At 46.6% G+C, this 71,572-nt stretch overlaps 2 protein-coding genes and 1 long non-coding RNA gene across 3 annotated transcripts in view; all 3 read right to left on the bottom strand.

Annotated features, from left to right (window-relative positions):
• Positions 1-2,581, bottom strand: part of LOC123369863 (complement decay-accelerating factor-like) — a 14,919-nt gene extending 12,338 nt beyond the window's left edge. Inside the window, exons 1-3 of the mRNA XM_045015897.1 lie at positions 2,516-2,581; positions 1,818-2,006; positions 870-969 (exon numbers count right to left, since the gene is read on the bottom strand). Coding sequence (XP_044871832.1) covers positions 870-969; positions 1,818-2,006; positions 2,516-2,543 — 317 coding nt within the window. The 5' untranslated portion in view covers positions 2,544-2,581. The remainder of the gene's footprint in view (positions 1-869; positions 970-1,817; positions 2,007-2,515) is intronic.
• A 13,286-nt stretch (positions 2,582-15,867) lies between these two features.
• LOC123369075 (complement receptor type 2-like) lies at positions 15,868-65,397 on the bottom strand. The gene is made up of 26 exons (XM_045014440.1): positions 65,379-65,397; positions 64,682-64,780; positions 63,357-63,542; positions 54,194-54,382; positions 53,101-53,217; positions 48,749-48,937; positions 47,266-47,448; positions 44,113-44,301; positions 42,223-42,405; positions 40,862-41,041; positions 40,210-40,392; positions 38,252-38,437; positions 36,884-37,063; positions 34,924-35,123; positions 34,025-34,176; positions 30,318-30,481; positions 29,605-29,793; positions 28,640-28,831; positions 27,586-27,685; positions 22,688-22,770; positions 21,804-21,998; positions 21,519-21,572; positions 20,485-20,640; positions 20,168-20,353; positions 19,655-19,837; positions 15,868-18,308 (listed from the first exon to the last, which is right to left on the bottom strand). Exons 1-25 carry the CDS (start codon positions 65,395-65,397, stop codon positions 19,746-19,748), a joined length of 3,846 nt encoding a protein of 1,281 aa, XP_044870375.1. The 3' UTR covers positions 15,868-18,308; positions 19,655-19,745.
• Positions 65,398-66,382: 985 nt separating this feature from the next.
• On the bottom strand, positions 66,383-71,197 carry LOC123369865. Its single transcript, XR_006579162.1, has 7 exons — positions 70,778-71,197; positions 70,040-70,234; positions 69,754-69,807; positions 68,715-68,870; positions 68,400-68,585; positions 67,910-68,073; positions 66,383-66,630 (listed from the first exon to the last, which is right to left on the bottom strand). It is a non-coding gene; the product is annotated as an uncharacterized LOC123369865 (long non-coding RNA).
• Positions 71,198-71,572: the final 375 nt, after the last annotated feature.

Raw genomic sequence — 71,572 nt, 5'->3', positions numbered from 1 at the left:
TTACACTGTGTCACCTGTCACTCTGCTCCCATATTCCAAGGACCCAGTTCCCAGGAGCTGATAAATATAGTAGATGCTCTTTGAAGGCCACAGCAGGAATAACCAATCACCATAGTTCCACTCCAGACTTGTTTAACAAAACTCTTACTTAATTAATTACAAGTAAACCCATGAACTCATTTACTGTTCAACTAGAGGTGCCCTCTCAAGCACAGGGAATGTTTGTTTTTTTAATAGATGAGAACTCAGACTTTAGAGAAGAAAGCTTTAGGTCCCTTGTCCTTCGACCACAGTCTCAACTACTCCTTCTCAATAGCCTGGACTCCTATAATCTCCCAAGAATTAGTCTCTGACATCTTGAGAATCCTCTCCTACCACCTCCTGCAAAGTCCCAGAAAAACCCACTTCTAGCCAGCACATCTCAATTCTCCCTTCCAAAAGGGCCTCACCCAATTGCTGGAAATTGAACCAACATTCCATGATGGCTCCTAGTAACCAAATGGGCCTTGACAAAGTCATCAGCTGTTAAATCACTGTCATGTTCAGCCACATCTTACTTCCCACAACCCCATACATAGAACAACATTAACTGAGCAAATTACCCAATATTTTCCACACCATAGCTGTTCCTCTCAACTTAATCTTTCAAGAGGAGGCAGGGATCACGAACTACACTTGGCTAACTTGGTTTGAAGGTTCTACTTTTTAAGCAGGTACCCCAGGCCAGGCCTGCACAACTGTAGCACTGGTTCAGAATAAGTTTTGAAAGTTAGACCACACTTTCTAGTCTTAATTTTCCAGTCGTCACCAAAGGTTATACACCAAGATAGGGTCTGTGAATTAATTAGCATCAGTTGTCCAACACTCACCCATCATCACAAAGTATGTTTACTTTTGCACCAAACCGGTTATTTGTTGCATCAACAAGTCTGCCATGTTCTGGGCTTTTTGGAACACCACAAGATTTTCCTAGTAAAGAACATGATTGATATTAGCATGTTATGATGTTGGAAAAATCCCTAACATATTTAGAAGAGAATAGGGCAATGTCAGACCAATGATCTGGCTAGTTCAGTATCATGTCTTTTTTTAATCCTATTTCATTTAACTGTGGATGTTCTATTCACATTAAATGTCTAATCATATCACCTTATCAACTTCAACGGCAGAGATTCCCACTGCCTCTGACAACAGATTACTTGTGATACTCTCCTTCAGTAGAAGAAACTTATTACCATAAAGAACACACTATCAGAAATTCAGCACCTCCACATACAGATCAACACAGACATGACATGTTCAGGCAGCCACAAAGAAAGATGCAAGGAACACTTCCGATTATACTGGTAAACATCTCAGCCCTGATGCACAAAAAGTTTTTTACACAGAAAAACATATGGCCTATTACAGGGGTCGGCAACCATTCAGTCTACTTCACACACAGGTTTCCGGGATACAATGTTTACCATTTTAAAATGGACATTTACCACAGCATGGTGTTAACTTTACTGCATTATCTGTGATATTCTACTCCCATTACGGAACAAGGAATGGAAAATGCCACAAACACAATGAAAAGTTTAACTACGGGAAGTACTAACTGTCTAGTGCTCAGTGGTACCCATTTCACTTTTTACTTCCATTTAAAGTTCAATTTAAATTTACAATCAACTGACAAAAACAAAAACATATTTCAAACTACAAGTCACAGAAGCCAGGGCTGAAATGAGAACCAGCTGCTTAACATAAGACAGTCCTAACTGCCCAAAGATGGCGAGTAGATCAACGGAGACAGAAACGTAACAAAAGATACTCACCTAGACAAAACTCAGGGGCTTCCGCCCATGTTAAATTTTCAAGACAAGTAATGACAGGACTCAGTTCAGTTCTCTCATACCCTGGGCGACAGACATAACTCACATTGGTCCCAACAGGGTAGTAATTCTTCCTCGAATCCTCATCACTTAACACAGCAGACTTTAACCTTGGCGGGGCAAGACAGCTGCCTAGCAATATAACAAACAAAACAAAAAACAAGTACTGAAATATTTAGCTCTAAAAAGCAGGTGAAAATAAAATCTGTATTTTTAGCTTTCTGTGTATATGTAAAGCACACACAACACTCAGTGCGCATGAGTGAAGGGTGCCAAACAGGTAACAGGTACCCAGCCAAAAAGTTTATGAGCTGGTGGCGTCAGCTGTACAGTTACAGAACGGCATATGATCATTGTGCCTGAGACATGTCAGACAGTGCGTCTGTGTGGAGAGGGGAATTTAATTTATTTAAGGAAGAGAGGCAAGCCCCTTGGGCAAAGTTACTGGGGACTGTTCCAAGCACAGTGGATGGCACACAATACAGAAGAAGAATATAAAGGAAGCAGTCAAGAGAAAGAAGGTATGGGTAGAATGCATCATGAAGACAGACAAGGAGAGTTTTCCCTTCTCCCCTTCATCTCCAAACTAATTGATTATTCTGTTTACAACCGCTGCACAGTCTTCTTTTCCCAGCTCTAACCCGTAGACCTCTGCCAGTCTGAATCCATGCTCTCCAGTCTACTGAAGCATCTCTCACTGAAGTGTCCTGCATCTTCCTTCTGCCTCAGTTCTAGAACTTCTATTCCATTCTCACCCTCCTATTTACAACATTGGCCATTCCTATTATTGGCTGTCATCATGATCATCTATTGTTTTTTTTCATTCCATCCCCTCACAGTTTTCCTACGATTTCTTCAATTTCATTCCGTGAGGTCCAGTTTGGTGGATCCTCCCCATACCACTTCAGCAAGACTTTGATTGGGTGTACAAGAAAAAGAGGGTGGGCTGAGGAAAGAATCCTTTCTCTCTCTGTGATCTTATCTGCTCTCACAGTTTTGGATGCTGTCATTTATACCGACGACTCTCAAATCTCCCTTTTGGATGTCCTGCCAGCAGCTTAAATGATGCATGGGGGGTGGGGGAGGATAAAGCCCTTTTTCCCTTCCAAACTTTTCTCCTCTACACTTGTAGTCACCACTGATTTTAAAAAAAAAATCACTCCCCTGTCAGCTGCTCAGCTGTAATGTGGTCATCACTTTTGACTCAGATCTTTCTACAAACTCTCACATCGAGGTTGTATCCAAATCTTGTCCCCTCTGTAGACATGCAGACTCGCCCCTGCGGCACTTCCTGCTGGTGACTTCTGGCTATTAGCTCGATTCCGCTCCGGAGCACCCTCTGCAGGCTGGTGATCCGCCTGTCCTCTGGCCCCCGTGTCCTTCCCTGGATTCAGTGCCCTTTTATCTGGGGTGCTGCCCCATGGCAGTAACCCCTCAGTCTTAGGGTCTCCCCTCCCACTATCCTCACCTCGCCTCAGGATAAGGCTACTGCCAGTCATTGTCTAGCCCCCACACCCTGGGGGGGAAGACTGCAGTATCAGCCTACTCATCACTGGCAAGGTTGGGTTTGGACCTGCTGCCTTGGCCTACCTCTGGGCTGCCCTCTGCAACCCCCAGTACCTGTTAGCCCAATGCTAGGCCGCAGCCTGGGGCTTTCCAGGCTGGAGCTCCCTGACTCCTCAGCCTTTCCCCAGCCCTGTGTCACTCAGGTACCCTGTATCTAGCTTCCTGCAGCCAGGCCCTTCTCTCTCTACAGACAAAGGGAGACTCTTTGCTCCTGGCTTCCCTGGCCTTCTTATAAGGCCCTGTTGCTCAGTTTGGGGTGTGGCCCCAGCTGCAACCACTTCCCCCAATCAGCCAGGGTTTTACCTTGCCCTCTGCAGGGCTTTTCCAACCCCTTCTAGGCTGGAGCTCGTGGTCTCCCCACTACACCCTCCCATTTGTAACTTCTCCAAGATTCCAGCTTTTCTTTGTCCAGACCACCCACAGCTGTCAGCCAGGCCTAGCTTGGATCCTCTTCTTTGGACTTGGCACTGGATTTGTTAAAGCAATTTTGAATAGACCTATTCAATGGGACATGACTTGACATTTCATAAGCAAAAGGTAGCCTAAGCAAAGAAAAGAAAATACTTACGACCGCAAAACTCTTCTATGTTTGACCACTGTGAGTTTGAAAGGCAAACGACAGTGTCTGACTTTCCTGGGATTTTAACAAAGCCAGCACTGCACTTGTATGTCACTTCTGTGCCGATGGGGAAGCCCTCTGTGTGATTGGTACCAGAAGGGGTGGCATGACTCAGGCTTGGCAGGGCCCCACACTGACCTGTAAGAAAAACAAATTCACTTTAATAGGAGATATTTATTTTAAATAATTTCACACCACTGCCTCCAGCTGTGCCTTAAACCCTCCAGGGACCTGCCACAGGCCTGATGAGCCCCAGCTGGGGGCGGGAGATGTTCCCCAGTACCCTGTGAGAACAGACTGGCTGGATTCCCATAGCCAGGGGTTTCAACTAGGAAGGGGTGCAGAGCCCCTCAAGAGAAATCTGGGGCCCAGCCCATCATGTCTGCTGGGCCCCACCCCATTCACGTAAGTTACTGAGGTTTTGGCCCTGATCCAGACAAGTGTCCCCCTTCCCCCTGACAACCCGGGGATCCCCACAAGATCCCAGTGACAGCTGGAGACAGCCCAAGGGCCAAAGCCAGCCCGTGGGGAGCGTCTCCCTGCATGGTCTGGCAAAGTCCCGGTGAGGGCAGCCCCTGGGGGGCTCAGGCTGAGATTGTCCACAGCCCCCAGACTGCAGGAAGCCCTGCCCCACACGCTGGGGTCTCTTGGTCCCTCAGGGGTCTTAGCACAGCTGCCCCTGTCCCAGACACTCACCGCAAGCCCCGGGCAGCAGCAGCACAAATCCTAGGAGCCAGAGTGGGTGGCAGCAGGCTGGCCTCGCAGCAGTGGCGACAAACACCATGAGCGGCCCAATCCTCCAAGCCGAGACCAACTGGCTGCCAAGCGAGCAACAGGGCAGGGCCACTTCAGGAAACATGAGAGCTGCACTGGTGCCCCCTCTCTCTGCTCCTCTGGCGAGGTGCCCGTGGGCAGCGCTGTAAATACACAGCAGGCTACACTGGCCCTCAGAGGAATCCAGCAGCCAGACGGTGCAAAGGGAAGCTGAAAATCTCCCCCTTCCCTGCCAGCGCCTTCAGTGCAACGCCGTTTGGCAGCTGCAGCCTTGCCCAGCTCTCCTGAAGTTGCGGAACTTCTGGGTGACTGAGGCTCAAAGTATGTGTTTGTGCTCATGAGTAACGTGTTCCTGCCTCACACAAGGATCCTCCCTCTCCCAGCGCTGGGTCACTGCATCCTCACCTAGGTGAAGGAATGCACAGTACCCTCGCCCTGCTCTCTCCTCTCATTCCTGTCCCGATGGTGTGAAAGTGGAGGGGGGCAGGGGTAGCTCTAGTGCGGGAGATGGGCAGGGCCATAAAACAACACAGCCAAGTGCACAAAAGAGAATTTCATGTGGAAAACATGCAGTCACTCTAAGCACTACATCGCTGATTTTAGTTTCATCCATGTTTTGTGCCTATTGTTTGTTCTGTTACTGAGTTGTACAGTCCCTGAGCAGTGAGGGTGTTCAGCACAGCACAGGATCAGACTCTCTAGAGCTGTTTACGGTAGAAAAGTTTTACTCCCTTTAACTACAGCAGTAGAGCAAACATTATACGATCCCCCTTACTGTGGGCTCAGCTATATCAGAAAGATGCTTATAGCATTCTAGTGATTCTTGTAAGGGCAGGGCAATACGTTAAACCAGCAGAAGTCACCTTTTGTCCACTATAACTACATCCATAGTAGGGCTTTTTACCATTATAACTTTTTTTTAAAAGTGAAAATCACTCCCCTACCAGAAATAGTTATACTTGTCGTGCTTTTGAGTGTACACCAAGACTTAGTGAAACATTCACCGTTGTTTAAGCAATTTCATGGTTGTCCACTCACTAAGTGACCCTTTAACTCCAGTTGTAAAATGTGATGGAAAGTGGACTGTAACGACACCTTCACTGTAAATCCAGCAACGCAATTACTCTGTGGTCAGACTTTCACTAGACAGCGAGTACAGTGCAGCCGCAACAGACGTATCACTATGGTGAAATACACTGTAAAGTATGCAAATCAGTTAAGGAAATAATTACCTGTTAAATGGAAAACAAACCAACCCTATGAGGACGCACTGATAACTGTGTGACGTACTGAGCATAGGATATTAGCTGCAGTGAGCATTCAAATTACTTGGACAGAAACCAAATCACAGCAGCACAACCTAAGCTATGAAGTAAGTGGCTGGGTAATGTGAAAGTACCATATATTTGTATGAATGCATTTCACAGCATAGCACAAGGTGCAAAACACACAAACAGTGGTCTCAGCCTGGGACCAATCTCTTCAGTTCAAGTCTTTGTCTTCCTAACGTTCTTGATACCGTCAGTGTAGGTGAGGGAGGAGAGAGGTAATCGCATGATGTCACTTTATACCCTCAGCCCATGACCCTGGAAAATGGAAAAGACTAGCCCAGCTGTGTCCTGGTGGGCTTTGCTGAGTCCCAGAGTAGGGCAAAGTGCATTGTGTGGTGCCTGAGCAACTCTCCTACAGAATTGTAAATCACAACTCCACTGCTGATCAATGGTCACCCAGCCCCCGCCTGGATGTGGATCACCTCCCTCACTGTCACTGGAGAAACAGCAGTGGGTGACTCCCAAACTCACAATATATTTTAAAAAACCCAAAACCATAACAGAATCTCATCACTTCATACAGACCAATGATATACATACCTTGACAGAACAATGGGCTTCAGCAGATCACGACCTTTCATATGATCTCTCACCCGGCATGCCTTGTATGAAATATCACCACCATATATAAAAGGTGAATATGGGGGTTATAGGGTGCTACTTTAAGGTGGCATGTGTCATAGTGGGGGGTCTCAGAGAAGCTATATTGCCCATAAACTAAAACAAATGAATGGTAGGAGTTTATCAAGAATGAATTCTCTTTTTCTGAGCCAGAGCAATGAGTCATCGTGCAGCAATACACAAGCCAGGTGCTGCAGCACATACATCTTCCTTCTTGGGTTTGTTGGGTGGTTCTCCACCTGCCAGGGGAACTGAGATTTTAATCATGACGCAGCTCATGTTTTAGAGGGTCTGAGAGATTTTTTAGGATCTGGTCAGAACAGCTAAAAGATGGTGAGTTAGGAGTGAACATTTCGGGTCTGTCAATCTTGCTGATGTGTCATTTAGCGCTGGACTTCAGGCACAACCCTGCAAGGTGTAGGGCACCTTATGGGAGCTGCTGAGTGTCCTCAACTCTCATTGACTTCCATGGGAGTGGAGAGCACTGAGCCCCCTGCAGGATTGTGCCAGAAAACCTGTTCCACTGAGTCTCAGAGCTCAGGTCAGCCCGACTCTTCCCCCACATCCCGGGGCCTCTGAGTCCAGGCTTCAGCCCAAATCCAAATGTTTACAACACAATTTCATAACCTCACAGCCCGCATCCGAACCAACTGACCTGGGCCAGCCACAGCTGTGCTGTGGGTCTTTTACACCCCTCCCCCAATGCAGCCACCTTTGGGAAGCAAAGTAACTCCTGTCTAACAGCACACAGCAACTTTACATAAGTTTAGGGCAGGAACTGAGGACACCAGGGTGAATGCTTTGACTCTTGCAGGAATGGTCTTAGGATTTTTAATGGCCACTAGCAGTCAAAATCTTGGTTTTACCTCTCATCTGAAACAGAGCACCATTCACATCATGCTTGGATTCATTGCTACATCCAGAGGGAAGAGCGCCACCTACTGAAGCATTAGCATCATTTCTTGCAGTAAGTGATTTTTCCAGGTCCCCCATCCAAGTAATAACCCAGATCCAGCACTCTGTAGTTCATAAAGTCTGAGGCGTTCACAGCTTGCATTGTCACAGATACTAAAGAGAATTAATCAAATAATGGTGAGTAATATTGGTTGCTAACTTTTGCAATGCTTCCATCAAATTACTGGTACATACATTTTCCCAATAATTAACAAGTTTTAACATGAAATCTGAGTGCTATTCAGAAAGGTACAGATGACACAAGTAACATTAGATGCTAAGGCATCTATGGGTAAAATGTATTTTTATACAAATGCATAAGAGCCAAATTTGACTTACTGCAATTACCCAACTGGCTAAGATTCCTCAGGGATGAACAAGCTGAGAACATCTTTTATACATGCAAATGAAATTTGCTTCATTAAAATTAGATGCATTTCACTTGATTTCCCAATTCTAAGTTGATCCGGGGATGTATAAGCCAAAACATGAACAGCAATTATAATGATTTCCTTTCAATGGGCTAATCATTATGGCAACAGGTCTGTGTTGCAAAAACGAGTAGGGAATCATACAGTAGAAACTCCGCAGAGAAGCTGCTAGTTACACCATAGAGCCCTTTTGGAGTCTTTGAAGCCAGCCTAAAGGCTTGTAAGGAAATAGCCCTCAAATCCCCCATTGATCTCCAATCCCAGGGAGAAGCAATTATTACACGTCAAGGACTATGTCCAATTCATACAAATCACACTGGAACATTTCTTACACACGTTGATCTGTTGGCTAGAGCCACAAACGAAAGACCAAACCATGTTGGTGCTAATTAACATTTGCGTTAAGGACTCTCAAGGAACTCAGAGGGCCAGTGGATTACAGCCTTTCCCCCTTACGCTTTTGGAGATCTGGATTCAGGGTCTAGAACAAAGTGACTATTAGTGGGTTTCATCCCAGTCCCTATTTATGCAATTCACCAAGTCACTGCAAAATACAGCTGGACTGGCCGGGGTGAAAAACTACTTTGGAGAGGAGGGATAGCTCAGTGATTTGAGCATTAGCCTGCTAAACTCAGAGTTGTGAGTTCAATCCTTGAGGGGGCGACTTGGGTATTGGTCCTGCTTTGAGCAAGGGGTTGGACTAGATGATCTCCTGAGGTCCCTTCCAACCCTAATGATCTATGAGAGCATCACAGGCAAGAATCACTTTTTATTTTGCCTGAGCTGGGGAGTGAAAGGAGGCTGTTAAGATAGAATTAAGGGTCACCGGCAGCACTATAGGGGAGCTCCTGCCAGTCAAAGTGGGAGAATACTGCAGCTCAGGAGTGAAGAGGCTGACAAAGCTGGGTGGGGGGAGTGTGCACTGGACATATGTGTAGCTGTACTATTCTTCCCTCACTTTGACAAGCACTCAATTGACTCGAACAACAAACGAAAAAAGCAAAAAATTCAAAGCTAGATGTTTATTACAGCAGGAGCGAAATTCTACAAACTTTCTCCTGCTGCAAGTGTAAACAGTATTTTGCCATTTTGCGTGTCAGTTCATATGCATTTTCCAACACATATATACTTAAAGGCAGCCTTAATACCTTCCAGCATGATAGCTGGATCGCACGGATGAACATGTAGATTACTTTCACCATCAGAGCAAGTGCACCTGCTGAGAGCATGAATCTCACTGTACTAAAAGTGACACTGCAAGGTTGAATTAGTCAATTACAAAGAAAACTGTCCCGGGGTTGATCTTTAATGTTTCCAGGAACAGACAAAAGCAGCTTAAGAACTGAAGTGCCAAAACCAAAGAGCACAGCAGATTTTTCTTCCTGAGCTGATGCTTCATGGGAAAGGGTTTAGCATTGGAGCACAAAAGAACTGACACAAAAGGTATTAGCAGAGATGTGTACTTTACACACCATTTGTGTCTGAACTTGGATACGGGAAATGGACCGGCTTAATTTAGAAGGAGAGAGGCAAGATAGCTGCCCAGAGAAGCATGAATCATGTTGCTTTTGGTATAAGGTGAAAATGGGATGGGAGGGGTGTGACTGTCCCTGTGTAATGTGAAGATGCTGAAGTCTGAGCTTGGGAGGAGATAGAATCAAAGTGTAAAGACTGTCTCTCAAATTCACTGTTGGGATAAAACTGGCCCTACTATATGAAGTCAGGTTTATGCCCATTTACACCAGCTGAGAATTCGGCCCTGCGTTCACAATATAAGAGGGAAGGCCATTATAAGCAGCCTACCCTGCTCTCAGTGGGAAATGCCCGCTTTGAATAATTCACCCAGTCTCAGCTATACATGAGCCATCAGAACAACCAACAGAACTTGCTTCTCATTAGCTCCTCTCAGAAAGATTCCCGGGCCCTGCCTTGCCTGACTGTGTTCTCCAGCACCTGTCTGTTCATCTACTCCAGCCCCATTGCCTTAGGGTTGGGCCTTGCTAGAATTGCGCTGTGAGCTGGCCCTTTCCGGCTCCTCCATTGTGCATTCAAAACACAGCCGCACTGATCTGCACATTATCTCCCCCCAGGTACTTGGTCCGTTTTAATTCTGGCCTCTGCTGCCCTCTGGCCCATTCTCCTTCCTCTTACTGCAGCACCAAAGCAGATATGTACAGTAAGAGGCATCCTATCCCCTAACAAGGCTCTTTTCTCTACCTTCCACCCGATAGCAAGGGCCCTGCGGAAAGCTGTGCACGCACCTGACTCCAGTTGTATTGCTCAGCACTGAGCTTTCTGTTGTGGCAAGTATGGAGTCCCGCATATAAAACCTGGCCTCTGGACCCTGATTAAAGCTCTGTCCACAGAATGTGTTGGACATTCCTGCGGCACAGCCTAGCTTCACTAACGTATTATAGCATCATAGAATTAGGGCTGGAATTTACCTCAGGAGCTCATGTTCTCACACGGACAGCAAGCTTGACAATAGAAGTCAGGGTAATACTAAGCATAGTTGTGGACTTAGTGAGCTATTATTGACCTCCACTTATGACTGTAGTGGCGCACTTATTTGTTCCCACTGTTAAGCTATAAAACATCAAAGTTTGTCTTTTTACACCTGTTGAAAGCAAGTCCATAACTGATGCAACTGAGCACCCCTCAAAACAATCTAGAGGAATGGTCTACATCGCCCCCCCCCCCCATTCAATTTTGCAATTTGTCTTTTTGGATTTAGAGAAATTAGAACTTCCCTTGCCCTATTCTTTTCCTTATTTTAAGCACAGGCAGAATAGTGTGTCTGGAGCTGGAGTGAGATTGTGTGAGTGACATAGGAAAACAAAAATCAGTGGAGCCTTGCATTTTGTCATGAAGGCAGTCGGGCTCATTGTTCTTGTCGGTGGTGGCCTGGGCCAGTGGCTGACTGGGATGTGTTTCCTACTTGCATTAGTCTTGCCCTACCCAGCAAAGGTCTCGATTTGCACAAGGATAGCCACTGCCTGGAGAGGCCATGCAGGCATAACTAAAGAGTTATCTTCCTCGGCAACCACTGGTTAGAACAGAAGAGTTCTCAAACAGTGTTCTTATACTTCAATTCCCTGTACAATCATCTTTGCTTAGGCTACCCAGCCTCTTACAAGTCCACCCAAAGTTAACTGTAAAACAGAAAACTCGAAGGAAATTAAAAGGAACCGTAACTTTAAAAAACCCTCCCATTGTTATCCAGGGTTTTCCAAACCCAAATCTGTGATAACTTAACCAGTTTTCTCCAGATGGAGTCAGGAATCAATGGGGGGACAGCACCTCCCGCTGATAAATGACTGGTACAAACAAGAGTGCTTTCCCTCAAAGTTCCTTCTTTACTGAATCTCACACACACACATACGTGCAAGAGCAATAGGTTTAGAGCAGGGGTCCCCAACGTGGTTTAGAGCATCCCAAACATAGTTCCCCAAAGTCAGAAATGCTGCTGGGGAGAAGATGTCAGTCTCTCTCCAAATAAAAGCTCCTCTGAACTGCTCCAAAGTGTATTTCTTTAAAGTTTTGTTGCTAACTCCTACTAGTCACCGTAGTAACCACTAGTGGGCCACCAATTCCCCTAGCTTCAGCAAATTGTTCCTTATCCCTTATCAGCAAAGCCAGGGGCGGCTCCAGCCATTTCACCGCCCCAAGCACGGCAGCATGCCGCGGGGGGCGCTCTGCCGGTTGCCGGTCCCACGGTTCCGGTGGACCTCCTGCAGGCATGCCTGCGGATGCTCCACCGAAGCTGCGGGACCAGCGGACCCTCCGCAGGGACGCCTGCGGGAGGTCCACTGGAGCCGCCTGCCACCCTCCTGGCAACCAGCAGAGCGCCCCTCGCGGCATGCCGCCCCAAGCACGCGCTTGGCGTGCTGGGGCCTGGAGCTGCCCCTGAGCAAAGCACTTCTAGTCATAATTCAATTTATGGCAGGGGCACTCAAAGCCAAGGTCGCCTATCCCCACACTCCCTTCCATTCTCATGCTCCATTAACAGTTCCATCCTCCCATTCGGATTAGCAAACCTGCAACCATGCAGCTATTTGGCCTAGGCTCTCAGAGTCCTAACAATATGCTATTTGCTTTTCAGCCAACAGTGGCTGGATACAAAATGGTTGCAGTAATGTCGAGTTTCATTCTCCCACAACACCACTTCTATCTGATTTTAATCCTACTACTGTTACTTGTAGCCTAAATTATTGAGGGGAGAAGACAGCTCAATACTTCCTTAATTTACTTTGTCACCTTTGTGGGTTCTTCCCTATCACAAGAACTAGAGAAACACATTTACATATAGAACAAAGAAATTCCACAGATAATCAGATTGTAAAACCACAGACCTTGGAAGGGGGACTCCAGAACCCATGTAACAACTGAAACTACTCTACTTCTCTGCACATCCCTCTCTCATTGGCTAGATTCACACACACACACACACACACACACACACACACACACACACACACGGATCCTTCATTTGTATTACTCTTACTAAATCTTTCCATGGCATTATAGGCAAATAACTACTTCAGCACCACAGACATTCAAGTATCTTACAGTGACTTTCTACAATTAAGGCAATATTGGTTTGAGATAGAGAAAGTGAAATATTAATGTAAGCAGAGTCAGGATGAGCTCTACCCTGACATCTGGTGGTGAATTATGGCAAGTGTGGAAAAGAATTTCAGAGACTGATCGTGTTTGCATAGGCACACCCACTCTGCCTAGCATAGCCCACGGCAGCCTAAAATGGTTACTTTCACAGCTGTGGGATCGCCAATTTCTTTGTTATTGGGGCACGAGGAATAAAGTGTTGTCACCCTGATTAAGTAAATGAGGAACTATGAAACTTTTATGATAAAGGGTTTCACCATCAACTAAGTAGCACTCACTAGACAAGGGACATGGGTTCCAAAACCCAGTGAATTAAGAGAGGCATCTGTATCTGGTGGTGTGGGTGTCTTGTGTGAGTCAGAAGCACCAATTGCACCTCTTCCTCTCTCCACCGTTAAATATCAGAGCTGATTTTTGATTCCCTTAAGAATCTAGATACAGGTTACTGAGCTGAACTCACTTTGGGCTAATGAAAGCAGCAAAGAATCCTGTGGCACCTTATAGACTAACAGACGTTTTGCAGCATGAGCTTTCGTGGGTGAATACCCACTTCTTCAGATGCAAGTGGTGGAAATTTCCAGGGGCAGGTTTATATATGCAAGCAAGAAGCAAGCTAGAGATAACGAGGTTAGTTCAATCAAACCCAAGAAAGAAAAGACAAACCCAAGAAAGAAACCAACAGGACTCCACTGGCCATCACATACAGTCCCCAGCTAAAACCCCTCCAGCGCATCATCAGGGATCTACAACCCATCTTGGAGAATGATCCCACACTTTCACAGGCCTTGGGTGGCAGGCCAGTCCTCGCCCACAGACAACCTGCCAACCTGAAGCATATTCTCACCAGTAACTGCACCCTGCACCATAGTAACTCTAGCTCAGGAACCAATCCATGCAACAAACCTCGATGCCAACTCTGCCCACATATCTACACCAGCGACACCATCATAGGACCTAACCAGATCAGCCACACCATCACCGGTTCATTCACCTGCACGTCCACCAATGTAATATATGCCATCATATGCCAGCAATGCCCCTCTGCTATGTACATCGGCCAAACTGGACAGTCTCTAAGGAAAAGGATAAATGGACACAAATCAGATATTAGGAATGGCAATATACAAAAACCTGTAGGAGAACACTTCAACCTCCCTGGCCACACAATAGCAGATCTTAAGGTGGCCGTCCTGCAGCAAAAAAACTTTAGGACCAGACTTCAAAGAGAAACTGCTGAGCTCCAGTTCATCTGCAAATTTGACACCATCAGCTCAGGATTAAACAAAGACTGTGAATGGCTTGCCAACTACAGAACCAGTTTCTCCTCTCTTGGTTTTCACTCAACTGCTAGAACATGGCCTCATCCTCCCTGATTGAACTAACCTCGTTATCTCTAGCTTGCTTCTTGCTTGCATATATAAACCTGCCCCTGGAAATTTCCACCACTTGCATCCGAAGAAGTGGGTATTCACCCACGAAAGCTCATGCTGCAAAACGTCTGTTAGTCTATAAGGTGCCACAGGATTCTTTGCTGCTTTTACAGATCCAGACTAACAAGGCTATCCCTCTGATACTTTGGGCTAATGGTGCACCAGTACTGGGGCTAGCTGAAATCACGAAGAGCTGAAATCACTAAAGAGCTAAAATTACTGAGCTGAGAGCACTGAGTACTGTGCTAACTAGTGCAGGAGCCTGAAGCTATACTGTGGAGCAGAGGAGCTGGCAGAGCAGAGTGGAGCAGTTTGTGGGGACACAGAGCGAGCGGAGCCGAGCAGTTTGTGGGGGCGGCTGGGGTGGATCACAGGACGACTGGTGAAGCCGAGCAGCTGGCAGAGCGGAGCAGTTGTGGGACAGTTGGAGCGGCCCACGGAGCGAGCGGAGCCAAGCAGCTTGCGGGGACGGCTGGTGGAGCAAAGCAGCTGGCGGAGCGGAGCCGTTCGTGAGGACGGCTGGAGGAGCAGAGTGGAGTGGCTGGTAGAGCGGAGCAGTTCATGGAGAAGGCGGAAGCAGAACCCCACGGAGAGGTAGGGCAGTTGGCCCCGGATCATGTAAGGTGCCCCTTTCTACCCAGGCTAAGGGGGGAACCCTCTGCAGATAGACTCTTGAATTCTGGGGCTGCACTGACCCAGGACAGAAACTTTTGGGTTGCAGGACTTTTGAGACTGTGGGTGATCTTTGGGTTGCTGGACTCTAGAGACATTTGCGGTATTGGACTTTGGAGTCTTGGGGTGATTTTAGGGTTGCTAGACTCAAGAGCCCAGAGAAAAGCAGGGGCGGCTCTACAAATTTGGCCGCCCCAAGCAGTCATGCCCGGGAGGCGCCCCCGAGCCGCGGGAGCAGCGGACCTCCCGCAGGCATGACTGCGGAGGGTCCGCTGGTCGCGCGGCTCGGCTGGACCTCCTGCAGCTGCGGGCGGTTCGCCGGTCCGGTGGCTCCGGTTGAGCTGCTGCAGGCGTGCCTGCGGGAGGTCCAGCCGAGCCGCGGGACCAGCGAACCGTCCGCAGTCATGCCTGCGGGATGTCCACTGGAGCCGCCGGCCGAGCGTCCCCTCCGCAGTCATGCCTGCGGCAGGTCCGCTGCTCCCGGGGCTCCGGTGGACCTCCCGCAGGCATGACTGCGGCAGGTCCGCCGGCCCAGCCTGCCGCCCCCCCGGGAAAGGGCCGCCCCACGCGCGTGCTTGCCGCGCTGGGGTCTGGAGCCGGCCCTGGAGAAAAGGACATGGCCCAATTTCCTGGGATGGGTTTTTTGCTCATGGTTTGGTCTATGAACTCTAGTTGAGGTGTTTTACCAATTTAATGCTTGTTGTTTCTCTCGTTATTAAACATTTTCTGCTACACCGAGACTCTGTGCTTGCAAGAGGGGAAGTATTGCCTCTTCAAGACACCCAAGGGTGTATGTAAGATTTTCCCAGGTCACTGGATGGGGGCTTGAGCTAGTTTTGCATTATGTTGTAGGGAAGGAACCCTATGTATTGAACTCGGCCCTTGCTTCTATCACTTGGGCCTGACAGAAGGGTTACATTAAACAAAGCTTTAAAATGTTTTTATTTGCTTACCAAGATAATGGCTATTCTCAATATAGAGAGATGAAATTAAAGTCACCTGAAATAGAAAACTCATGAATATCAGTTAACAGATTCCAGGAACAAGCCATACATATGGAAGCAGCAATTAATATTTTAGTTTATACCAAATATTATATTTGGAAATTAGCAGTAAGTGTACAGCATGGATGAGGCAACGGAGCTGCTCCCAGCTTATCTAACATTGAAGGCAGGCAGGTTTTTCAGGGCTCTTTCATGTTTCAGTCATGAAGAGAAAGGTGTTCTGATTAGACAAGTCCTTTGTAAAAATTTCATGGGAGCATCAGAATGTCTGTTTGCATAGTTCTTCTGCAATCTTCAGGGATCTTAAGGGCTCTCTCATACATGTCTAGGCTCCCCTCTAGTAAGCTGTACTGTCCAGTTTACCAGAAGACGACTAAGCCCATTTCAACTTCAAAGTGGAGGTGCAGCATGCACTGCAAATAAGCATTAAATAGATAACATTGGAGTATTGTCATTCACAAATCAAAAGGTTGTACATATGTGAATAATGGGTCAGATACACCTTCTCAGGGCATAGACTGTCATTTATACACCACCTAGCATAAAAAGGACCCAACTTGGTTGTTGCCTTCAGGAGCTACTGCAATTTAAAATGTTAAGCAAGGATTATCCTTGCGTATTAATCCACAGGACATTAGGTGCTTTTTGACCCAAGGAATAGTGGAAAGAGGGAAAGGAAAGAAAATTCCAGGAATAAGAGGTATGCCAGAAGAGATCCATTTAAAATGTAAAGGTTAGGCATGTGTCCAAATTCAGTTGAAGTCAGTCCACTAGATAATCTATAAGAGCTTGGTTTGTATCTTAACTCAGCAGTTTCCTAAGTATGAGTCATGACACCACGTGAGGTCATGCCAGCAGCAGTTGGGTCACAATCCCATGTGTGAAGGACTCCATTTTGCTCTACAAAATAGCATCCCCTATGCTGTCTGGGATCGCTGGAGCAATCAAGTCTGAAAATGGGGTCATGCAGGCAACACAGTTTGGGGACCACCAAATTAACTCAGTGCTTTTTCCTTTAACTTTGATTTCCAACATTTACAAAATTTACCTTACACAAATTTCATGGGGCAGTAAACATGCCTTTTAGTTTTATCAAGGGGAAGGATGACCATGTGACAAATCAGGGTTTTATAATTCAGGACTACATCCATGGTCTTCATACTAACAAATCTAAGTAACAGGATGACAACTCCACACATCAAATAATCTGGATGACACTCAAAGAATGCAATAGAAGTGCATGGTTTGCTCACTATACTACACAAGTGGTAGAGAGTTTAGACCCTTAAAGTCTACAAACCCATGAGCTCCATGTGGCTAGGATCTAACATATGATGCTGCTTCTCTACGCAAGGCTAAAAATATAGGCCCTCTCTGAAAATCTACTCAAGCCACTCCTAACTTGTTTTGTTTACTGTGGGAATTAGCTTTCAGATGTTTAGAGAGAAAACAAATTGCTCTTGGAGAATGAATAAAGATCACCCAGAACGTTTGTGGAAAATACTGGTGTGAACAAAATCAGCAAGAGGTCTCAATATCCTCCTGCGCATGAAGCAAGATTAAAGAATGTTTTTTGTTTTCCCCCAGGAAGTTGGGGGATTGGTATTTCCAGATTGGCATAACCATTGAGCTAGGCTTTGCAAAGGAGAAACATATCAAGTGTATGGTGAAAGCATGGTCCTGAGGCTGGCCCACATTAGGAATTTACACCAGCAGAACTATGTCTCAGGGCCATGGATTTCTCACACCTGAGACAGGCAGCTGTGCTGACCTAACCCCTGGTGTGGATAGTAGTAAGCTGACAGAAGAATTCTCTTGCTGACCTAGCTACTGCCTCCCGCGGAGTTGGATTACCTACGTGGATGGGAGAACCTCTCTCGTCGGCATAAGTAGTGTCTACGCTAAGTGGCGCGCCTGCAGCCCTTCAGCCATGCCACTGTAGCAGTTTATATAGTGTAGGCATGCCCTGGTCTGAGATGTGTCTTAGAACTTTAAAGTATGGAAGGGGAAAAAAAATGCAGGCACTAGGAGAGGCAGAATTGCTCCCAAGAAGTTATTTATGGTGGATCAGCTGATCTATAAAGCTTAAGCTTCCAACAAGGTCAGTTTTAAAAAGATATGTATTGAGATGTTTAAGCTAAAAGAACCAATTTCCTCACATTTAGGTGCTTGCCTAGTAATTAATACTTTTTCTGGTGCATGACAGTAGAACGAGAGGCAAATACTAAATGCTAGTTGCCTTTGCATTCAGGCCAGGCCAACTCCACAGTACTTTGGTTTTTTCATTGTACAACAAATGGATCCTCTTCAATGAAAGACAAAGCACAGTCACATCTATGTTGCTGCAGAGGCACAGGCAAAGCTTTCGACATTTCTGCCATCTATTCCATTAGGGATAGCAGGAGTCTAAAGTAAAGAGGAATTATTAAATTTAAATATTAAACAAAAGTTTCAGTTAAAAAGTTAATTACTTAAAAGGCTTGTTGTCATTTGTCCCAAATTCCAAGACAGAAAGATACTTAGCAATTTGTTAGTGTAATTACCATTGTATTTTAGAAAGATCTGAGGCATTACCTCCGCCAGATATTGGACACAGTTCTCAAGTTTTACCTCACCCTTTCCCCAGCACTGCTCATTGCCTCAGACTCCAGGCTGACAGCACAAACCTTGAGACACTGCCTCAGAGCACACACCTCCCCCTTACATGAGTCACAGGTCAATACAGCTGCTTGACCTGCATCCTTGGGGGACAGCATTAAGCACCTCAAGTGTTCCAGCAGCATAAAGCTAAGCTGAAACTTTTCCAATAGCATATCTGGTACAAGACCAGACAGTAGGCTGTGGATTTTTACAGATCCTCCCCTCTCAAGAAGGGTCCAAAAGTTTTTGTTTGTTTGGGTTTTTTTGGAAGTTTACAGAGAGCTCACTGGGAAAAGAGATTTAAGATTTTTTCATTCCAAAGGAACTTTAGATTTTAAGCATGTAGTCAGAGTTAGGGGAAAGAGGGACTTTACCCATAAGGGTTACTAGTCTTTCACTCCTTGAAAAAACAAACAATCTATGCTCCTTCTAACCTCAGCTCCATACCAAAGCCAACATCTCTGGGCAGGAGCTCGTTTTAAAGCCATTACAAGCTCCTTTTAAAGCCATTCGATTGGCAAACTGAAAGCACCTTATTCCACACAACTTTTGCTTCCAGACATATTTGGGAAGAAATGGTCCAATTAACTTAAACATGATTTTTATTCTTCTTTATTCAGGTACATCTGGTTCCTTGATTACTTGTCCAATAGTCCAGAAATTTGGACTGCATTTCTGGCCATAAATAGTAACTGTCGGCCTATCAGTACTAGCATGACCAGGGAACATTACAAAGCAAGAAACAATTCATGCTACAGCAGTAGGCAAAATCCTTCTATTGATCTCAGCGGCGCTATGACTGTTTACATCAACTCAAGATTGGCCCCCAGAAGCTTTGGAATCCCTTTTAGTATCTTTCTTGTTTCCTTCTATAAACAAGATTCTCTATCATCTGTTTCAACTCGAGATCTAGGCAGTACAAATTCTCCCATCAAGCCAAGATTTTAGCAGCCTAAACTTCAGTAGGCCCAAAATCCAGAAACCCTGCACTAAAACCTGAGACAGAGCTGGGTTCTCGTTTGAAGTGTGGAAGGCTGGGAATCACAGCCCATCCTTGGTCAAGTTCAGTTTCAAAAGTTCTGCCTATGAGTATTTGGTTTTGTAGCACGAACCTTGAATAAGTTTGAGATTACCCTTTGATGCTCAGTTTCCAGCCAGCAGCTCTCAGTCAGTCATTCACCACAGCCTGATCCTCTCCCTTCTTCACGGGTGAAATCCACTCTTGCACCGAATTGGAAATCTGTTATAGCAGCAGCTCTGCCATGCTCTTGTTCTCCTGGATTGCAAAGATCTCGCTAGTATAGAAGGAGATTAATATTAGGCCATTGCCTCATTGTCCATGGAGAAAAACAGGTTTTTTGATGTGTATTGTATAAAGTTCTCTTGCTTTTGGATACATTATAAGGGGGTCAATCGGGCTCTTCTATTTATCCTCTCATAATAGAGTAAGGAGACATCCAGTGAATTGAAAGCAAAACATTTAAAACAGAAAGATATTTCAAGATGTTAAGATCAGTGCAGCCAGGACTGAACTCTGACCCAGCTGCTAAACGGAAGACTATATTAACTGCACAAGAATGTCTTGTAGATCAATTGAAACAGAAAAGGAAAAAAAGAAGACTCACTTCCACAGAATCCTGGGACTTCTGACCATTTTAAGTTTTGAAAGCACGTGGCGCTGGGTAATACTCCAGAGATTCCCATGTAACTCTGTCGGCAAATAGATCTTTCATTTCTTCTGACAGAACAATAGTTCTGATTAACGTACAGGGGTACAGCAAATCTGAACAGTGGTGGAGTAATCCAACTACCTAACAATAAAGAAAAACATGTGAGAACTGAAAATTTTAGCAGTAAGCCGAGGCATGAAAATTCACTTTCTCCCTCTAGTCTGCCAGAACCCAGATTTAGTGACCTTCAAGATATGGCACAAGAGACTCACCTCGCGTCCTCAGGTCACCTCTGGGAAATGAGGAAGAACGGGAGGAAGTGATGGTGAAATGTTTGTTTTGGAATTGTGATACATAATACAGTCTGCTTTTTATTTTCTTTTTCAGATGCTGCTCGGGTACCATGTTACTGGATACATTATAAGAACCTGAATAGAATAAAATGGACTAAAGTTGGTATTTTTAACCTCTGCCCAGTTTTGATAGGAACAATCACAGATACAAATTTATTTGAGCATAAGCTTTCGTGGGCTACAGCCCACTTCATTGGATGTAAGATTAATGAATCGAATGCATCCAATGAAGTGGGCTGTAGCCCAGAAAGCTTATGCTCAAGTAAATGTGTTAGTCTCTAAGGTGCCATAAGTACTCCTGTTCTTTTTGTGGATACAGACTAACACGGCTGCTACTCTGAAATATATCAAATTAGATTACAACTAACCAAAGTACATTATGGGATTTCTAACAAAAAACAAAATTAATTTTCTAGCAGTTAAACAGCTACCACCAAATCACACTCTTGTTTATTCTTGTTCAACTATTGGGGGAATGTTACTGTGTATTTATAGCAATATAGTTCTGCAGCATGTGTACGGTATCAGCTCTACTGGCTTCAGTGAAGCTATGATCATTTATACTAGCTAAGAATCTGTCCCAGAGCAAATACCTTCTCTTGAAAACTGTTCTAACCTCTGTCCTTGCACTTCCAGACCTTATATTATTCTGAACCCATTTATCAGCACATTACTGACCCCAGACAACACCAGTTAACCCCCTCCTGTATTCTTTACCCATCATCTTATGTTCACAAAGCCATACATTTAGTAAACTACCAGAAAATACAACTGTAAGACGTGCTTGGGAGTCAGATAACCAAGATCTCTCCCAAAATTTCACAGCAGCGTTACCACTAACATTTTCAAAAATTATACAAGTTAGATCATGGAAATAATGAATAAAAATGTAGTGTACAGTGTGAAATTGTGGAAACTACATCTTTAAACAAACCCATTTTCTTTCAACTCACCTGAGAAAGTACCACTTGTTTCATTTCCCTTTAATAGGACACGTGCAGTTGTGTCTACAGCAAAAGGAGGGATAAAAAACATTCAGAAGTGTTACATTGTTCTGTTATGAACAGCCCCTCAGTGATTGTTTCCTAAATATCAGTTTATATTAAGATGAAACATTTAAAAATACATTAACAAAGTTGGTCATGCAACTTATACTGAAGTTATTTTGTGCCTAGAAATAATAGTTTTACCTGGTGCAAAAAAGTAGCAGAGGAAGACACTAAACACACATTACTCACCTTTGCATTTAGGAGCAGGTCCACTCCAGATTCCACTTGTTTTATCTTTTGTTGTACAATGAATGGAGGCAGCTCCAATAAGCTGGAACCCACGGTCACATCTGTAAGTTACTGTTGAGTTATAAGCAAAATTTTCTGCACCCCTGCTATCGTACGTTCCATTGGCAATGTAAGGAGGGGAAGAACAAGTAATTGCTGTAGGAAAACAGAAGGTCATGAATATGAATGTTTGAGTGTTGTTGTAGCTGTGTTAGTCTCAGGATATGAGAGAGACGAGATGGGTGAGGTAATATTGAGAGCCCTGTGTAGCTTGAAAGCTTATCTTTCACCAACAGAAGTTGGTCCTTAAGAGATGATCTCACCAACCTGATCTCATCAAAAATAATAAAAAGTTTCAGTTAAGAATGCAAACATTAATTTAACAAAAAGTTTATCTAAGATCCCTAAAAGAAGAAAAACATTTAGCCATTTGAAAATGTAGTTAGTACTGTATGTTAACCAAATCTGAGAGTGTTTCCTCCCTCCGATTCGGAAGTCTTCCCTTCTTTCAAGCTTTACTCCACCCTCTTCTAAATGTTATCATGCAAACTGGCACTGGTCCCAATGACATAGGACCCTGGCAAACTCTCTCACCAGAGCACATTCAGTCCCAAACATTACTCATAAGAAAGGATCGTTTTGTGACCTTGGGAATAAATGATAAGGTCTTCAAGTATTCTACAATAGGAAAATTAAAACATTTCTCATAGCAACAGCATGGCTGACAGACCCTCCACATAAGTGTCCAAAACAGTAGAGGGGCAAATTGTGAGAGGTTTTAGATTGAGTTCTACTCCAAAGAAACCTCAGATTTAGGTGTATAGGGAAGGTTGGATGAGTCTTACCTTGGCAAGTTGGAAGTTCACTCCATTCAACTTCATCTCCCTTAAGCCCACAATGAATGAAAGGCCGTCCAATTAATTTGTACCTAAAACAAACACAAAAAAGAAAAACAACAACAAAAAGAATATCAAGTTTCTTACCTACTTCTTTGATTGCTTGTGTAACTGTCTGGCAATTTGGAATATGGATTCTTTCAGCTTACAGGTGGTGACTTATGACCTGGGTGAAGTCTTGTTATGAGCTGAGTTAAAACCTCGTTGAGATTGATGGGTGTCAATGTACTCTTCCATTAATGAAAAGAACGAGGGGTACTTGTGGCACCTTAGAGACTAACAAATTTATTTGGGCATAAGCTTCTAAGGTGCCACAAGTACTCCTTGTTCTTTTTGTTGATACAGACTAACATGGCTACCACTCAGAAACCTTCCATTAATACAAGGGTCGGCAACCTATGGCACGCGTGCCAAAGACGGCACGAGAGCCAATTTTTAATGGCACGCTGGAGCCTGCCAGGACTCCAGCATGCCATTAAAAATCCTGCCCAGCCTGGCCCGCTCTCTTCTGCCCTCTGCTCCCCCCACGAGGGCAGGGAGCAGAAGCATAGCCGTGTGCATGGGGTGGGCAAATGGTCCCACTCTCCGGGCACGGCAAGCTGCGGGGTCCACGCTCCCGGGCCGGAGCGCCGGGCCAAGTGCCGCAAGCTTCCGGCCCCTCCCCTGCCTTCTCCCCACCCCTGGAGCCCTCCTGCCGCGCACAGCGCTCTGGGGGTTGGGGCTGCGCGCTCCCGCGGGGCAGCGTTTGGCTCCGCGGGGAGGCAGACACGCTCCCTGCTCAACTGGAGCTCTGCTGCCACCACGTGCAGCACTCTGAGGGCCGGGGCTGTGCTCTCCCGCGGGGCAGCGTGTCTGGCTCTGCATGCAGCCTCAAGGTAAAGGGCCCAGGGCTGGGGGTGTTGGATAAGGAGTGGGGGCAGTCTGGGGACAGGGAGCAGGGAGGGTTGGGATCCCGGTGGGGGTGGCTAGGGGCGGGGGTCTCTGGAAGGGGCAGTCAGGGAGCAGGGGGTGGGTTGGATGGGGCATGGGAGTCCCGGGGTTTGTGAGGGGGCAGGGGGTGGATGGGGTCAGGGCAGTCCGGGAACCGGAAGCAAGGAGGGTCCTGGGGGGGGCAGTTAGGGCGGGGGGGTCTCTGGAGGGGGTGATCAGGGGACAAGGAGCCGGGAGGGTTGTATGAGTTGGGAGTTCTGGGGGTCCTGTCAGGGGGCGGGGAGCGGTTGGATGGGGCATGGGAGTCCTGGGGGTCTGTTTGGGGATGGGGCTGTGGACAAGGGTCAGGGCAGTCAGGGGACAGGTAGGGGGTAGGGTCCAGTCCGGGGACAAGGAACAGGGAGGCTTAGATACAGGGTGGGGTCCTGGGGGGCAGTTGGGGGCAGGGGTCCCAGAAGGGGGTAGTCAGGGGACAAGGAGCAGCGGGGTTGGGAGTTCTTAGGGGGGCAGTCACCCAGCCCTCTCCCCTGAGCCCTGACCCCCGACCCTCCCCACACACACACCACGCCCTCTGCCCTGAGCCCTGCACCCCCCCCAGGCCCCTGCCCTGAGCCCTGTACGCCTCCCTCATACACACCCAGCCCTCTGCTTGACTCCTTCATCTCCCCCCACCCCCCACAACCCTAGCCCTGACTCTGGCATCCCAACCCATACCTAGCCCCCCCTCTGCCCTGACTCCAGTCTGTCCCCAGCCCTCTGAGTCCTGGCTGCCGGCCCCACACAGCCCGCAGCTGGTCTGGGGTTCTGGCTGACAGACCCTTACCAGCCAGAGTCCCGGCCGCAGGCCTCGCTCAGCCCGCTGTCGGCCTAGGTGAACAGAACCCCAGACCAGCAGCGGGCTGAGCGGGCCGGCAGCGTAAGATCAACATTTTAATTTCATTTTAAATGAAGCTTCTTAAACATTTTGAAAACCTTGTTTATTTTACAATACAACACTAGTTTAGTTATATAATATATAGACTTATAGAGAGAGACTTTCTAAAAAACATTAAAATGTATTACCGGCACGCGAAACCTTAAATTAGAGTGAATAAATGAAGACTCGACACACCGCTTCTGAAAGGTTGCCGACCCCTGCATTAATATAATTGTGATAAGTCCATCACAATGCCCCATCTGAAAACAGAGATAACGTGAACTCACTCAGGAGTTGTGCACTGTGTGGGTGGAAGGGTTTTTGCTGAAAGATTTTTTTTTCCCCCCGTCAGGGGTCACAAGGCAGAATAGAACCAGGGAGACTGAGACAACCTGAACAAAGCCAAGCAGAAGCTTGTAAGCATGGTGTGACCTCGAAAGAAACTTAGAGGTTGTGGGCCAAGGGTGCTGGATGAAAAGAAGCTTGGGCATGTAAGCTAAAAAAACCTACTCCTTTGCCTTTGGTTTCTTCTGCCTTTGGAGAAGCGGGACTTTCTACATTCCTTGCAAATAAGCAAGGCTACATCAAAGAAAATACCCGATTCCACCATCAGTTTCTACTCCCAACTGGAATATCACCAGGGCCCTGAACTTGGACTAGCCACTTGGTCAAAAAGGGGCAACAGACTTTGAATAAGATCATTCCTGCTGTGAAAATACCAGCATGACCAAGGCACACAGAGTAGTAAAAGGCAATTGAAGCAAGCAAATAGGTGGATACAACACGCTCTCTGCAAGCTTAACAGGTCTATACTGAATCAGACACTTGGGAACAGTCATTAATCCTCTGCACAGCAAAATGGTGGATTCTCTCCCCTCTAACTCGCACATTGTAGTGATCCTTACTTCTTCCATTGCTAGAGAAGGCAGAAAGAGTCCTTAAACCAGTCCCAGTTACTCAGTGTGATGAATCCCCAAAGAGCTAGTAATTTTAGATACTGTCAGACTGTTCAGAGTGCTTTCACGCGTGAAAGGGCTTCGACTTACTTGCTACAAGCCGACAACTACCGTTGTGGTCCCATCCGGTGGAACCGTTCTGAAATGGAACAACCTGGCATTCTACACCTTTGCTGACTGTCTTCTTATCCGGGGTAGTCAAGAACGAAAAATACTGTCTACTCTGACCATACACTTCACTCCGAAAGTCAGTGGTTCAGCCTAAGCATCTCTAGGCCGCCACAAGGGGAGTCAAGAGAGGCAGTTTGCCCCAGGTCCCCCATTTAAGAGGGCCCCCAAACCGAGGGATGTTGCAAGCTCAGCACACCAGGTTGCAATGCAATGACAGAGGGGCAACAGGGCCAAACCTGAGCAGTGCTGCAACCTCATGTGCCAGGTCTCAATGCCCAGAGCTGGTCCCAGCCTGACAGGACAGAAGCCACTTCAGTGGGCTCACTCCTGCCTCATCCCCCACCCCGGCAGTAATTTATTTTCGGAAGGGTGGGAAGCCTCAGTTCCAGATTTTGCCCCAGGCCTTCCAACGTCTGTGCAGCCCTGGCTACCCCTCCTCTGCCAGCAGCATTCCATTTCCAAGCGTGTGCGACCTTTAAAAGCTGCTTGCATGGAAATTAGTGAATGGGGTATGCGGCCACACAGCCTTCCCTACCGTCTTTCCTCTAGCACTACGGGAAAAGGCAACATCTATACCACAGGGACTATACAAACATAGCTATGCTTGCAGAGCACTACAGTGTACGTGCAGCCTACAACATTTTTTTCTGTCGCTGTAGAAACACCACATCCCAGAGGGACAGTCCTAGGTTGACTGACACATTCTTCTATGGATCTAGCTGCATTTACACCAGGGGTTATGTCAGCATAGCTACGGTGCTCAGGGGGGTGGATTTTTCACACCCTAAGTGCCATACCTATGTCAACCTATATTAAGCAGAGACCAGGCCTAACCATGTGTGTTTGGAGTTAGGGGGTGTTAAGGTTTTAATAGGAAAGAGACAAAGAACAGTTTTTGGCACAGAGTTGTTTTTCATTTCGCAACTAAAGATCTTTTCCAGTTCTCTAAACCCTGATTAAAACCATGCATGCAAAATCTGAACCAAGTTACAGACTGATGGAAAGCATGGTTCATACAAGTGCTTTTTAGCTGCAAAGGCAACTGACAGACCAATTTTACTGGGGTAGATTTTTCAAACAGAAACTTGAACACCCACACCTTATATGCAGTACTTCCTTCAAAAAGAAAAAAAACAACCCAAAACAAACAATCAAACAAAAAAAACATGAAAAAAACCCAGTCATTTTATGCTCACCTATTTGTCTAGACACGTACTGTATTTTGGATCTACTTTCTATTGTGTATAAAAGCTTAAACATATTTGTGCCAATTTTAGTTTGTGATAGAAGTTATACTTAGGCCTGAATCTCACCCAGGGCCCATGCGACAAAATTTAGGGCATCCCACAAATATTTCAACCAGGAAGTGTTCTTCCCACCAGAAGCCAGGCCACTGAGAATCTACTTCACCACTTACTGGACAACTCCACCTGAGAACATTTGCATTCCATGTGGAAAGATTTAAGTTCAAGCCCAGCTGCATGTGAACTGGGACATACTGGGCCTGATTTTATACTTGTTATAGACTGTGGCACTACATAACCCATCTGGACAGGATCTGGTGTTCACTGAACTATACTGGGTGCAAAAAAGTAAAGACACCACAGCAAACCCCTATTCTCCCTCCTCTACACACAGCTGGGACTTCTTCCCATTTCAACTTCATCTTTAAAATGGAGAGGGTGGAGTCAGAATCCATACTACCAAACTGTCTGAAAGCTCTACTTCCAAATGAGAGCCAACCCCAAAGCTGTAGTTGATAGCACTACCCCCAAGTATGGTTTTGAAGTTAGACCATGCCTTATATTGCAGTTAGCCAGCAATTGTACACCAAAGTTCTGTGAATTAACTACCAGAGGCACCTTGACACTCACCCATCTTCACAGAGGAAGTCTATTTTTGCACCATACAGAAATTCTGTTTTATGAACAGCTCTGCCATGGAGTACTTCTCCTGGATGACCACATGATTTCCCTAATAGAGACCAAGGCTAGGATTAGCATTAATTTGTGTTATCATGATGGAAACGGAAGAGCTAACAACAACATACTTAGGAAGGCTATAGCTGCATGCCCACTCAGACAACTTTATATAGTAAGTGTCACACCAAACCAGGTCACAGGGTCTTTTAGTCCAGTACCATCTCTCTGACAGTGGCTTTGGACACATGTGTAAACCCCACACAGGGCCCAATCGTACCCCAGTGGCAACTGAAGGTGCTCAACCCCTGGCAGGCTGTACCCTGCACAGGTGTCCAGACCAAAGGGGTAATTATGCAATAAAATGCCCACTGGAGCCCGGGATGGAGAGTGGGAAGGACAGTTTTATCAAAACCCCACAGTTAATGGTTGACTTATGTTCCGAAAATATAATACCCCTGATGTCTTTTTATCCTTATTTATGCATGTTAACTGTACAACCCCCTTTTTGTTTAATCCCACAGAATTCTTTGATTTACTATTTAGTGGCAATAAGTTCCACCGGTTGCCAAGCACTGTGGAAAAAAATATTCTATCCATGTCATCCATTTTAATGAAGACAGACAAGAAACCTCCCATAATTTTCAGGGAAGTTCAATGGCAGAAATTCCTCCTTCCCCCTACAAGAAGTAATTTACCAGGGTTAGTCTAGTTGAAATGTACTGTATTAGAAATTTACATTTCATATGAAATTCAAAGCAGACATACTGTATTCATATAGCCAGTGCTACCCTGGTACTCGATCTTCACCAGTCAGTTTTAAGAACAGCTAAATATTCCATGGAAATACAGCTATTGCAATTTATCCTAGGAAAAACCTGGCTAAGCAGCCCTTCAAACTAAATATCAATTAAGCTAGCAAACTGGGAGCCAGCTGCCTACTAGTCCTAATTGTGAAAGATGTTTTCAAATCAAGTGAGACAGAAAAGTAACAAAAAAAGATACTCACTTCTACAAAACTCAGGGGCTTCTGACCATGTTAAGTTGTCAAGACAAGTACTAACAAGAAGCATTTCTGTGATGTTCTCATACCCTGGGCGACAAGTATATCTCACAGTGATCCCAGGAGGATAGTAATTCCTACTCTCATCGTCCTTACTTAAGGCAGCAAACTTTAACCTTGTTGGGACATCACAGCCACCTAGCAGCAGAGACAGGAATTAGATCTGAAAGGTTTGGCTATGAAGACAGATATAGAAACAGTCTGTTGTAACAACAGACCAAAACTCAATGTTTAGAAAACAATTTACTCCCTTAGCAGTACTTTAGGGAGGTTACTAACCATCACATTTGGATGCCCTTTGTTAAATAGACCCTATGCTGAATGGGCCCCCAATGGAAAACTTTTTATTGTATTCTAATTTTTGAAAATTGGTATTCCATTGGTAAGTATAATACTTAATTAACTGAAATATTTGATTAACTGGTACCCCCCCATTCTCCCAACATGCTGGATAGCAAAGCTTTTACTGTATTATAAATCCAGGAAATTCAGAGTTAAGGTTACTCTTACCTAGGGTGACCAGATGTCCTGATTTTATAGGGACAGTCCCGATTTTGGGGTCTTTTTCTTGTATAGGCTATTATTACCCCCTACCCCCTGTCCCGATTTTTCACACTTGCTGTCTGGTCACTCTACTCTTACCATCTCCCCAAAAGCACTCTAGGCCACCCAAACAACCCCAGTAGTGATGCCAAGAAATAAGCCTATAACTAGGATTCGTGCATTTCAATGTTTGTAATCCCAGACTAGATGAAAGACGTTAAACTTAATATAAATGTTTTCCCTTCTCTTTAGGTATCATTACAGGGCAGAGCTAATTTTGACTATACGTACTACGTAGGAAAGGTCTTATCTTTTCATAAGTGAAAGGCAACCCAAGGAACTTCAGTCCAGAGAAATAAAATACTTACGACCACAAAACTCGTTGATGTTTGACCACTGGGAGTTTGAAAGGCACACTACAGTGTCTGACTTTCCAGGGATTTTAAAAAACCCATCACGGCACTTGTATGTAACTTGTGTGTCAACAGGGAAGCCCTCTATCCAATCCATATCAGAGGGGATAGCATAATTCAGCTTTGGCAGGGGCCCACAGTCACCTGTGGACAGAACAGAAGCCCGTTTTAACAGAACATATTTATTCTAGTAGCTTTGCACACCAGAAGGATCCTGAAGCCACCAGATGCATGTGAGAAGACGGAGCTGCGACAAACCAGGTGAGCCACCAGGGAGGTTACTCCGATTTCCCAGACCCATACAGACCCACCCACCTGGGGGGTTTAAATTGGGAACTGACGACGTGGCCGGCAGCAATAGCCACACAGCTGGGAAACACAAGAGACATAAATCAGGGCCAACCCTCCCAGGCATTTTCCCCATGGCAGGAACCCCGGAGAAGAAGGGAACCCCGGGGGCAGGCGGCAGTCCCCGGGCTGAGTGCACCGGGGAAGGGACCCCCCCAGTGACGGGAGGGGCCAACCCACGGGCCAAAGCGCAGCCGCGGCCCCGGGCAGCCCCTAGCTCTTGCCCTGGGCCCCCCCAGACACACACCGGGACTGTCCGCAGCCCCGCAGCCCCCGGCACGGCGCACGGAGGAGCTTTGCCGAGCCCCGCTGCAACTCACTGCGAGTCCCGGGCAGCAGCAGCAGCAGCAGCGCCAGAAGCCCCAGGGCCAGCGCGGGGCCGGGGAGCCCCGGGGACATGGCGGGGGCGGACAGGGAGCTCCGAGCCGCAGCCGGCGCCGTGCTCAGCACAAGTGAGAAAAAAGGGGGTGGTGTGGGGCGAGGCCTGACAAGCGCTGAGACTGGTTGGAGGCGGGGTCAGGAGAGAAGGGGCGGGGCCTGAACAATGCCAGGAATGGTTGGAGGCGGGGTCAGGAGAGAAGGGGCGGGGCCTGAACAATGCCAGGAATGGTTGGAGGCGGGGTCAGGAGACAAGGGGCGGGGCTGGCTCAGGCTGAAGCCGGTTGGTTACAGCAAACACAGACAGGAGGTTGGCCTTAAAGTCACCGTTAACAGAAGCAGCAAAGGAACTGAAATACCAAAACACACACCCTTGGGCTTTATTTTCAAAAGAGCTCAGCATGGTGAATAGCACTGTGAAGTCCTGAACATCTGTCCTCACTGCAGATTTTTTTTTCCATTGGAGCATGCTAACATTTGGCAGAGATATGAGAAAAGGAAGCTTTATATAATGTGTCTGTTATAGGCTGGGAAACTGGATTATCTAATTTAGCAAGGGACAGGGATGGGCAATAAACATTCATGTTTTGACGCTGTGTTTCCTTTGGCAAAAGTGCAAATTGGCAAAAGAAACTGAGAGCTCTGCAGCTGCAGCTGCAGCCACAGACCTACAAGCTTGGGATGGGCTAGACAGTTCAATACAAACCCTTTTTACAACATGGGAAGGAGGCATAGTTATAGACCACCTCACATATGGTGATCGACTGGCAAGCTCCTGGGCCGTGTTTTTAAGGTGAGGGAAACACAGACTTAGCAGAGGCTCACGCTCGACCTGAGTATCTAGAGCAGTAGTTTTCAATCTTTTTTTTCATTTGCAGATCCTTAAAAAAATTCAAATTATGGTGCGAACATCTTTGGAAATTTTGAATGGAGGTGCAGACCCCTTTGGAAAGCTACTGTCTGTACATATAGTTGAATTCTGATGACTTAGTTTTCAGTCTGTCTTTTGTGGACCCTTTAGACATAGTCCGGAGCTCCAAGATACATGAACCACAGGTTGAAAACCGCTGACCTAGAGGCAGCATGCCCACTGCTGGCCTCCATAAGCCTAATTCATTCCTGAGCTTTATACAACTTTTGGGCCACAACTATTCTGTGTTTGACTGCACATGGGTTAGCTCCAACATGGGTCAGGCAGCCCCCTGGCTTATCTGCCCGCCTGTGGGTGCAAGAAATGTTTTCAGAAACCGGGAATAAGTGTTTAGTGCAGTAGTGCTTTGGCCACACATCCATAGCCTTGGAAATACTCCCAGTGCGCACGCTGTGTTGGAAATTCCTGCAGGAACAGTAGCGGGGGAAGTAGAGCTGTCAGGTCCCGGGAATATATGGCTCAGAAACGCAGGGATGAATTGGAGCTATTGATTCCAGTATCTCCAGTATGCTTCCACAAGGGTTACAGTTCACTATACAGCAACATGCTTACACAAACAAAACCCATAGCTGGCAATCCCAGCAGTGGCCAAGCACTGAATGGGCTACAGGGATGGAACTCCAGCTCACCCCTAAAGGTAGTCCCTAGTACAGGTCAGGTTTGTGACACATTGGCAGAGAGCAGCATAGGGGAGTGTGCAGTGCTGCTACCTGTGCTGTATTGGTGCTGAGGATAAATGAAGAACTTCACTCTCCAGAGTTGTCTGTGCACATTTCAACAGCAAAGAACAGATCGCCCACTTCGCGTTCCTCTCCATCTCTTCTGCTCCAGGCTGCTTCCTAGCCATGACCCAATGGCTAGATACCACAGTGACGAGAGTTATATAAATATCCAGGACAGATTAATAGAAAAGCTCTCTTTTTACATATTGCTCAATGGAAGATGCTCTCTAAAACATCCAGGTGGCTGCCATTCAGGGTCATGCATTCGGTCAGTGATGTTACTACTACTAATAAATATTCAAACTAAATGCCAACTGGCTGTTACTTAAGGCTGTAGAGCACATGCATTTTATCTCTCTCTTTAAGTGGTCTCAGTACCACTAGATAGGACAGAACAACACACCCAGAAGGTGTGTGGGTTACATAATGTATTACTCAGGTTGAGAAATGGTGATTAGAGGCCCAGGCTGACTTGGTTCATGCCACTTAAATGGATCGCTAGTGAATAGCCTCTGCTGGTCCTTGTCTACAGAGAAAAGCTCAGGTTAGAGGAGTAACAGAGAGAGATGCAATAGACTAAGTCAAATTAAATCCCGAGTCCCTTCATGGCGGCAGAGACTGGTTTGGGGCAGAGAGGGTTTCTCCAGAGTATGGAGGGAACAGGCAGCTAGTATCACCCCAAAAGTAGGCTAGGCAGCCAGAGTTGCAGTGATTCAACACAGCCAAGCTGCAGCTTCTAAGGTGAACTTCTAGGGAGCTCCTAATGCAGAGTTCAGCTGCTTTCTGTCCCTTGTCCCCATCTGACACCTTCCTGGAAATACAATTTGCTCTTACCTGGGAGAGTATCATGCCCCCTTAGAGCTCAGTAGCCCACAAAGCTACAATTTTGAGGTGGAGGGAACTTCTGGGCCTATATGTTACTTCTCTGCAGCTTTGTTTCAATCGGCGCCTCCTGGCTTTATACAGCCACCAATTCTTAGTGGAAGGGGGTGTAGCACTTATTTTTCTGGCCAACACAGCGTTAGGAGTTACCAAAGGATCCTTTCTACACATCCTCTGGGTCAAATTCATCTCTGTTATTTTGGGGATCTGACTATCTCGCTGGCTCCATAAACAGCAGTAAAGATACCAGCCTAATAGTGCTGTAGACTGATGTTTCCTGATATTCCACAGAACACGTATAGCAAGCTGCTGTCTCCTATGCTACTTCCCCAGTATGCTTCAACCATGAGCTTCTCCACATGTGAGAGGAAAAGCCAGTCGTCACTGCTTGCTCTGTCCTTGCAGTCCCTGCTGAGACTGTTCACTAGATTGAGACGGTTTTTCACTAAGAAAAGGAGCCTTTAAACAGACTGGGGATTTTTAGGTCTTGTAGCCAGTGGGATAAAGATATAAAAAAACAAAAAAAACACACAAACAATCAGCAGTTATAACAATTGCATTTTATTGCATCCTTGGAATGCAGGAATAATGACTTGATCTCCAACAGTATAGGTCCATTTATTGGGCAGTGGGAAAATGGCTTAGCAGGTTGTTTCTCTACAGTTAAATTTCTACCATCTACTCTTGAGTGTGATTAGATATAAAAATGTTTCTGGTGATAACCCTGGTATCAATCAAAACTAGATCTGGTCAGATTGAGAAGAAAGTCTGCTGAGCTGAGTTTAAATTAAGAGGACAGGGAAGATTGCTTTGCTATCCCTTAGATTTTCAGTAGTACACGGGGAGTTATGACCATCACTGCCCTTAAGGTTAATGTAAATCAGACAATAGAAGAGCCATACACCCACTGTGAATGTATGTGTTATAATGCATAAAAGCTAAATGTAAGCAGCAATTATGGCAAAGCTGAAGGTTGTTGCTGTAAATTTCCAGCTGCATAGGGTCTGAAGCTTGTATGAAAATAAACCTTCAGTTCATACAGTTCAATCTAGTTCCTCTACTTGCTTTCACTTTCCTAACACAATGAGGATCACAGATTTCAGCTAGTCATTACAACTTTTTAATCTCCCGCTTCAGTTTCTGTATCTCCAGATACAGTTTCTTCAGTTCCAGCAGGGTTCTCAGTTCTGTCAGAGGCACATCACAATGGAGAAACTCTTTACTCTCACGTGCTCCTGTGCATTCTTCAGTATTGCTTTGCTTTTGCTATGAAACAGAGAAAGAGGGAATGGGATTATGCTGCAGAAGAGAAGGATTCACCTTTGAAGTATGCTTGCTCCTTTTTGGGTTTGAACCCTCAGTCAGTGTGTTACATATATCTGTATCATACAGTCTGTCTGACACAAGCCTGATATGATACAGAAAAGGCCTTCACACCCACAATTCTTATTGACATCTATAGAGGCTGACAGTTCTAAGCAACTTTGAGAAGGTTCTGAACAACTTGCAGAATCAGGCACTTGGATTGTCAACTCTTTGAGCAGGAGCCAGGCCTCCATTTACATTTTCACAGTGCTAAGCACACTGGCAACTACTCATTAAAACAGTCATAAATTTGCTTTACACTGTGCCCTAGCCCAGCAGAAGATATGCCAGGTTTCATACCCTAGACTGCATTGGAAGCTGCTCTATTTTATAATATGGCCAAGTTTTCATCCTGTGTGATTTTTACCTACCACATTTTACTTTGTTTTTCTTTTTTCTTTTTTTTTGGCATGGAAAAGGTGCTACAAAGAGAGAAAATCTCCTACTTCAAAGCACGAGAAAGGATGGGATGGAGGACGGACATTCTTTTGCTTTCAGATCAATTCATTTTCCCCTTCTATTGTATCAATGGCACATCTCCCTACTTGGTCCCATTGAGTCATTAAAACAATGAGGACTAAGACTTTAGAAATGCAAAACACTGTTTTGTTATTACTTCAACAAATCCCTCTGGAGTGTCATACTTACACATTTGGGTAATGCTGTCCAGTTGCCGTTGGCTGAGCAAGTAATGCTCAAGCTGTCTGTTGTAGGCAGGTACCAATGGTCTGAAAAATGGTACCCAGGAGAGCATTTGAAAGTAATGCTTTCATTTACATTGTACCACATTTTCTCATCTAATGCGTTGACCATTCTTCCATTCTGCACGTCTGGCTTTGAACACTGAACTGAAAGGAAAAAGCAGACGAGAAGGCAGTTCAGTGAGAGGAGATGCACTGTGAGTGCTGCTTGTTGCCTGTAATGGAAAGAGGCAGCTCTACTTAAGGCCCCGTGCCCTTGGTTTACTTCACTGCAGCTGTTTTCGTTTAATCTGAGGAATAAACTACTTTTAACATCACGCCCACCGTGACTCGCTGGAAAAAACCAAACATCATGAGTTCAACAAGAAAAGGGCGTGAGTGAAATCCCACCCAGTACTGTGTATCATGGGCATTTCATGGAGTCATCGGCAGCTGAAACTCCACACTTGGGGCAGCAGAGCACAGGTGCTTTGTTGGTTCATTTAAGGAAGTTTTACTGGGACAACTGTGAATCTGTCGTTCACTCCCTTGCATACTTGTGGCCTTCTTCTAAATAGAAGCAGCAAAGAATCCTGTGGCATCTTATAGACTAACAGACGTTTTGCAGCATGAGCTTTCGTGGGTGAATACCCACTTCTTCGGATGCAAGTTCTTCTAAATAGCCTCTTTGGTGTACTGCAGAATTAGCCCCCCACCCCCGTTGCAGTGAGGGACAATTGCAAGTCAGTGGAGTTGCCTTGGATTTACACAGGTGGAGCCAAGGGCAGAACTTGGTCCTTAACAGTGTTTTAGGCTTCTGTAGTGACACTCATCCTGCAGGATGCCAAAGGCTTTGATTAGAGACCCCAGTGACGGGCTCTGTACAGACCCCTTAGATAACTGTAAGGAACCCCTTCCCCAATGAAACAACCACCTCTGGGGGAAGTAAGCGTGAAGGGCTATTTGAGGACTGTCTACAGAATGCAGACCTGAATGGAGAACCTGATTCTCATGCACACTACTGAGGCCTATGGCAACAGAGAGGGGCTTAGTGTAAATGAGACTCAGTCCCTGAGTCCTTAAAGTTTCATCTGGAAATCAGCCCCCACCACTCCTTCATCTCACCTCCAACCCCCGCAGAGCAGTCTCTACAGAACTGAATGTGTCTACCTCCGAAGGAAGAAAGGCTGAGTCTGCTTTGGTGAGCTTCAGGTCTGTGACTCTGTGGAGCCAGACTTGTCAAACCTGAGGGTTCGCACACTCAGCCATTCCGGCCAAGGAAGGGCTAGTCAATATCAAATTGATTAAGGGGCAGTCAGAGGCTGTTGGTTTTTTTTTTTTTTTTTGCAGGCTCAGAAGTCGTTGTTCATTGGCATTGACTCAGTTGAGCAGCACAAGGCATCACTTTTTCAGATTTTGGTACAAGCAGCCTGGGGTCCTTGATAAGCACCTTTTCTAAACTGGAAAAATCCATCATTAAAGCTGGCCCACTCCTGAAGAAAGCTTCTCGGACCTAAACACCGAGGTTGCTTGGTCCTTATCCTATTAAATATATATTCCATTGATAAATATTTGCTTCTTTGGCTTCCCTTCCATGGTACAGCCAGGAGAGTTTCAGCAATGTGTGATTAGTCATAATTAGCATCTTTCTTTCAAGTACTTTCCTAACTAATCCTCATAACACCTCTTCAAGGAAGCTTGGATCCATGATCTCCATTTTTACATATGGGAAATGGAGGCAGAGAGGAGAAATCCCTTCCTCAAGTCACCCAGGGAGACTGGCCTGGGGCAGGAAGAGGGTAAAAACTCAAGGGCCTTGGTTTCCAGTGCCGCGCTCAGACCACCTCTCCCCTTATGGTGCTGTTACTAGAGCTCAGTGTACATGTGCCAGACCAATCGCCGTACCTCAGTTCATCATTTACACTTACCGGGCTGACAACTTGGCGCAGGAGGATTCCAGGCGTTGTCATCCTGACACTGACTCACTCTACTGCCATGGAGCAGGTAGCCTTCCTTGCAAGAGAACCGAACAGTGACACCGTATGTGAACGCTTGTCTTGTAGTCGTCATTCTTCCATTTTCAACCTGTGGCCTCGGACAGCGAACCACTGAAGGAAATAACTAAACGGTTAGTTCTACATCTGAGACAGGGAACAAATCAAGGCCAATACACTTAAATAGCAGCTGATCTGTTTCCAGGCATACTAAATATGGGGGGGGGAGGGGAAACACGGCTACAGAAGAATATCAGATTCTTGACCTTTTAGCGGACGATTCACAATGACATTGAGACTATTGGGAGGGGATAACTTTATATGGCAGGTTCGATATGTGGGTGAATGCTTTCAATGCTGTTCTCTTTTTTCCCAGCCTCCTATTGTCAAACCAAGGCACCAGGGTTATTCCATTTTTTGGAATCAGGCTGTTCCCTCAAACGCTCTCTGATGTTGCATCCAGAGGGACCCATACCTAAAGGGATGATTCCAGGACAACTGGGTTGGGAACCAGATCCAGGAGATGGGTCAGTGGGGTGGGGGGAAAAGTCACTGGGAGTGAGACTCAGGCATCAGCTGGGACAAAGGTCCATTGGCTGGTGGCACTGGCCAGTGACAAAATCAGTAGGGAGTAATTTTTATATGTTTGACAACAGCGGTCTGTGGCAGTTCCAGGCCAACAGTTTAGGTGGGGCACCGTAACCCTCCTTAGCTGCTCTCTAGCTCTGCCTGGGGCTAGTATCTCAGAGCCCATTCGCAAATCCCCTGATGCACCTGCCAGGCTGTACATGTTAAGCATCTCCTGCACGCAGGGGAATCCTGCTGCTCCTACTGCACTCACTATTCCATGTGGGTTGCAAGAACAGCTGTCCCTGCTGGGCTCCTTCACGTGGAAATTGGAAGATTTACCTGGTTATTTTAACAGCTGTGGGATCTATTCAACTCTGGCAGTTTGCAGCTTGCACAGCAGTGGAGCCATCTGCACTCCAGGGTGAGGTTTGCCACCAGACCAGGAGGGATAATGCTCCACCCAAAGCTTTAGTTTCCACCCAGGGAGCCATACGGGTGAGGATACCTTGGGTCAGTGCAGCCTGAGTGCCATAGCCACACCCCCTCCCGGCTTTTCACCACCCACGTCAGCGGTAATCCTGGACTTCCAAGATGATTGTGGGAGGGATTAGGAGCGGCAGACAGCTCTGCTCATTTTCAGCCCCACTTACAAAAAGGGTTGGGATGTTATACCTGGGTCTCCTGAAAGTACCCTCTACCCTTTGTAATTTAGAGTCATGGAGAATGACTTACCTTTGCACTGCGGGGCAGGCCCGCTCCACATCATATTTACCCCATCAGATGTGCAATAAATGGAGGACTCTCCAATCAGTGATAAACCGTTTCCGCAGCTATAGGTCACTTGTGATTCATAGGGGAAATATTCCTTCATCCCACCATTGTGCAGCCCGTTCGTGAGAGTTGGAGGTCGGCCACAGGCTACACATGGATAGAAACAATGTAAGGCCTGATGCTCCTCTCACTGACTCAGGCAACAACTAGGGCAGCCCACGAAGTTACAGGGGAAAACAGCACTTGGTATTTAGATGACAGGTAAATTCTCTTTAATGGGGGCTGTTGATGCTCAGCTGCTTGAAAGATCAGTATATTGGTCAGACCACCCCCCCCATAGTGCTTAATCCTTCCAGAATCTCCTAGGCAACCATCCCAACCCTCCTGCAACCTACCAGCCCTCCCCGCGTCCCCCAGCAAGTGTCTCAGTCCCACTGCCCACAACATCTCCCTCAGTGTAAGAACTATCCCACTCCTGCCGCCCAGCCACACTGAATGAAGAAGGGGAGTGATTGTAGAGGATGTTACAAGGGGGCTGAGCCAGGACTAACAGGAGGAAATTAAGAAAAGGAAAATTTAGGCTGAACATTAGGCAGTGCTTAATTTGTAATTAAAGAGGTGCCGGGGCTCAAACAATTTTTTTTAAACTTTCATAACTGATGCAGCAAGCCCAGAGGGGCCGGGGCTCTGAATTCCCAGGCCCAGAGGGGCCGGGGCTCTGAATTGCAAAGCCCAGAGGGGCCGGGGCTCTGAATTGCAAAGCCCAGAGGGGCCGGGGCTCTGAACTGGCACAAATTAAGCAATGACATTATGAAAAAACTTACGGAAAGTGAGATCTAAGACTCTTCAATAATCTAAGGAAAGGGGTGGGGGTCCCTTCGGCTGGCACATTTAACCTTCAGCCAGAAGCAGGCCTGGAGTTTAGACTGTAGGGAATACTTAGGGCTTGGCTACACTTGCAAGTTGCAGCGCTGGTAGAGGCTTTCCAGCGCTGCAATTAGTAACCGTCCACACCTGCAAGGCACATCCAGCGCTGCAACTCCCTGGCTGCAGCGCTGGCTGTACACCTGGCCAGGTTGGGGTGTAGCGATTGCAGCACTGGTGATCCAGCGCTGCTCATCAAGTGTGGACACACACCAGCGCTTTTATTGGCCTCCAGGGAATAAGGAGATATCCCAGAATGCTTTTAACTAAATTACTCTCTTTGTTTTGTTATGCAGCCTCTCTTTGTTTTGTTGTGAACTCCGATCGGAGCTCCGTTGAACTGCTTATCTAAAAAACAAACACTGATCACAGCAAACAGGAGCTATCTGTACCTGGCTGTGAAGGATCAAATGAGAGGCAAGCAGTTTGCTTGACAGAGAAACAGCGTTGGATGCAGGCTGTTTGCAATTAAGACTAAGGGTTCGTGAACATTTTGTGATTTTTCAAGTCAGGAAGCTAACACACAGTGTTGGCTCCAAAAATCCACTCTCTCTCTCTTCCCCGCTCCCTGTCACAGTACACCACCCTCCACCCCCCTCTTTTGAAAAGCACGTTGTTGCCACTTGAATGCTGGGATAGCTGCCCATAATGCAGCACTCCCAACAGCGCTGTAAATGCTGCAAATGTGGCCACACACCAGCGCTGGTAGCTGTGAGTGTGGCCACACACCAGCGCTGGCCCTGCACAGCTGCATGACCAGCGCTGTAACTCCCAGCGCTACAACTTTCAAGTGTAGCCAAGCCCTTAGATGTTGATCCCCTCCCCCAGAATTGGACGAGGTCATTTATTGGCTATTTATTAATAACCTCTGAGGATCCTTCTAACAATCCCTCTAGAAGTTGAGAGGTAGGGAGGCAGCCTTCCCGCTATTGTTACTACGATCAGTGGCAGCATATTTCTTCTGAATTGTAGGTTCTCTTCCCGTTTATACTCACTTTTATCACAAAATGGTACTGGAGGGTGCCACATCCCATCGCTCCGGCACACAATCCCCTCACTGCCTCTGAGGATGTAGTCAGGATCACATTGAAACACAACACGGTTGGCATACGTATATTCAGTTTCCACTGGAGAGATCTGTTTTCCATTTTCAACCATGGGCTTTGGACAACGAGTCTCTGAGCAACACCAACAGAGTTTTAGATGTTTTTGTTCAGAATAAGATAGAAGAAAAAAGTCACATTTGCCACAGTATTTAAAGTTATGTATGTAATATACGTGTGTGAGTGTGATATTTGGGGCTGCTTATAAAATTAGGGTGTTCAAACTTCTCCTATCTGATTAGGGCTAGTGGGCAGAGGACAGCTGAGCAGGTGAAAAGTTGTACAGTAAATGCAGTTCATCACATCACACTGGTATCACCATGTCTATGGTACAGACACATTCACACAGCCAATTGCTCAATGTGTCCTGGACCAGATTTTCAGAGGTGCTGAGCACCCACAACTCCAGCTGCAGTCAGATCTGCAAGTGCTCAGCACCTGGGGGCCAGCCAGGCCCTAAAGTGCCCACCCCCATAAGCTATTAAATTGCTCTTACATTTGTATATCAACTAAAGCAAAGAAAATTCAGCTGAAAATTACTTACTCTGACATAGTTCTGAGATTTTAGACCAGGTAAAATTTGTAAGACAAGTCACATGAGGAGATACTCCAGGGATGCGTGTGTAACCTGGTTTGCAGGAGTAGGTCACTACAGTACCAACTAGAAACTCTCTGTGATCGCTTCTGTCAGCGCACGCAAGCACTGGCGGGTAGGAACATCTCCCTAACAATCCAAAACAAGACAGGGACCTGTAAAAGTCATTTAACCCTGAAATCTAGGGAGAGTGAAGCGTCCTTCTAAGAATGTGGCATGTGAGACCCAGCTGTGGAAATCAGTGGCCTACATTCTGCTCACCACTGCACTGAGCGTAGAACTTGGTTCAGTAACCGCAAAAACAAGTAGGGCTGAATTGTGGGCTGAGGTACGTGACAATGCAAAATTATGAGGGGAAGGGACACAAACTGCAATGACTACCTGGTTCACAGGGGATAGTAATAGTAAGCAATGCGAAGCATGAATAGCAGTAATCTGTAGTGAAGTGGTGTGATGCTAGCCCCTGCATAGAATTAAAAGGAGAACTGTTACATTGTTAAACACATCACCTTGCTTGAAAACAGTAAGTTTTCCCTTATGAAAAGATGGAATAAAGAGTTGGGATCTTATAGCAAATTTCCATTTGTATAGCAGCTTTTCTGAGTAGCTTTATAAACATCAGTGAGAGAATTCTCATCATACCCTTCTAGAGGTAGACACATGAAAATAAGGAATCTCCATCTTCTATGCTGTCACAGGGACACCACAGGTGGTGTGTTCAGCTTTTGTAAAATGGAAGTAACAGGCACTTTCTTGCTCTCTTCCGTGAAAAATGTTTTCTTTGTCCTCCCCTGAGCTGGGAAAGGACAGGCACCAGAACATTCCATGAACAAACACCCCTAAGTCAAAATCCAGCTTTTCCACTCTGCAGTCTTCCCAGTTTAGTGCCTGCAGATGAAGATTAACTGCCCCAGCATTTGAATTACCTCCCAAATTCAGAGCTGTTTGTATCTGGTGTTGACTGGCCTCAGACTCTGCTCTCCGCAGCAAGCTGCACATGGTCTTTCGGGCAATTAGCCCCTGTCTTTTCTCACCAATTGCTTTTCCCCTGGGGTCTGAACTCTCTGGTGCTCATTTGATTCCCAAAAGAAAGTGAGAAAGGAACTTCAACAGAAAAAGGCTGCAGCCTAGATAGACATAAAATGGAAGAAAGGAAGCCTTGGGGGAAAAGACAGGCAATCTATTACACACCATTCATATCACATTCACTCAATGTTACGACATGCAACATAATGAGTTTTATAGACTATAGAAAGTTGCTCCAATATAGACACCCCACAAAGCATCACCCTACTCTGTCACACACTTACCTAGGTCACAAATGGGTACCTGCGGATACCACTTGCCATCAGCTTGGCATTGAATCCTATCAGCGCCCCTGAGGATGTAACCAGGATCACACTGAAACGTTACACTGGTTCTGTACGTATAGTTATGTGGAAGTGGAGATTTCAGGCTTCCATGTTGAATACGTGGGACTGGACACTGAGTCTCTGCAAAACACCAAACAAGGCTTTCCAGATCCTTTTATTACTTAGTGCATGTCTTCTTAAAGTGCCGATTAATCCTCCCCACACCTCTGCAAGGCAAATAACGAAGGAAACTATTTAACAAACAGAGAAACTGAGGCAGAGCAGCAAAGAGACTTGCCCAAAGCCTGAGAGGAAGACAATGGCAGAACCAGGATTCGAACTCAGGAGGTCTCCATTGTCCAGGCATGTGCTGGCACCGCATCACCTCTCCATACATTATAATTATTCAGGATCTGAGCGTGTATGTCAGAGAAGTGGTCAGAGCACAGCTCATCATTATATACATCCTACTCCCAAATATACTTCCCATGTTATATACATCCCACTCCCAAAATTATGCAGGAAAATTTCATCTACTGTCATCTATGCACTGGCTTTCTTTGCTGCCGCTGACTAGGTAGCTTTTGTTACAAGAATGACACTATATGTAAATACAAATATTTTTGTAGTCATCCTTCCATTTTCAACCACGAGGGAAAACAGCAAAGATGTTGGTGCTCAGTCTAAGACAGAGAACAATGAAAGCCAAGACACGTAGAGGATCTATCTAGTTGGATCTATCTTCCAAGCAATCTGAACTTTGTGAAAACGCATGGCCACAAGAGAACGTCATATTTTCTTAATCTTGCTCTTGACCTTTGTATTTAAGGAAAGTTCTTATTTCCACAGGCAGTCGCAACAGATCATTTCTTATTGCACTGGATTTGTGATGAAATTTGACTACTGGCAGGTCTCCTGGGGGGATTATGGGAATACTGGAGATGGGACAATGCAGCATTCAATACATGAACACCTTCCATGCTGCCCGCTCCTCCCTGCAGCTTCCTGCTGCTAAGTCAAGCCACCAGAGTCAGTTCAACATTTTGGATTCAGACTATTCCTGCAAATGTACTGCTATTGCAGACAGGGAGGATTATAGGTTTAAGGGGATGCTGTCAGGACAGCTGTACTGGGAACCAGTAGCCAGAATAAGGGGCAGGCACAGGTGGTGGAGAAATCAGTGTGAAAGGAGCAGGGCCGGCTCCAGGGGTTTTGCCACCCCAAGCAGCCAAAAAATAAAATTTAAAAAACCCACGCGATCCGATCTGCGGCAATTCAGCGGGAGGTCCTTCACTCCGAGCAGGAGTGAGGGACCCTCCGCCGAATTGCAGCCAAATACCTGAAAGTGCCGCCCCGCTCTGGAGTTGCCGCCCCAAGCACCTGCTTGATAAGCTGGTGCCTGGAGCTGGCCCTGGAAAAGAGGACAAGCATTAGCTTGGATGTGGGTCAAACACCAGATCACATACACCTCTACCCCGATATAACGCTGTCTTGGGAGCCAGAAAATCTTACCGCTTTATAGATGAAACCGCATTATATCAAACTTGCTTTGATCCGCCGGCGCACGCAGCCCCCCCCCCACGAGCACTGCTTTACCACATTATATCCATATTTGTGTTATATCGGGTCGCGTTATATCGGGATAGAGGTGTATATGGGTGCTGGGTGAAGAGGAAACCTACAGTGTGCATCTCAGGGAGTAGGCTGGGAACATTTAAGGCACTGGAAAGGAGTGGTCAGCAATGGGATGGCAGAGGGTGGATGGGGACACATTCCACCAAATCATTCAAAAATCTTTTCTACCCTTTCCCAGTATGAGTCATTTTAGTGTAATGCAGAATGAGTTACCTTCGCACTGAGGGGTCGGCTCGCTCCAGGTTGGAGTGACCTCATCACCAGCGACACACTGAATGGAGGCTTTTCCAACAAGTGAGAAGCCTCTGTCACATTTGTAAGTTACCGATGAGCCAACAACAAAAACTCTCTTGCCCCAGTCATTGTACTGGCCGTGGGAGATGTTTGGGGGTTGGGCACAAACTAGAATTGAAGAGAGAAAAATACATTATTTATACAGTAGATAAAAATCTCTAAAAAGAAAAGGAGGTGACAGATTCCCAGCATTTCCTGATGCCATTACAGGAAAAAACAGTCTTTCCATAGTGCCTGAAAGAACACCCCAGGTATGTCCAACAACCTGCTATCTCGCTGTTCATCTCTTGCTGTGCATGGCATCAGGACAGCACACACAAAAATGATGAAAAGATGGTTACGTGGATGATGATGATGATCCAGAGAGATGCTGAACGCCTGCGGCTTCCATTGACTAGAAGGTCAGGCCTTGACTCCGTAAATTGGCCCTGTTACACTTCCACCCCTCCAAATCCAGATCTGAACCTCCTGCAGCTGCTCAAAGTTCTCCCAGCTTCCCAATCTTCCTCCAAGCTACCAAAGCCTCCGAGTCCCCCAACAAACACCTCAGCCCCACCCCCACAGCTGAACCTTCCCTGTAGATACACAGAGCCATCCTTATCCCCAGCTGCCCATCGCTTCCAAACTAGCGAAGGGGGAGGTTAGTTAGGGTGACACAAGGGGATAGCCCTAGGTCTGAGGGGTATGTAGCAGGGTGGTCCCCTGCTCTTGTCCTGAAGGGCTTAAAACAGCCCAGAAGAGGGCTGGGATGGGCAAGGTAAAATACTGGTTGATTGGGGGAAGTGGCTGCAGCTGGGGCTATGCCCCAAACTGAGCAACAGGGCCTTATAAGAAGGTCAAGGAAGCCAGGAGAAAAAAGCCTGTATAGGGAGAAGGGCCTGGCTACAGGGAGTTAGACACAAGGTACCTGAGGGTATGGCTACACTGGCGATTTGCAGCGCTGGAAAGCCTCTACCAGCGCTGCAATTAGTAAGTGGCCACACCTGCAGGGCACTTCCAGCGCTGCAACTCCCTGGCTGCAGCGCTGGCCGTACACCTCACGCAGCATGGGGAATAAGGATTCCAGCGCTGGTGCTGCAGCGCTGGTCATCAAGTGTGGCCACACACCAGCGCTGTGATTGGCCTCCAGGGTATAAGGTGTATCCCAGAATGCTTTTATAAATTACTCTCTTTGTTTTGTTATGCAGCCTCTCTTTGTTTTGTTGTGAACGAGCTCCGTTGCCGCTTATCTAAAAAACAAACAGAGCTCCTGTTTGCTGTGATCATCTGTACCTGGCTGTAAACAATCAGATGAGAGGCAGACAGGGAGAGTGAATGAAACAGCGGGGAGTTGTGTTTGCTGCAGCTGTTTGCAATTAAGAGTTAAGACTAAGGGGTTGGAAACATGTTCTGATTTTTCAAGTCAGGAAGCTAAACACACAGTGTTGGCTCCAAAAATCCCCTCTCTCTCTCCCCCCGCTCCCTGTCACACTAGACCCCACCCCACCCCCCCTCTTTTGAAAAGCACGTTGCGGCCACTTGAATGCTGGGATAGCTGCCCATAATGCATCACTCCCAACAGCGCTGCTAATGCTGCAAATGTGGCCACACACCAGCGCTGGTAGCTGTGAGTGTGGCCACACACCAGCGCTGCTCCTACACAGCTGGATGACCAGCGCTGTAAACTACCAGCGCTGCAAACCGTAAGTGTAGCCATACCCAGAGTGAAGCAGGGCTGGGGAAAGGCAGAGGAGCTTGAGAGCTCCAGCCTGGAAAAACCCAGGCTGCAGCCTAGCATTGAGCTAAAAGGTACTGGGGGTTGCGGGGAGCAGTCCAGGGGTAGGCCAAGGCAGCAGGTCCAAATCCTCCTTGCCAGTGATGAGTAGGCTGATATTGCAGTCTGCCCCAGGGCTAGACAATGACTGGCAGTAGCCATATACTGAGGCAAGGTGGGTATAGAGGGTGGGGGTTTCCCAGGGAGGGGAGTCCCTGAGAGAAAGGGGTTACTGCCAAGGGGGCAGCACCCCCATGTAAAAGGGCACCGGGTCCAGGGAGAGACACAGGGGCCAGAGGATAGGCAGATCATTGGCCTGCAGAGGGCGCTCCGGAGTTGGAACTGAGCTAATTCCCAGACGTCATCAGCAGGAGGCGCCGAAGGGGTGAGTCTGCATGTATACAGGGTAATATAGTTTTTCTTAGTGGATGGTTTTAGTCATTGGAGGAGACCCATGGAATTAATACACATTTTCATAGCATGATGGTAAACTAGTCCCAGGGATGCTCATGTACATACACCCACAGCTTGGAAAATGCCTTTGAGTGACTAAAATCCTCAAAAGGCCCTTTGAAAATAATTGGATGCCTAAAACTCTGAGGAGCTTTATAAACTTCGGTGAGTGAATTCTCATCATACCCTTCTAGAGGTAGACACATGAAAATAAGGAATCTCCATCTTCTGTGCTGTCACACGGATACCTCAGGTGGCATATCTAGGTTTTGTAAAATGAAAGTCACAGGCACTTTCTTGCTCTCTTGCGTGAAAGGTGTTTTCTTTGTCCTCCCCTGAGCTGGGAAAGGACAGGCACCAAAACATTCCATGAACAAAAACCGAGAAGTCAAAATCCAGCTTTTCCACTCTGCAGTCTTCCCAGTTTAGTGCTGCAGATGAAGATTAACTGCCCCAGCACTTGAATTATCTCCCAAACTCAGAGCTGTTTTTATCTGGTGTTGACTCGCCTCAGACTCTGCTCTCCGCAGCAAGCTGCACATGGTCTTTCAGTATTAAGCCCAGGCAATTAGCCCCTGTCTCTTTTCTCACCAAATGCTTTCCCCTGAGGTCTGAACTCTCTGGTGCTCATTTGATTCACAAAAGAAAGTGGGAAAGGAACTTCAAAAGAAAAAGGCTGCAGCCTAGATAGACATAAAATGGAAGAAAGGAAGCCGGGGGGGAAAAGACAGGCAATCTATTACACACCATTCATATCACATTCACTCAATGTTACGACATGCAACAGAATGAGTTTTATAGACTATAGAAAGTTGCTCCAATATAGACACCCCACAAAGCATCACCCTACTCTGTCACACACTTACCTAGGTCACAAACGGGTAGCTGCGGATACCACTTGCCATCAGCTTGGCATTGAATCCTACCAGCGCCCCTGAGGATGTAACCAAGATCACACTGAAACATTACACTGGTTCTGTACGTATAGTTATGTGGAAGTGGAGATTTCAGGCTTCCATGTTGAATACGTGGGACTGGACACTGAGTCTCTGCAAAACACCAAACAAGGCTTTCCAGATCCTTTTATTACTTAGTGCATGTCTTCTTAAAGTGCCGATTAATCCTCCCCACACCTCTGCAAGGCAAATAACGAAGGAAACTATTTAACAAACAGAGAAACTGAGGCAGAGCAGCAAAGAGACTTGCCCAAAGCCTGAGAGGAAGACAATGGCAGAACCAGGATTCGAACTCAGAGATCTCCATTGTCCAGGCATGTGCTGGCACCGCATCACCTCTCCATATATTGTAATTATTCAGGATCTGAGCGTGTATGTCAGAGAAGTGGTCAGAGCACAGCTCATCATTATATACATCCTACTCCCAAATATACTTCCCATGTTATATACATCCCACTCCCAAAATTATGCAGGAAAATTTCATCTACTGTCATCTATGCACTGGCTTTCTTTGCTGCCGCTGACTAGGTAGCTTTTGTTACAAAAAAACTCAAGAGTGACATGATATGTAAATACAAATATTTTTGTTGTCATCCTTCCATTTTCAACCACTGAGGGAAAAGAGCAAAGAGGTTGGTGCTCAGTCTAAGACAGGGAACAATGAAAGCCAAGACACGTAGAGGACTGATGGATCTATCTTCCAAGCAATCTGAACATTGTGAAAACGCATGGTCACAAAAGAACATCACATTTTCTTAATCTTGCTCTTGACCTTTGTGTTTAAGGAAAGTTCTTATTTCCACAGGCAGTCGCAACAGATCATTTCTTATTGCACTGGATTTGTGATTAAATTTGATTATTGGCAGGTCTCCTGGGGGGATTATGGGAATACTGGAGATGGGACAATGCAGCATTCAATACATGAACACCTTCCATGCTGCCCGCTCCTCCCTGCAGCTTCCTGCTGCTAAGTCAAGCCACCGGGGTCATTTCAACTTTTTGGATTCAGACTGTTTCTGCAAATGTCTACTGCAGACAGGGAGGATTATAGATTTAAGAAGATGCTGTCAGGACAATTGTACTGGGAACCAGTAGCTAGAACAGGGGTCAGGCACAGGTGGTCGAGAAATCAGTGTGAAAGGAGGACAAGCATTAGCTTGGATGTGGGTCAAACACCAGATCACATATAAGGGTGCTGTGTGAGAGAGGAAACCGGCAGCATGCGTCTCAGGGAGTAGGTTGCTGGGAACTTTTAAGGCACTGGAAAAGAGGGGTCAGCAATGGGATGACAGAGGGTGGATGGGTTATGGGGACACATTGCACCAAATCATTCAAAAGTCTTTTCTACCCTTTCCCAGTATGAGTCATTTTAGTGTAATGCAGAATGAGTTACCTTCGCACTGAGGGGTCGGCTCGCTCCAGGTTGGAGTGACCTCATCACCAGCGACACACTGAATGGAGGCTTTTCCAACAAGTGAGAAGCCTCTGTCACATTTGTAAGTTACCGATGAGCCAACAACAAAAACTCTCTTGCCCCAGTCATAGTACTGGCCGTGAGAGATGTTCGGGGGTTGGGCACAAACTAGAATTGAAGAGAGGAAAAATACATTTATACAGTAGATAAAAATCTCTAAAAAGAAAAGGAGGTGACAGATTCCCAGCATTTCCTGATGCCATTACAGCAAAAAACAGTGTTTCCATAATACCTGAAAGAACACCCCAGGTATATCCAACATCCTGCTATCTCGCTGTTCATCTCTTGCTGTGAATGGCATCAGGACAGCACACACAAAAAATGATGAAAAGATGGTTAAGTGTTTATGTGGCCATTCGGCTGCTGTGACAGTAATTCACATGCTCCGTGAACAGCACTGAAACAGAGATGATGATGATGATGATCATGATGATCCAGACAGATGCTGAATGCCTGCAGCTTCCATTGACTAGGTCAGGCCTTGACTCCGTAAATTGGCCCTGTGTAGCAGGGTGGACCCTGCTCCGGGGTTTTAAGGGGTTTAAACTGTGGCCTGACAGAGCTGAGCTGATTGGGGAAGTGGCTGCAGCTGGGGCCACGCCCCAAACTGAAGCCCTGGGGATTATAAGAGGCAGGAAAGCCAGACCCCAGAAAGAGTCTCTCTCTGCCTGCAGAGAGGGATGGGCCTGGCTGCTTAGCTGGAGGCTAGATACCTGAGGGAAGCAGAGCTGGGGGATAGGCTGAGGAGCCAGGGAAGCTCTAGCCAGGACAGCCCCAGGCTGCGGCCTAGCGAAGGGCCAAAGGTACTGGGGGTTGCAAGGGACAACCCAGGGGTAGGACAAAGCAGTAGGTCCAAACCCCTATTGCCTGTGATGAGTGGGCTGATACTGCAGTCTGCCCCAGGGTGTGGGGCTAGACCATGACTGTCAGTAGCCACTACTGAGGCAAGGCGGGGATAGTAGCGCGGGGTTCCCCTGGGAGGGGGAGACCCAATTATAGATAGCGGGCACCGGGTCCAGGGAGGGACGCCGGGGCCAGAGAACGGGCGGGTCACCAGCCTGCCGGGGGCGCTCCAGGGCCGGACCGAGGGACATTCCGGGACCGACCAGCAGGAGGCGCGGCAGGGGTGAGTACCACCCCGTTTACAGTGGTACCTGACCAAGGACCGTTAGAACCGCCCCTGATACAAAGGGCCAGGACAGGGAGAGATGGATCCCTGTTATCCCGGGGTCTTCTTTGTGGAGACTCCAGGTGTAGCCCCTGGGTGGGGTTTGGAGTCAGCACCCCAGAGGAAGGGGATTGACGACCCACGGGGACTACAGGAGGCGCGATGGGCCCTCCAAGGACAGTTGGCCCAGCTGGTGGAGGAACAGCGGGCCATGCAGAAACTCCTGCGGCAGGTTTTCAGGAGGGACCGCCGAGGACCACGAGAGGAGCCCGGCCCTAGGGCCAGAAGGCCTAGGGCAGACAGACGGACTTGTTTTGTCTGTGCCAGGAGTGGGCACATAAAAAGAGACTGTCCCTATGGGGCTGGGGGCAGGGTGCCTCACCCCAGATTGGGACGAAACCCAGTCCCTCAGACAGCACGCTGGGAGAGGGAACCCAGGCGGCTGCGGGTGTGTTGGGCCTGTGAGAGGCGGGGCCACTTTTGGAGGGACTGCCTGGCCCAGAGGAGCACGACCCGGGGCAACCCAGGAGGCGTTGGCCCAGGGAGGGACAGTGGGAAGAAGCAGGGGGCCCGGGCAACACCGAGGCGGGGAGCCTGTTGGCATTGCCGGGAGCAGGGCCACCTGAAGAAGGACTGCCCCCTAGTGGCGAGGGTAACACAGTTGGCGGCAGCCGAGAGAGTGGCTGACCGGCCAGTGGACCACCCAGGGGAGGTGGTGAAGACCGCAGCTGGGACGGTGGGGACCCTGCGAGAGGGTCAGACCCAGACCATCGCCAGCGAGGTCATTGACAAAGAGACCCAAATGGACTGGGCCCAGCAGGAGGCCGGGACCCAGGTGGGTGTGGACAAGGTGACGGTGGGAACCCAGACCCTGAGCGTGAAGGGTCAGGAAGACTGCCTGGAGGACCAGGACCTGCAGGCGCGGCTAGAGGCCGCGGAGCGGGCTCAGCGGACAGCACAAGCAGAGCTCCAGGAAGCCCACCAGGAGAAGGAAGCCCTGGCCTTCAAACTGAGGGACAGTGAAGAGAAGCAGGCACGGCTGGCAGGACACCTCCGGGCCGCACAGGCCAGAAGGCCCTATGATCCCCAGGGGTGGGGGTTCTAAGGAGGGAGTGTCCCTACCAGACTCGAGTGCCCCCTGTGACGTTAACAGGGGGCCTCCGAACTTGTTGGGCGTGTGGGGAGCGGGGACACATAAAGAGACTGTGCCCTCATAAGGCTCCCAGACCCCGGGCCAAAGCCCACAAAAAAGGGGCTGAGGCAGGGGAGAGGCGGCGAGCATGCTTCCTCTCCCATACTCCGTCCCCTATCAAGGGGCAAGGGCCCCTGAGGAAAAGGGGGGACGGGCCGGTAAAGCCTCGCCGGGAGCGGGGGACCCAGACAACGGCCGGGAGGGCCGACATGGGGACCCAAACGCGCGGGGAAACCCACAGGGGACCAGGGAGGTCTACGGTGAGGACCCAGAACCTGAGGGAAGTGGACAGGCTTCTCCGAGAAATAGAGGGCCTGCGGAGAGAAAGAGACTCCCTGCGGGTCCAGCTAAGGAGAAGCCTGGGCCGGTAGAGCACCCTGCCTCCCCCGGTGGAGCGGTTCTTGAGGGGGAGGGTGTGTAGCAGGGTGGACCCTGCTCCGGGGTTTTAAGGGGTTTAAACTGTGGCCTGACAGAGCTGAGCTGATTGGGGAAGTGGCTGCAGCTGGGGCCACGCCCCAAACTGAAGCCCTGGGGATTATAAGAGGCAGGAAAGCCAGACCCCAGAAAGAGTCTCTCTCTGCCTGCAGAGAGGGATGGGCCTGGCTGCTTAGCTGGAGGCTAGATACCTGAGGGAAGCAGAGCTGGGGGATAGGCTGAGGAGCCAGGGAAGCTCTAGCCAGGACAGCCCCAGGCTGCGGCCTAGCGAAGGGCCAAAGGTACTGGGGGTTGCAAGGGACAACCCAGGGGTAGGACAAAGCAGTAGGTCCAAACCCCTATTGCCTGTGATGAGTGGGCTGATACTGCAGTCTGCCCCAGGGTGTGGGGCTAGACCATGACTGTCAGTAGCCACTACTGAGGCAAGGCGGGGATAGTAGCGCGGGGTTCCCCTGGGAGGGGGAGACCCAATTATAGATAGCGGGCACCGGGTCCAGGGAGGGACGCCGGGGCCAGAGAACGGGCGGGTCACCAGCCTGCCGGGGGCGCTCCAGGGCCGGACCGAGGGACATTCCGGGACCGACCAGCAGGAGGCGCGGCAGGGGTGAGTACCACCCCGTTTACACCCTGTTACACTTCTACTCCTCCAAATCCAGATCTGAACCTCCTCCAGCTGCTCAAAATTCTCCCAGCTTCCTAATCTTCCTCCAAGCTACCAAACCTTCTGAGTTCCCCAACAAACACCTCAGCCCCACCCCCACAACTGAACCTTCCTTTAGATACACAGAGCCATCCTTATCCCCAGCTGCACATTGCTTCCAAACTAGCGAAGGGGGAGGTTAGTTAGGGTGACACAAGGGGATAGCCCTAGGTCTGAGGGTTAATATAATGTTCTTAGTGGTTGGTTTTAGTTGTTGGAGGTCACCCATGGAATTAATACACATTTTATAGCATGATGGTAAACTAGTCCCAGAGCTCCTCATGTACATACACCCACAGGTTGGGAAATGCCTTTGAGTGACTAAAATCCTCACAAGGCCTTTGGAAAATAATTGGAGGCCTAAATCTTTTTTCAGGTACTGAGCATTGAGATCTGATCCCCTCCGCCCCTCAACAGACACAGAGCTGCAATTTGCATTTGCACCACTATCCTCCATTAAGAGGAGCATAGGGGGAATAGCATCTTTAATCTGTACCAGGAGCTCCATACAACCCCCAGTAACAAAGGCTGCTATGAGATGCACTGAATCTCAGGGTCCCAGCCTGTAGGGGACTGGGGCCTACTCAGGCTGGCCTAGCAGTCACAGCTGGGCTGACGATTGCCCACCAGGGACAGCAGCCACCAGGGCAGAGTTGGAAGAATCACTGTTCTCCACCATTTATACTGACCTGGTTCGCAAACTGGTACAGCAGGATCCTATGTGCCATCATGTTTGCAGTGAATCTGAGCATTTCCGTTGACACTGCCTTTGATACCATACCCCAAATCACATTCAATTGTAACTCTGTCCTCAAATGCATAGGTCTCCTCTCCAGGTCTAGGCATCGGTTTCAGTGTCCCGTTGTTAACATCTGGAGCTGGACAACGAACTTCTGAGAAACACCAACAACAGCAACAGCGTTAAATCACAGCAAAGACAATTGTGTGGCGGCAGATTCATTTTACCAGGTGGAGCTGAAAGCTTTGCAAGCTATAGAAAATTGGCATTTCCTTGACATTGCTAAAGAGGCTTGGTTTTAGAGAAAGTTTTCTCTCCTGGACAGAAACAGCATGTGGGTCAAGGGCCTTCATTTTCACTGTTCTTATGGCAGCTGTTGTGATTGCAGCTGGCAGACTATTTCTGGCCTTCATCACAAATAGACTCAGTGATTAGCACCTGCTGTGTTATGACCATACTGTGTACAAGAAGGCAGGTGATATGCTGTGATCTATCCTGATCGCTATCTACTTTAGGTGAAGATGGAGATGGTGGATGGAGGCAACAGATCTGTCTATAAGCATAGAAATGTAAAGGTGGCAGATTTTAAGAGTCACAACATGGAATTCATAGCCCAGGGGTATATGCAAACTTTAAGCTACCGTTTTACCTTCCCAATACTGGACTGCTCCACACAGACAGCCCTGGGGACCTGTGCCCAGCTGCCTATGGGTTTGCTTCAGCTTTATCCAGAATCTCTACAGTGCTATGTGCTCTGAAATGCGCCAACTCACCCCTCCCACTGGCACACCACTTACCCGAAGCCTTGCAAGAAGATCCTGGGAAGACAGCCCTTTTCTTGTCTTTGGGTGGAGTTCTCTTCTGGGCAGATCCAGGGCATTTAAAGACCTGTTCTGTCACTCTGGACCTTTTACTTGTCATAAAGGGGCCAGACTGGGAGTGAGGATGGCACCTCGAGTTGCTAACCATAATCCCCAGTGTTAGCAGGGAGAGAAGATCCTAACTATCCTTCCTTCTCTCTCATCCCATCTCTACACTTTGAACCATACACAAGCTGACTATAAGCACAATCTCCCCATTGGTGTTAAATTTGCTCAATTAAAACAAAGATAATTTGGCCAAACACTTACTCTGACAAAAGTTCGGAGCTGAAGACCAGGTCGAATTTTGAAGACAAGTTACATTCCCTTGCCTAATTCCAGCGATCAGCTCATAACCTGGGCGGCAGCCATATTTAATCACCATCCCGGCTGGAATCAATGTGCCAACATCAGTCTTCCAAACAGCATTGGGAATGTCAGGTGGATCAACACAATAACCTAAGGGTAAAACATGAAGAATATAATGACATACTTAGCCAGGAAAACCTATTGAGGTGAAATCTCCTCTACAAGAATGTGATGTGAGAGACATAGCTGGGGAAAATCAGAGGTCCATATTCTACTCTCCCTCGCTCAGATCCATGCAATCCCATTGCCCAGAATTTAGCTCAGTCATTGCAAGGAAACCGCATAGAAAATACAAGAAAAACAAATGGGAATATGGGTGGCAGTCACTATACGATTCTAGCCTGCGTTTCAAATTAGAAAGGGAAATGCAAAGCCCTAACCTAAACCAGACGGTGTTTCTGTTTGTCTGTAACATGCAGTGTTGTTCTAGTCGTCATGGTCCCAGGATATTAGAGAGAGACAAGGTGGGTGAGGGAATATCTTATTGGTGAGAGACACAAGCTTAGAGCTTGCACAGAGCTCTTCTGCATGTTGGTAACATGGTAACTTCTGAACACCACATCCAATCAAGGCCAAAATTGCTGGGAGCATTATAGGCATCCGGAGGCAGAAGCCTATTCGTTTTGGTGGAATGTGGACAATTGGAAGACAGATGGGGAACAAACAGTTTCTTGCATCTGGTAATTGTCAATAGATCAAAGAACTGGTTGATCTCAGCCATTAACACCTTCTAGCATAATACCTACCATCTAGGGGTTACAGTGGACGAAAAGCTGAATATGAGTCAACAGTGTGCCCTTGTTGCCAAGAAGGCTAATGGCATTTTGGGTTGTATAAGTAGGGGCATTTCCAACAGATCGAGGGATGTGATCATTCCCCTCTATTCAGCACTGGTGAGGCCTCATTTGGAGTACTGTGTCCAGTTTTGGGCCCCACACTACAAGAAGGATGTGGATAAATTGGAGAGAGTCCAGCGGAGGGCAACAAAAATGATTAGGGGGCTGGAGCACATGACTTATGAGGAGAGGCTGAGGGAACTGAGATTGTTTAGCCTGCAGAAGAGAAGAATGAGGGGGGATTTGATAGCTGCTTTCAACTACCTGAAAGGGGGTTCCAAAGAGGATGGATCTAGACTGTTCTCAGTGGTAGAAGATGACAGAACAAGGAGTAATGGTCTCAAGTTGCAGAGGGGGAGGTTTAGGTTGGACATTAGGAAAAACTTTTTCACTAGTAGGGTGGTGAAGAACTGGAATGGGTTACCTAGGGAGGTGGTGGAATCTCCTTCCTTAGAGGTTTTTAAGGTCAGGCTTGACAAAGCCCTGGCTGGGATGATTTAGTTGGGTTTGGTCCTGCTTTGAGCAGGGGGTTGGACTAGATACCTCCTGAGGTCCCTTCCAACCCTGAGATTCTATGATTCTATGATCTCAACACTGCCTGTTCTCCCAGTACCGTTTAAAACAGGGGAGGGCAAACTATGGCCCATCAAGGCTTTCAATCTGGCCTGTGGAAAACAGAGGGGCATGGGAGGGTGGCTCACAGGGAGCTCATGGTGGAGAATGGAGGAATGAAAGAAGCCCAGTGGTGTGAGCAATGATCTCAGCCTACAGATGTAACCAAGTGTCCAAACCTCTAGTTAATTTCAAATTATAGAATGGTTTAAACCGGAATCCCTGTTTTCAATGGTAAAGTCATTTAACAGCAGCATCATGGGGCTGTCTCAGCTCAGTGAGCTTCAGGCTGCCGTGACAATTTCCTCTTTTTTAAAAATCAAAACATGAAACTGGTTGCACAACTGCAATAGGTGTCAGTTCAGTGCACATCCCCACAAGCAAGCCAGAAGCACTCCTGCTCCTGAGCCAGCTTGTATACCCAGCCTCAGTCAGGCTGGGCAGACTGCGCACTGCAGATCCCGCATGGAGATTCTCTCACCAAGTCAGTTATGCTCAGTAGCAATTACATTAGCAGTGGTCCTATTCCGGTCACAATCACACTGATCAGGTGCCAGGGAAATGCTGATCACTATTAGAAGTTAGAACCCCCTATTCATATCCCTGCTTAGTCTCCTCTTTTCCAAGCTGAAAAGTCCTAGCCTCTCTAATCTCTCGTCATATGGGACCTGTTCCAATCCCCCAGTCATTTTAGTCGCACTTTTCTGAACTTTTTCTAATGCCAGTCTATCTTTTTTGAGATGAGGAGACCTCCATCTGTACGCAGTATTCAAGATGTGGGCCTACCATCTATTTATATAAGGGCAATAAGATATTCTCTGTCTTATTCTCTATCCCTTTTTTAATGATTCCTAACATCCTGTTTGCTTTTTTGACTGCCGCTGCACACTGTGTGGACATCATCAACGAATTATCCATGATGACTCCAAGATCAATGTCCTGATTAGTTGTAGCTAAATTAGCTCCCATTGTATTGTATGTATAGTTGGGGTTATTTTTTCCAATGTGCATTACTTTACATTTATCAACATTACATTTCATTTGCCATTTTATTGCCCAATCACTTAGTTTTGTGAGAGCTTTTTGAAGTTCTTCACAGTCTGCTTTGGTCTTAACTATCTTGAGCAGTTTAGTATCATCTGCAAACTTTGCCACCTCACTTTTTACCCCTTTCTCCAGATCATTTATGAATAAGTTGAATAGGATTGGTCCTAGCACTGAACTTTGGGGAGCACCACTAGTTACCCCTCTCCATTCTGAAAATTTACCATTTATCCTTACCCTTTGTTCCCTGTCTTTTAACCAGTTCTCAATCCATGAAAGGATCTTCCCTCTTATCCCATAACAACTTAATTTATATAAGAGCCTTTGGTGAGGGATCTTGTCAAAGGCTTTCTGGAAATCTAATTACACTATGTCCACTGGATCCTCCTTGTCCACGTTTGTTGACCCCTTCAAAGAACTCTAATAGATCAGTAAGACATGATTGCCCTTTACAGAAGCCTCGTTGACTTTTGCCCCACAATTTATGTTCTTCTATGTGTCTGACAATTTTATTCTTTACTATTGTTTCAATTAATTTGCCCGGTACTGACATTAGACTTACCAGTCTGTAATTGCCGGGATCACCTCTAAAGCCCTTTTTAAATATTGGCGTTACATTAGCTATCTTCCAGTCATTGGGTACAGAAGCTGATTTAAAGGACAGGTTGCAAACCATAATAGTGCCACAATTTCACATTTGAGTTCTTTCAGAACTCCTGGATGAATGCCATCTGGTCCCGGTGACCTGTTACTGTAAAGTTGATCAATTAATTCCAAAACCTCCTCTAGTGACACTTCAATCTGTGACAATTCCTCAGGTTTGTCACCTACAAAGGATGGCTCAGGTTTGGGAATCTCCCTAACATCCTCAGCCATGAAAACTGAAGCAAAGAATTCATTTAGTTTCTTGGCAATGACTTTATTGTCTAAAAGCGCTCCTTTTGTATCTCGATCATCAAGGGGCCCCGCTCGTTGTTAAGCAGGCTTCCTGCTTCTGATGTACTTAAAAAACATTTTGTTTGGAGTTTTTGGCTAGCTGTTCTTCAAACGCCTTTTTGGGTTTTCTTATTACATTTTTACACTAATTTGGCAATGGTTATGCTCTTTTCTATTTACCTCGCTAGGATTTCACTTCCACTTTTTAAAAGATGCCTTTTTATCTCTCACTGCTGTTTTTACGTGGTTGTTAAGCCACGGTGGCTCTTTTTTAGTTCTTTTACTGTGTTTTTTAATTTGTGGTATACATTTAAGTTGGGCCATTACGGTGTCTTTGAAAAGTGTCGATGCAGCTTGCCACTGCTATGCAGGAGTCACTGCCCAAACACAGGCTGCACGCAAGGCTGGTCAGTTTTGTTCAAAGGCTGTGTGTGCGCGTATGTCCGTGAACATATACGCCCAGGGAACAGGCAGAGAGAACCTGCCCAGGCAGCCAGAAGCAGACAAAGAAGGAGCAGGAAAGCCAAGGAGATGGCAAGAAATGCACCGGTAATGTGGTCTGAGAGAAAACGGAAAGCAGGAGCTTTTCAGTAGTGTGCTGGCAGAAACGAGGCTTGGAACGGTGAGCAAAAGACTTGTCTCCGGTGTGATTCCTACTGTTTCAGGGAATCAGGACTTTTGTCTCCTTTCTCTGTGAATAAACAGGATTACATCAGGGAAATACCGAGCTCCATCATCGATTTCTCCTCCTAACAGAAACAGCCTGCAAGACCATGCGTATTGGCTAACTGCTCAGGCCAAACAGTTCTTTTCAACCTGTAGCATCCAAGCATTTACAGTGTGAGCTCAACTTGAAACATGGGAGTCGCCCCATGGAAGTCAACACTATCTATGTGCTTAAAGTTAAGCACGTGCTTAAGAGCTTTGTGGAATGAGGCCTTAAGGAAAGAAAAGCACCGTCTCCATTTGGAACTGCAGGAGAAACATAGCAAGGCAGAGCTGGAATTTGGCCAGGAAACCAGGATCAGAGCGGTAAGAACGGCATGGGATCTTCAGCAACCACAAGCGCCCAGGAGCTTGCCAGAGGGAAGCAAAGGGAGAGTCAAGGTGTGTGAGCGTAGGGGAAAGCCAGAAGAGGGGAGAAGGTGGGCATGGGATTGAAGGGAGAGGCTCATCTTCCTACTCACTGAGAGCTCCCCCAGGCAGCGGCATGAGTACCAGGGTCCCCAGGAGCCGCAGAGTCCAGCCAGAGGGAAGTGACATAATGGTGCCAGGTGAGTTCCCAGAGAATGGTGGTGACAGCGCAGTCCAGGCAGGGCTGCGGCCGCTCCTCACCCTGCGCCCTATGCAATACAGACCCCAGGCATGGCCACCCATAGGCACATGATGCAAGGGGAAGTGGGAGTCTGTGCGCTGCCGCTGCAGGGGCCCAGGAAGGGGATGGGCAGAGGGTGCACATGCTGCCCAGCCCCCTCTGTAGTGTTGTTCTCATGGCACAGTGCAAGTGGTAGAGCCGGATGCAGCTGCAGTTAGTACCGTAACAGAGGCAGGCTGTGGTCACCCCCTCAGCATAGGAAACACCTGGGGGTGACAGCATTTCCTCCCCCTGCCTCCTTCCAAAGGCTGGGCGGCATCAGAAGAACGAGACAGAGGGGTATTAATGTCCAGCATCCCCTGCAGGCTGCACATGATTGTTCTTTCTTTACAGAGGGAGCTGCTGGCTGGTGTAAAGTTTGCAGAGAGAAGCACCTGCCGTTGCAGCACTGTACAGCTAAGGTGTCTCAGTGGAAGGGAAACGCAGCATTGTTATTTTTCTGCCCTGGGGACAATCACAAAGTTATTCTGATTCACCAGCACTACACCACCCTGTGCTGATCAGCACCCCCAAACAGGGATGATTTCTGAAACACAAGAGGCAGTCCAGTTACCAAAGGATCCTTTCTACTCATCCTGTGGATCAAATTCATCCCTGCTGTTCCTCCATTCACCTCCGCTAATGTCATTACACCGGGGATGTATCTGACTCAATGCTCCCCTGGCTTACAGATGCAAACTGAACCATACTGGAGACTGACCTTCCCCTGTAATTCCACAGAGCAGGTACCACCCTGGCAGTAGCAGGACAAGCTTCCCCCTAAGCTACATGGCCAAATAAGTTTAAACTCTAATCACCTCTAGGTGTGAGAGGAGGGGCTGTCCCATGCCCCTTCGAGTCCCTGATGTGAGGGCTCACTGGCCTGGGGGAGATATTGGTGCTTCACTCCTGAGCAGGAAAAGGAGCCTCTAAACATGCTGGGCAGATTCCTGTTCTACAGCCAAAGGGAGAAAATTATAAAAACCAAAGACAATCGGCAGTTTTTACATTGCACTTTATTGTAGCCCTACAGGGCAGAAATAATTGCCCGATCACAAAGGCATAGGTTAGAGGACACCCCTATCATGCAATGGGGAAATGGTTGGCGGGTTGCTGTCTACAGTTAAATTTTCACCATCGATTTGTGGGAGTGTGTGTGAGGACATAGAAATGCTACAGATGAGATCAGCACTGATGTGAACCAACAATAAATTTGTTCAGTTTGGGAAGGAAAAAACTTCCGACTTTTTAAATAAGAGGATAGGCAGAAAATTGGAGTTTTTAAGCTTTACATTTTCACAGTGGGGCAGAGGGATTTGTGAACAGAGTTGCCCTTAAGGTTCATGGTTATCAGTCAGTTAAATTGCCATTCGCTACTTTAAATATGTTTGGGTTATAATGCATTACGGTAAAATATATGCAACAGTCGGGTGATTTCTCAAAAGCTCAAGGCTGTTGGTGTATTCTGCATAGGGTCTGAAGCTTGCGTCAATTGAAGTTTTACTTCCGTACATTTTAATCTAGTTTCTCTCAACTTGCTTTCCCTTTCCGAACTGAAAGGAGTCTGAATTCAATACTTTTACTATAGCCCTCCCTCCCAAACATACAAGAGGATCAAATCCCTAGTTCATCATATTATTATACTGTGCTTTTTAATACAGTTTCATCCTCAACTGGAACAAAAACGACCCTGACATTTTTTATGGGAAGGGATTTCAAGAAAAATTCGACATCAAGAGATACCAAAATAGAATTTTTTTGGCTTCGTGGCTGATCACACCAGCCAGCAGGCAGGGACTCTGTCCACATAGACTCCATCCAAGCTCCAGCAGCTAGAGAGCCTGGCCACTCAGACTCCTCCTGACTCCAGGGGCCAGGGAAACAGAGCAACTGGGCTCTCTCCCTCTTTGGCCCTGGAGACAGCAGGCGTGGGTGGCAATGGCTGAGAGGCAGAGAGACAAGGCGCTCAGCTTTGACAGCCATCTTGGGAAGGCTTTGGACATTTACAGTTTCTGCACATACACCTATTACATGTGTCTGTCTCATACTGTCTGTGCCTGACTTAGGGTCTGATCCCAATAAATGCTGAGCGCCCTTAATTCTTAACTTCTACAGGCTCTGATACTGCTAAGCAAAATTGAGGAAGTTCTGAGCAATTTACAGTATCAGGCACTGGACTGTAAACTCCTGGGACAGGAACCTGGCCTCCATTTACACTTGTACAATGCTGAACAAACTGGCAATTGCTCACTAAAGCAGTCAGTCATGGTATTTGCTTTATACTGTGCCCCAGACCAACAGAAAATACATCACGTATCACACCACTGACTGCTTTGAAAACCTCTCTCTATACTTCATAATAGGGCATAACATTTTCTTCCTGTTGTGATTTTTAACCACCACATTTTACCTATTTTATATTATTTTGGGCATGGAGCAGCCACTGCAAAGGAAGAAAACCTCCTCCCTTAAAATACAAGAAAGAGCTGGGGTGGGGGAGTGATGGGATTTGTTTGCTTTCAGGTCAACTTATTTTTTCCACTGAAGTTGTATCAATGGCAGATCTATCTCCCTCGCCAAACAGACCTCATTATTTTAAAGAAGCAAAGATACATTCAGACAGTGTTATGTTTTACACGAGAAATTGGGCAGGGTACATCAAGAAACCCAAATGGACTGTGATGCTTACACACTTGGGTAACACCGTCCAAGTGCCATCAGCTGAACGTGTAATAGTCAAACTGTCTGTTGTAGACTGATACCAAAGGTCTGAAAATTGGTACCCAGGAGAGCATGTGAAAGTAATGCTTTCATTCATGTTGCACCACTCTTTCATCTAACGCATTGACCATTCCTCCATTTTGCACATCTGGCTTTGGACACCCAACTGAAAGGAAAAGGCAGAAGAGAAGACAGTTCAGCGCAAAGGGGAGATGCACGGTGAATGGGGCTTATTGCCTGTAAACCATGCCCTTAGTTCACTTCTTTGCAGCTGTTTTGGTTTTGCAGAGAAATAAACTGCTTGTTTATAAACCAAACCCACAGTGCATCTCTCTCTCCAGAGAAACAAACATCATGAGTTCTACAAGAAAAGGGTGCGAGTGAAATCCCACCCAGTACTGTGTATCATGGGCATTTCCTGGAGTCATCGGCAGCTGAAAGTCCCCACATGGAGCAGCAGAGCACAGGCGCTCTGTTGGTTCATTTAAGGAAGTTTTATTGGCAGACTTGGAACAACTGTGAACGTGCAGTTCACTCCCAAGCACATTTGTGGCCTTTTTTTAAAATAGCCTCTTTGGTCTATTGTGGAATTAGCCTCCTCTGCAGTGAGGGAGAAGTACATGGAAGTCAGTAGCGTTACCCCGGATTTATACTAATGGAACCAGGAGCAGAACTTGGTCCTCAACAGCGTCTTATGCTTCTATAGTGACTTCCATCCTGCAGGATGCCAAAGATACCACAGTGACTGGCACAGTACAAACACCACAGACAGACAAATGTAAGGCCTGATTGCCCTGGTTCTCAGTGGAGTGAGTGAGAGGAGTGGCTTCAGGGAAGCCAGAGAAGTTACAGAAGAATCCAGCACATCCTGTTTAAAGTGTAGGTAAATTCTCTTTAAGGGGAACTGCTGATGGATCAAGCCCCATGGCAGTAAATTAGCCAAACCACCCTCCTCTGGTGCTTTGTCCTTCCAGAATCACCGAGGCAAACAGCCCAACCTTCCTGCTACCTACCCACCCTCTCTGAGTCCCCCAACAAGTGCCTCAGTCCCACTGCTGCACCATCCCACCACGTCTCCCTCGCAGTGTAATCGCTATCCCACCGCCGCTGCCCACCCGTACCTGTGAAGAAGGGGGAGAATTGTTGAGGATGTTACAAGGGGGCTGAGCTGGGACTAATAGGAGGAGATTAAGAAAAGGAAGGTTTAGGCTGAACGCTAGGAAGAAGCCTCTTGAGAGTGAGATCTAAGAGACTCTTGAATAGTCTCCTAAGAAAAGGGATGTGAAGCTCTATTGATTGGCATATTTAAGCCTTGATTAGAGAAAGCTCTGGAGATTAGTCTATAAGCAACAAATCCATCTTCCCCCGAGATGGGCGAGGTCATTTGATAGAAGGCAGGGAGGGAAAAGGCCTTTGTGAATCAATGCCCCGGGGGGATCTTTCTAATAGACCCCACCTAGAAACAGATCTGATGGGTTTGCATCTTTTCTGATGCCATTTCTAGGTTTTATAAGAGTCGATTTTTTCCTCAGCAGGATGCTTTAGCTGTGTTTATATTTACCCTTAATACAAGATGGCACTCGAGGATTACACGTCTTATTTGACTGGCATTCGATCGACTTGCTGCCTTCGAGGATGTAGCCAGATTCACATTGAAACTCAACACGGTTTCCAATTGTATATTCAGTTTCACTTATAGAGATCTGTTCTCCATTTTCAACCACTGGGTTTGGACAACGAGGAATCTCTGAAAAACACCAACAAACAGGGTTTAAAATGTTTCTGTTCAGACAAAGGGTTTGTCTGCATGGAAATTCATGGGAAAATTAGGGTGAAATAACAAGGCTGTGAATTAAAAGGGCAATAGCTAAATCCACACTAACTCATCCCATGGACACTCTTACTCCATACTAACAGGGCTTCTTTGTGGGTTAGGTAAATTTTCTTCTGAAGTCACAGCAGAGACACTTGCCGTGGGGGAGACTTGTTCATTGGGAGGGTCACTATTCCATTTCAAACCATAGGCCTGTGACAGCAAACTCATGAGGAGAAATGACAAACATCTAAAATTTTAGCATTAAGTCTAAGACATTCAAAGCCACAACATTTATATGCAATCCCAACACTTGGGAAACACATCGTAATGGCTATTTAACAGCTGCAGATTTTCTCAACCGTGCATTCCAAGGAAGTTCTATTTCCACAGGCAGATGTGCAAGTAATTTCTCCCTGCACTCGAGTCACGGTGACACTGGGACTGCTGGCAGGTCTCCCCGGGGATTATGGGAATACTGCAGATGGGGCAATGGAGTGCTAGCTAGATGCTGCTAACTGCTTCTACCCCAGATTCCTGCTGCAAAATCAAGCCACTGGGGTCTTTCCAATTTGGTCTCAGATTGTCCGCACAAACATACTGACAACACACACACACGGAGACGATTCTACATTAAAAGTCTCATCATCAGGACAGCTGGATTGGGAACCACAAACTAAGAGATGGGTCAGGTGAGGGGCGTATCTGAGGGAGGAATTCAGGAAGTTTGGAATGGGAGGATCCAGCATAAATTAGGGCAGATCATGTGTACGAGCGCCAGGGCAGAGAGAACGCAGCAGTGGGCATCCCAGCTGGGAGTGTTTGATCTGCTGCAAAGGAGGAATCTGCAGTGAGTTGGCCCATGACTCTACATATTGTCAATACTTAAGGGCTAAGATGTTAAATAGCCCCCAGGTCATTGCAATGTGCCCTCCACCCTTTTCTAATCTCAGTCATTCTAGTGTGATGAAGAAATGAATCACCTTTGCACTCAGGGGCAGGTGCATCCCAGCGCGGACTTCCCCCATCACCAGCTGTACATCGAATGGAGGATACTCCAACAAGTGACCAACCATGCTTACAGGAGTAGCTCACACGTGAGCCAACAAGGAAATCATTTTCCCAGACGCGGTCGTGCCATCCATTAGCGATGCGTGCAGGTGGCTCACAAGCTAGAATAAAAGGGGAAAATACAGCATTGATTCAGAATGGGAAATCTCTTTAAAAAGTGGGGAGGCAGCATAAATACTGTGGGGTTTCATGAAACTATATTTACAAAAAAAAAGTGCTTGGAGAGGCACCAGTGTCTAATATCTCTGACAATCTGCCAGCACTTTCTGTTAGTTTCTGGCTGTGAGTTAGCATCATACCCATGGCATTGGGAGAGCAAAGATAAAAACAGCAACATGCAGAATATTCTTAAAAGTGCTCTTTCACCTGTAGGGAGCCCATGGATCATTGTTCATATGCTCACAACACTGAATAATTGCATTGAGTCAACTGAACTGAATTACTGAGAATTACAGCCAGACCCTGAGAAGTAGTGAAGGCCTGCAACTCCCATCAACTTCAACAGTAGGGTCCTCCTGCATGGCTCCCTGAGTCATTGAACTGGCCCTGCTACATCTGCACCACCAAATTCCAGATCTGACCCCCTTCTATAGCCACTGAGTTCTGCCAGAACCCCCTGAATGCACATGCCAAGCCGCCTCCAAGTTGGGGACTCCAGAAGAGTTTCCTCAAGTTCCTCACCCATCCCCACTAACTAACTTTCCAGGGCCACATCCATGTCTTCATACTAACAAATCTGCATAACAGGGTGACAACTACACATATAAAATAATCTGGATGACACTCAAAGAATGTGTTACAGGTGCATGGTTTGCCCATGATACTACACAAGTGGTAGTGGGTTTAGACCCTTAAAGTCTACAAACCCACGAGCTCTATGTGGCTAGAATCTAACATATGATGCTGCTTCTCTAAGCAGGGCTAAAAATATAGGTCCTCTCTGAAAATCTACTCAAGCCACTTTTAACTTGTTTTGTTTACTCTGGGAACTTGCTTTCAGATGTTTAGAGAGAGAAAAATTGCTCTTGGGGAATGAATAAAGATCACCCAGAACGTTGGTGGAAAATACTGGTGTGAACAAAAAAATCAGCAAGAGGTCTCAACATCCTCCTGTGCACAGAGCAAGATTAAAGAATGTTTTACGTTTTCCCCCAGGAAGTTGGGGGCTTGGTATTTCCAGATTGGCATAACCGTAGAGCTAGGCTTTGCAAAGGAGAAACATATCAAGTGTATGGTGAAAGGCTGGCCCACATTAGGAATTTACACCAGCAGAACTACGTGGCCCTGAGACAGATTTCTCACACCTGAGACAGGCAGCTGGGCTGACCTAACCCCTGGTGTGGATAGTAGTAAACTGACGGAAGAATTCTCCTGCTGACCTAGCTACTGCCTCCTGCGGAGTTGGATTACCTACGTGGATGGGAGAACCTCTCTCGTCGGCATACTATGCTAAGTGGCGTGCCTGCAGCCCTTCAGCCGTGCCACTGTAGCAGTTTATATAGTGTAGTCATGCCCTGGTCTGAGATGTGTCTTAGAACTTTAAAGTATGGAAGGAAAAAAATGCAGGCACTAGGAGAGGCAGAATTGCTCCCAAGAAGTTATTTATGGTGAATCAGCTGTTCCATAAAGCTTAAGCTTCCAACAAGGTCAGTTTTAAAAAGATATTTATTGAGATGTTTAAGCTAAAAGAACCAATTTCCTCACATTTAGGTGCTTGCCTAGTAATTAATACTTTTCTCGGTGCATGACAGTAGAACGAGAGGCAAATACTAAATGCTAGTCGCATTTGCATTCAGACCAGGCCAACTCCACAGTACTTTGGTTTTTTCATTGTACAATAAATGGATCCTCTTCAATGAAAGACAAAGCACAATAACATCTATGTTGCTGCAGAGGCACAGGCAAAGTTTTCGACATTTCTGCCATCTATTCCATTAGGGATAGCAGGAGTCTAAAGTAAAGAGGAATTATTACATTTAATATTAAACAAAAAAGTTTCAGTTAAAAAGTTAATTACTTAAAAGGCTTGTTGTTATTTGTCCCAAATTCCAAGAGGGAAAGGTACTTAGCAATTTGTTAGTGTAATTACCACTGTATTTTAGAAAGATCTGAGGCATTACCTCCACCAGATATTGGACACAGTTCTCAAGTTTTGCCTCACCCTTTCCCCAGCACTGCTCATTGCCTCAGACTCCAGGCTGACAGCACAAACCTTGAGACACTGCCTCAGAGCACACACCTCCCTTACATGAACTTTTCCAATAGCATATCTGATACAAGACCAGACAGCAGGCTGTGGATTTTTACAGATCCTCCCTCCTCAAGAAGGGTCCAAACGTTTTTGTTTGTTTGGGTTTTTTTTGGAAGTTTACAGAGAGCTCACTGGGAAAAGATTTGAGATTTTTTCATTCCAAAGGACCTTAGATTTTAAGCATGTAGTCAGAGTTAGGGGAAGGAGGGACTTTACCCATAAGGGTTACTAGTCTTTCGCTCCTTGAAAAACAATCTATGCAACTTCTAACCTCAGCTCCATACCAAAGCCAACATCTCTGGGCACAAGCTCATTTTAAAGCCATTACAAGCTCCTTTTAAAGCCATTAGATTGGCAAGCTGAAAGCACCTTATTCCACACAACTTTTGCTTCCAGACACATTTGGGAAGAAATGGTCCAATTAACTTGTACCTGAATAAAGAAGAATAAAAATCATGTTTATCTGGTTCCTTGATTACTTGTCCAATAGTCCAGAAATTTGGACTGCATTTCCGGCCATAAATAGTAACTGTCGGCCTATCAGTACTAGCATGACCGGGGAACATTACATAGCAAGAAACAACTCACGCTACAGCAGTAGGCAAAATCCTTCATCGTTGTTCTATTGATCTCAGCGGCGCTATGACTGTTTACATCAACTCAAGATTGGCCCTCAGAAGCTTTGGAATCCCTTTTAGTATCTTTCTTGTTTCCTTCTATAAACAAGATTCTCTATCATCTGTTTCAACTCGATATCTAGGCAGTACAATTTCTCCCATCAAGCCAAGATTTTAGCAGCCTAAACTTCAGTAGGCCCAAAATCCAGAAACCCCACACTAAAACCTGGGACAGAGCTGGGTTCTCGTTTGAAGTGTGGAAGGCTGGGAATCACAGCCCATCCTTGGTCATGTTCAGTTTCAAAGTTCTGCCTATGAGTATTTGGTTTTGTAGTATGAACCTTGAGTAAGTTTGAAATTACCCTTTGATGCTCAGTTTCCAGAGTCAGCCAGCAGCTCTCAGTCATTCACCACAGCCTGATCCTCTCCCTTCTTCAAGGGTGAAATCCACTCTTGCACCGAATTGGAAATCTGTTATAGCAGCAGCTCTGCCATGCTCTTGTTCTCCTGGATAGCAAAGATCTCGCTAGTATAGAAGGAGATTAATATTAGGCCATTGCCTCATTGTTCATGGGAAAAAACAGGTTTTTGATGTGTATTGTATAAAGTTCTCTTGCTTTTGGATACATTATAAGGGGGTCAGTCGGGCACTCCTATTTATCTTCTCATAATAGAGCAAGGAGACATCCAGTGAATTGAAAACAAAACATTTAAAACAGAAAGATATTTCAAGATGTTAAGATCAGTGCAGCCAGGACTGAACTCTGACCCAGCTGCTAAACGGAAGACTATATTAACTGCACAAGAATGTCTTGTAGAGATCAATTGAAACAGAAAAGGAAAAAGACTCACTTCCACAGAACCCTGGGACTTGTGACCATTTTAAGTTTTGAAAGCACGTGGCGCTGGGTAATACTCCAGAGATTCCCATGTAACTCTGTCGTCAAATAGATCTTTCATTTGTTCTGACAGAACAATAGTTCTGATTAACGTACAGGGGTACAGCAAATCTGAACAGTGATGGAGTAATCCAACTACCTAACAATAAAGAAAAACATGTGAGAAGTGAAAGCTTTAGCTGTAAGCCGAGGCATGAAAATTCACTTCTTCCCTCTAGTCTGCCAGAACCCAGATTTGGTGACCTTCAAGATAGGGCACAAGACTCACCTCGTGTCCTCAGGTCACCTTTGGGAAATGAAGAAGAACGGGAGGAAGTGATGGTGAAATATTTGTTTTGGAATTGTGATACATAATACAGTCTGCTTTTTATTTTCTTTTTCAGATGCTGCTCGGGTACCATGTTACTGGATGCATTATAAGAATCTGAATAGAATAAAATGAACTAAGTTGGTATTTTTAACCTCTGCCCAGTTTTGATAAGTTTGTATCTGTGATTGTTCCTATTTGAGCATAAGCTTTCGTGGGCTACAGCCCACTTCATTGGATGCAAGATTAATGCATTGGATGCATCCGATGAAGTGGGCTGTAGCCCAGAAAGCTTATGCTCAAGTAAATGTGTTTGTCTCTAAGGTGCCACAAATACTCCGGTTCTTTTTGCAGATACAAACTAACACGGCTGCTACTCTGAAATATATCAAAGAAGATTACATCTAACTACAGTACTTTATAGGATTTCTAAAAAAAAACAAATTAATTTTCTAGCAGTTAAACAGCTACCACCAAATCACACTCTTGTTTATTCTTGTTCAACTATTGGGGGAAGTTACTGTGTATTTATAGCAATATAGTTATGCAGCATGTGTACGGTATCAGCTCTACTGGCTTCAGTGAAGCTATGAACATTTATACTAGCTAAGAATCTGTCCCAGAGCAAATTCTCTTCTCTTAAAAACTGTTCTAACCTCTGTCCTTGCACTTCCAGACCCCATATTGTTCTGAACCCATTTATCAGCATATTACTGACCCCAGACAGTACCTGTTAAACCCCTCCAGTATTCTTCACCCATCTTATGTTCACAAAGCCATACATTTAGTAAACTACCAGAAAATACAACTGTAAGACGTGCTTGGGAATAAGGGGCAGATTGATAACCAAGTTCTCTCCCAAAATTCCACAGCAGTGTTACCACTAACATTTTCAAAAATTATACAAGTTAGATCATGGAAATAATGAATGAAAATGTAATGTACAGTGTGAAATTGTGGAAACTACATCTTTAAACAAACCCATTTTCTTCCAACTCACCTGAGAAAGTACCACTTGTTTCATTTCCCTTTAATAGGACACGTGCAGTTGTGTCTACAGCAAAAGGAGGGATAAAAAACATTCAGAAGTGTTACATTGTTCTGTTATGAACAGCCCCTCAGTGATAGTTTCCTAAATATCAGTGCATATTAAGATGAAAACATTTAAAAATACATTAACAAAGTTGGTCATGCAACTTATACTGAAGTTATTTTGTGCCTAGAAATAATAGTTTTACCTGGTGCAAGAAAGTGACAGAGGAAGACACTAAACACACATTACTCACCTTTGCATTTAGGAGCAGGTCCACTCCAGATTCCACTTGTTTTATCTTTTGTTGTACAATGAATGGAGGCAGCTCCAATAAGCTGGAACCCACAGTCACATCTGTAAGTTACTGTTGAGTATTAAGCAAAGTTTTCTACACCCCTTCCATCGTATGTTCCATTGGCAACGTAAGGAGGGGAAGAACACGTAATCGCTGTAGGAAAACAGAAGGTCATGAATATGAATGCTTGAGTGTTGTTGCAGCTGTGTTAGTCTCAGGGTATGAGAGAGACAAGATGGATGAGGTAATATTGAGAGCCCTGTGTAGCTTGAAAGCTTATCTTTCACCAACAGAAGCTGGTCCTAAAGAGATGATCTCACCAACCTGATCTCATCAAAAATAATAAAAAGTTTCAGTTAAGAATGCAAACATTAGATAAACTTTTTGTTAAGTTAAGATCCCTAAAAGAAGAAAAATATTTAGCCATTTGAAAATGTAATTAGTACTGTATGTTAAACAAATCTGAGAGAGTTTCCTCCCTCTGGGAAGTCTTCCTTTCTTTCAAGCTTTACTCCACCCTCTTCTAAATGTTATCATGCAAACTGGCACTGGTCCCCATGACATAGGACCCTGGCAAACTCTCTCACCAGAGCACATCCAGTCCCAAACATTACTCATAGGAAGGATGGTCTTTTTTTTTTTCCATAAGTGAAAGGCAGCCCAAGGAACTTTAGTCCAGAGAAATAAAATACTTACAACCACAAAACTCATTGACGTTTGACCGTTGTGAGTTTGAAAGGCACACTACAGCGTCTGACTTTCCAGGCATTTTAAAAAACTCATCACAGCACTTGTATGTAACTTGTGTGTCAACAGGGAAGCCCTCTATCTGATCCATATCAGAGGGGAATAGCATAATTCAGCTTTGGCAGGGGCCCACAGTCACCTGTGGACAGAACAGAAGCCCGTTTTAACAGAACATATTTATTCTAGTAGCTTTGCACACCAGAAGGATCCTGAAGCCACCAGATGCATGTGAGAAGACGGAGCTGCGACAGACCAGGTGAGCCCACCAGGGAGGTTACTCCGATTTCCCAGACCCAGACAGACCCACCCACCTGGGGGCTTTAAATTGGGAACTGAAGACGTGGCCGGCAGCAATAGCCACACAGCTGGGAAACACAAGAGACATAAATCAGGGCCAACCCTCCCAGGCATTTTCCCCATGGCAGGAACCCCGGAGAACGAGGAAACCCCGGGGGCAGGTGGCAGTCCCCGGGCTGAGTGCACCGGGGAAGGGGCTCGGGGGGACCCAGCGCCCAGAGCAGGCAGAGAGGCTCCCCTTTGCCTGGAAGGGACCCCCCAGTGCCCAGTGACGGGAGGGGCCAACGCACGGGCCAAAGCGCAGCCGCGGCCCCGGGCAGCCCCTAGCTCTTGCCCTGCCCCCCCCCGACACACACCGGGACTGTCCGCAGCCCCCGGCCCCGGGAAGCCCCGCCCCGCACGTCGCGCGGAGGAGCTTTGCCGAGCCCCCCGCAACTCACTGCGAGT

Source organism: Mauremys mutica, chromosome 4, assembly GCF_020497125.1.
Source record: "Mauremys mutica isolate MM-2020 ecotype Southern chromosome 4, ASM2049712v1, whole genome shotgun sequence".
Lineage (NCBI taxonomy): Eukaryota > Metazoa > Chordata > Testudines > Geoemydidae > Mauremys > Mauremys mutica.
This window is presented reverse-complemented; position numbering and strand designations above follow the sequence as displayed.

Coding starts and splice junctions, on each gene's coding strand:
- LOC123369075 (XM_045014440.1), bottom strand. Junction 47,449..48,748: donor GCCGACCCCTCAGTGCGAAG/GTAACTCATTCT, acceptor GGTGTTTTGCAG/AGACTCAGTGTCCAGTCCCA. Junction 27,686..28,639: donor AGCCCCTGAGTTTTGTAGAA/GTGAGTATCTTT, acceptor GGTCTCTATTAG/GGAAATCATGTGGTCATCCA.